This window comes from Lissotriton helveticus, chromosome 9, assembly GCF_964261635.1.
Source record: "Lissotriton helveticus chromosome 9, aLisHel1.1, whole genome shotgun sequence".
Classification (NCBI taxonomy): Eukaryota; Metazoa; Chordata; class Amphibia; order Caudata; family Salamandridae; genus Lissotriton; species Lissotriton helveticus.
The window spans coordinates 647,707,428-647,779,516 of NC_136070.1; positions in this window are offsets into that span (position 1 = coordinate 647,707,428).

Consider the following 72,089-nt stretch of genomic DNA (forward strand, 5'->3'; position numbering starts at 1 on the left):
TCAGGGATTGCTGTATCAGCCAGTTCCTGTTTTTCCTGCTGCATTATTTCTGCATATTAAGTTTCTTTGGGACTCCGAAATTCATTGACTTATTTTTATGGCAGAGTTAATTTTCTTGTCTTAACCGCTCTCTCTCAGGCTCCCCATACAGGTTGAGTTCCTGCAGGATTCGAAACGTCATCTACTTTAATCACGGACACACTATGCATTCTGTTCACTTTATTGACAGGCAGTGTCACTCTTGTCTTTTTGATAAACATGTTAATCATGTTTAATCACTTTTGTCTATCACTTATAAGAAAGTACCAAGCACGTTTTACACTACCACCCACTATGTCGCTCTTTTTATGAATGTAAAAAACAATAATATGTTTCTCACAATGTGTCCTAAATGTAAATACACCATTCATTTGCAATCATTGTTCTAACTGAGTTTAAGGACCACTGTCTGTTTCTGCTAATTCTACAAATGGAATACATGCCACTCTACACATGTAAACCACCACATCAATTTTTAGAATACTTTGTTATTTAGTGATGCTCCCTAGTGTTGCACTGAGACTCCCCATCACAATTCTGGATTGCTATGTTGATGTCAGGTTGCATCAAATAGTGACACCCTACTAGAGTCACTTACACTTCTAAAATAATATCTGTTGCGCTCCACTGTTATACCAAATACTGGTATGGCTTACTTGAGTGCACTCCACTGATGTTCAATATGTTCTGATCGCACAATTAAGGTGAGATCCTTGACTTGTGTTACAGTTCTTCCAGAACTCAGCACACAATCTCCATCAGGAAGCTTCTGAATACTTATGCAGTTGTGTGGAGGTGACATTCTTTCCTTTTCACTTGTTGTCAGTGTGACAAAATCCAAATAAGAGGCAGATGCAGGAGTTGAGATGAGATGCTATTTATTCTGTAGAAGCCACCAACAGCCATTTCTTAACTGTGCATTGTAGATCTCTCTCTCTCTCTCTCATTCTCTCTCTTCACAGTGGTGAAATAATTGACCATTGTGACCTTGTCAGTAAGTAGCTTCCCTCGCCACACAGCTCCGCCTGGTAGATATTGCCCCCTGACTCTTCCAGGTCCTGAGTTTGAGGCCCTCCTCCACCCCCATACAACCACCTGCGTCTCATCCCTGGTGGTCCAGTGGGGAGCATCTCTGCTCTGCTTTCTGCCTTTTCTCCTCTGATCTCTTCTTTCCTTAATTTCATCTTTTCTGCATTTCTGTCAATTTCTTTCTATTTATGCACTTCTGCACTTTCAGCAGCATTTTTCTTGCCGCATCCCCGCCACTGCTCTTCCCCCGTGGCCCTGCACCCCACCAGTGTCACATTCCCCACCTCCCAGCTGTCCAGATCTCCCCCTCATTCCACTTAATAGTGGCTGCTGCGCAGTGAAGGAGTGGTCTTACTGACTTTGTCAGTAAGTAGCTTCTCTCGCCGCACAGCTCTGCCTGGTAGCTGTTGACCCCTGATTCTTCCAGGTCCTGAGTTTGAGGCCCTACTCTACCCCCAGGCACACACCTATGCCTCATCCCTTGTGGTCCAGTGATCCTCTGATCTCTTATTTTCATTCATTTCATCTTTTCTGCCTTTCTGTCACTTTCTTTCTATTTCTGCAATTTTACACCTTTTTTCTCACTGTGTCCCTGACGTTGCTCATCCTCGCTGCCCCACCCTCCTCCAGAACCGCGTTCCCGCATCCAGCTTTTCCTGCCTCCCAGTTGTCCAGACCTCCCCCTCACACTACTTAATGGTGGCTACTACGCGGCCGCACCAAAGGTGCGCCAATGGCAAGCCCATCTGTGCCGGTCCATGGCCAGCGCTACAGACCCTGGTCCTTGGCCCATCCACCGCTATGATGTCAGCACCCTCCATGCCCTCAACATCGGATGCCACTCCACCTTCCACCTCACCTCGCCATAGAACAACCCAGGCCTGTTCACCTGCTGCAACTGCACTTTCACCAGCCTCCACACACCAGACCTACCAACCGCACAACCCTCAAGAACCGGACCCAACCACCTCAGATGTGTTCGGCTCAACACCCACTCCCTCAAAAGAAACGTAGTGGATATCTGGGACCTGTTCTACTCCAGCTCCTCCAGCGTCACTGTTAGATCTGGGGGTCTCTAGTTGGCAAGGGTATTCACCTTTGTCCAAATAGGGACCCTTACTTCTAAGTCAGGATAAGGGGATTACGCTCCTTAATAGCCCCTGCGCACCCCTTTGGTAGCTTGGCACGAGCAGACAGGCTTATCTCAGAGGCAGTGTGTTAAGCGTTCGTGAATATATACAGTAATACAGTGAAGACACTACAGATGGACACAACACAGGTTTTATAAAAATAAGTATTCTTTATATAGACTTAAACACAAGACTACAAACAACAAAAATCCACAATACTACACTTAAGATTACTTAAAAGATGATTAAAGTCTCTCAGTTAAAGTTGTTGGTAAATGCGACAAAGTTCTCAACAAAGTACCTGGATGCGTAACGCAAAGTGAACAAAAGGCTCGCAAAAGGGGAGATGCGTCGGTTCCGTGACCGGGGGAACGGTTGTGTCCTTCCTCAATGCTTGTGCAGAGTAGGGGACTCGTCTTGAGCCTTATCGGTGGGGAGGTGATGCGTAGATTCTCGGCTTGCGGGCCCGTTGCGGTGCGCAAGATGTCTCCTTGATGCGATGCGATGACCCAGTTGCGATGCAAGAAGATGGCGCCCTTGATGCGGGGATGCAATGACGATGCAATGACGCCCTGGCAGCCTTGCAATGACTCTGTACTTTGGAGCCGCGACAGGCCCTGCGACACGCTTCTCTGGTGATGCGATGGCGACTCTCTCGATGGAGTCACGCTTCTCCGGTGATGCGACAGCAGGCAGCTTCGATGAACAGATGCTTCCAGGGAGATGCGACGAAGGCACGCTTTTCCGGCTTTTCAATGATTTCAGCTGCGGCGGCGACACGCTTCTTCTCGATGCGTCTCGCTTCCAGATCCCAGCGGCACGCAAGTGACTGGAGTCAGAATTCCCAGCAAGGAAATTCAGGAGGGAGCTGGAGGTGAAGTCTTTGGTCCATGATACTTCAGCAGGAGGTAAGCACAGTTCAAGCCCTTGGAGAATATTCTGTAGATGAAAGTGCTTACAAAGTTCCTTCTCCTTTCCTGCAACCACTGCAGGCCAACCCAGCAAACAGCACGCTGGCAGAGGGGCAGTCCAACTCTTGCAGCTTCATTGGTTCTTCTCCTTGGCAGAAAGGTTTCTTGTCCAGAAGTGATTTAATTTCTTGGGATCAGGGTCCCAATATTTATACCCCAAAATCCTTTGTTCTCAGAAGCCAGAGAGGCCTCTGCCTAGTCCAAACCAGTTCCTGAGCACTTTGTTTACATGACTCTCTTCTTTCTTTCACTGTGCAGGGCAGAGACATCAGCCACCCCACAGGAGGTGGAACCAGCACAGGGGAGGGAAGATAAAGCTCTGGAGCACTCTATTGGCATGATTCCTCCTCTCCTTTCACAGTGTAGGACAGAGATATCAGACAAGCCACAGGGGGTGGAGGCAGCATTGTAGAGGGAAGGCACAGCCCTATTCAGGTCCCAGGAGCAACTCCTCCCTCCCCTCTAGATGCAGATCTCTCTATTCACCACCGGGCTGCCCCAGCCTGTCTCCTGGAATCCCCCAGCCCTGTCACTCACAAACCCAGACAAGAAATACACAACCCAGCAGAGGCAGGCTCAAATGGTTTGGCAAGCAAATACCTGCTTTCTAAAAGTGGTATTTGCAAACACAGAATATTAAAATAAACGTTACTAAAATATGTATTTTATTATTCTGATTTCAGGCATACTAAATTCGAATTTCTACTGTGTTCCCTTATTCAGTTAGGATTATAAGAATGTAGTAATCTAACTGCCCATTCTGGCCTATGAGAACAGGTAGCCTTCAATAGTGAAAAACAAAAATGGCTGTAATTCAGTATTAGAACATGCTACTCACATCAGAGCATGTCCTACCTTATACTTACAATGCACCCTGCCCTAGGGCCTACCATAGGAGTGTCTAATATGAACAAAGGGAATGTTTAGGGACTGGCAAGTGGGTGCACTTGTCCAAGTCGACATGGCAGTGCTAGTCTGCACACAGGCCTTGCAATGGCAGGCCTGAGACACACTTTACAAGCTGCGTCTGTGGGTGGCACAACCAGTGCTGCAAGCCCACCAGCAGCATTTGATTTACAAGCCCTGGGCACACATGGTTCACTATACTAGGGGCTGACAGATAAATCAAATAACCCAATCATGGAATAACCAATCAGGTCATTAATTTAACATAGGGAGCACTTGCACTGTGGCACTGATTAGCAGTGGCACGGTGCCCAAAGCATAAATCCAGAAAAAACATATCAAAACAGAGGAGGCGATCTGTCAAAATGGAAGGGAGACTCATGCCAATGATGCCAGGTCTACCAGTCACCTTCTTCACAGAAACCTGGAAGAACTCCAGCTCAGCCCCAGACATCGCAATCATCATCCCCGATGGCTACAAAATCATCCATGAGGAACGTGTCAAATGATCAGGATGATGCATCGCCATCATACACAAAGACACCTTTCGCCTCACAACCAGCTCTGATGACCACTCACCCGACATTGAGCACCACTACTTACAGATTCAGACCAACCCAAATGCGATCCTTTGCTGCACCCTTGTCTACAGACCTCCGGGTCCCTGTCCCACCTTCAGCGAAACCATAGCCGACTTCATCGCTCACCAAACTCTTGCCTCAACAGTGACCTCAATTTTCATCTGGACAAGCCAGAAGAATGCAGCACTCCATCCCTACTGGAGAAACTCACCATCATCAGACTAAAAAAACTGGTCATGATGCCAACCCACTCAGTGGACACACACTCGACCCAATCTTCTCGATAAGCAACAACATCTCCGTCAGCCACACCTCTGAGCCACAATTGACCAACCACCACTGTGCATACTTCTCCTTCACCAAACCCACCGTATGCCACCAAGCCTACTGCAATCGTCGCAGAAGCTGGAACAAGGTCACCGATGACCAGCTTGCCACCTCCCTCAGCAAGACCTCACCACTGAGATCCACGGTCGCCAACATTTCAGCACGTAACCTCCACCACAGGATCTCCGACATCGCTAACACACTGGCCCTCGTCAAGATACCCTCAGGCAAGCAACCCTCCAAGAAAGCCATCTTGTTTACTTCTACCCTTCAAGAATCCAGATCCACCTGCAGACAGCTCGAGAAAAGATTAAGGAGCTGCAAGATCAAGGCAGACCACACAACCTTCAAATCCACCTTCACTGGACACCACCGCCTCATCAGAACAACAAAGAAAGCAGCCATCGAGCAACATATCAATGCCAATGTACACAACAACAAATAACTCTCTGCCGTAGTCAATGAATTTGCCAAACCCAGCACAGAGAAAGCAGACATCCCCCATCCCAAGACCTGTGCCACAACATTGCCACATTCTTCCACCGCAAGATCCAAGAGATCTACGATAGCTTCGCAACCCAAGACTCACTTACCCCACTCACAACCACTGCACCCAATGGCTTCAGCCACCAGCAGACCTTAACCAACTGGACTATCCTCACCTCTGATGACACCTTCAGATTTATGAAGAGCATCCACTTCAGAGCCCCCTCTGGTCCCTGCCCTCACCACATCTTCAGCAGAGCCGGCACCTCCATCGCACCTGAACTCTGCTGCACCATCAGCTGCTCCATCGAGTCCACAACTGTCCCGGAAGACTGGAAGCACGCAGATGTCAGCCTCTTGCTGAAGAAACCTTCTCCAAACCCAATGGATCTCAAGAACTATAGACCCATCTCCCTGCTCCCATTCCCAACAAAAGTCATAGACAAAGCCGTCAACGGCCAGCTCTTCAAGTTCGTTAAAACAAACAACATCCTGGACCTCTCTCACTCGGGCTTCCAAAGCAACCACAGCACTGAGACCTCTCTTCCCGCTGCTACAGAAGATATCCTCGCCCTCCTCTACCAAGACAAGACTTCAGCTCTCATTCTCCTGGAACTCTCGGTCGCCTTCGACACCGTCTTCTACCACACCCTCTGTGCGAGACTCCACGACGCCGGCATCCACGACAAAACATTAGAAAGGATCCGTTCCTTCCTCACCTGTCAAACGCAGAGAGTCAGGCTTCCACTGTTCAAATCAGAACCAACAGAGATCCGCTGAGGAGTGCCTCGGGAATCTTCCCTGAGGCCCACCCTCTTCAACATTTACATGACCATGCTTGCAGCCATCATCAGAAGACACGGACTCAACATCGTCTCCTATGCCGTTGACACCCAGCTGCTTGTCTTCTTCAAAGATGAACCCCGAGCCACCAAGAGCAACTTCCACGACAAGATGAAGGCAGTCGTCATCTTGCTGAGGCCTCAAGCTTAACTCAGACAAGACCAAAGTCTTCATCCTGGGCTCTTCCCATTTTGTCTGGGATGACTCTTGGTGGCCTAAGCGCTCGGAATCCTCCCACACCCAAGAACCATGCATGAAACCTCAGCATAATCCAGGACTCCTCACTCCCAATGAACTGCCAAATCAACGCAGTCTCATCCTCCTGCTTCCACATGCTCCACCTCCTTCGTAAGATCTTCAAGTGAATGCCCACCATGTCCAGGAAAACGGTCACCCATGCGCTCATCAGCAGCAGACTCAACTACGGAAACGCACTCCACATCGGCACCACCCAGAAATTCCCAAAATAAGGTCTCTAGACCGTCCAGAATGCATCCGCTAGACTCAACCTGAACATCCCACGCTGTACCACATTACCAGCCACCTGAGAGACCATCACTTGCTTCCTGTCAAGAGGAGAATCACCTTCAAGCTTCTCACGCACACATACAAAGCCCTCCATGATGACAGCCCTGAATACCTCAACCACCGCCTCTCCTTCTACACTCCCACCAGACATCTCCACACCACCCAACAGCCCCTTACGACCGTCCTATGGATCCGCAAGACCACGGCTGGTTCCTTCTCCCACAACGCTGCGAAGACCTGGAACTCCTTGCCTCTGCACCTCAGGCAATCACCATCGCTGCCACAATTCAGGAAGGACCTCAAGACCTGGCTCTTTGACTGAACCACAGAAGCGCCTTGAGACCCTCATGGGTGAGTAGTCACGCTTTATAAGATTCTGATTGATTGATTGTGGGACACCACAGCTAATAGATTTTGGATCATAATTAAATAATGGTGGTAGAAACATGGTCTGAATCAGATTAATACCGAAGGTTCAAATCCACTTCACTGATGGATAGCTATACCATCCTGAGACCTTGTAGGGGGGTGGTATGGTCAACGGTAACAAAGGCTCCTGACAGATATAGTAAGACTGGTAGGCCGAAGCCTCCACTGTTGACCAATAGCTGTGGGCCACCTAGAATGAAGGTTCTTTAATGTGAATGGATCTGAAGCCTGCTCAGAAAGAATGGAGTGAGTTTTTTGACTCATCAAAAGCTGGTGGAAAGATTTTGGCAAGGAAATGGTTTGGAGTTACTGGGATCCGAATGTGAAAGAGTGGGTTTTTTCTCCTTGTATCGAGGTGATGTTGAAAAGTGTGATCAAACTTGAGGCAAGATGTGAGGTTAGTAATCTCATGACCTTGGCTGGGCAGAGGTCATTTTGTGAGCAAGAAGTTCTGGCAGTGGAGATAGTTTCAGACAGCTTAAGCATGAGGATTTCTCTCAATGAGAAAACCTCTTGTAAGGGGAGGAGTAGAGATGAGCAAGAGTAGGTGCATCTGTTTGCAAATCCCTATATGACGTTATCACTGCCGTGATTTTGTCTATATTAGTAGGGATAACTATTATTGCAGAGTTTTTTTAAAAGGGTCACTTGATTTTAACATGCTGAAGGAGCTGCTATAGCCTTCATTACCCTGAATAATTCAATGTTTAAATTGGGGGCTTAGCAGGTATGAGAGGAGTAATTATGTTGCTTAGTCAGTTGGATATGATTTTTATAATTGACAGGGGCAAAGGTGTACTCAGCATTAGCTAACTGTGCTTATTTGAGTTGTCTACTAAGTACATCAATGTCAACATTTCACCACTGTGGTGAAGGTAGTTTTTCAAGAAATCGTGGGTTCAGCTTTAATTTTCCATTGTGATGCATTTGTTAGATGTAGTATTTTGGATGATTGCAAGACCAGGAGTCTTTATCTAGCAATAATAGAACAAAATGTGAGTGGCTGAGCCTCCAATCAAGTATTACAGTCAAAACCAGATATGAAACTACTGATTCACTGAGTAATTGCTCACATCACAGGAGTACCTAGGGGTCCCACTCTTAATACTCTATTACCTTTACCTCCATCCCTGAGTTACTTGTACACCTGGCATCAGTATCTCTGGGTAGTGGAGCGACTGCTACATATAAGAGGGGACAGGGGACATAATGAGATCCTATGTCCTATGTTTGTTTGGTGCAGGACAAATATGTTGTCCAAAGGTCCCTCAGACAAGAGTGAAAAAAATAACTTAAATCAATTTTCTCACATCCCAGAGAGAGCAAATGGCACGGGGATCAGATTTAAGATAAGAATCGTTTCAAAATAAATTGAAAGCTAATTGTAAGGATGGAATAAAGTCATTGTGAGCATTAGATGATAGCAAATAACCTACAGCAGTGGCTCTTAACCTTTTGATTTCTGTGGACGCCCATTGAAGCACTACTGGATACCAGAGGCCTCCACCTACACAATTTCTATGGTATGAACCTCATAACATTGGACACAGATACAGAAACAAGTATACATTGAACAAATTGAAAAACTACAACATATTTCTTCGTTGGAAGTTTGGAGCCTTTCAAAATTTGATTCTATTTTCTAAAAGATAAAGTGATATTTAGACTCTAGCATATTGCTTCATCTTTTTTGCTCTTCATTCATGCTCGCTTTTTGTAGGCACATACCAGTTCATTATATGAGGCAACAAATCACAGATACCAAGGGCCCCATTATGATGGCGGCCTGATCCGCCCGCCTTTACTTGATTGTGCTTGCCTACACCTCCATTAAAACCCTCCCTTCAAAGCAGGCCTTCAGAAAGGCACTCAAGACATGGCTTTTTGCCAGTGCATATCCTTAGCTTGGTTTCTGCCTTTTTGATCTTATTTTGTTAGGCGCCTTGATGCCTACGGGCTTAGTTGCGCGGTATAAATTTCATTTCATTTCATTTCATTTCATTTCATTTCATTTCATAGCTGCTCCGATTTGCATCTTGCTTTTCCTTCAGTCCTGGTCCCCTGAGGCGGATACACTGATTGAGTGGAGGGCTGCGCTACTATGGGGCTCCTTACTTACACCCACACAGTTTTCGCTTCCTCAGCTGCATTAACGATCCAGTTTGCATCATAGGCATTAGCCTATATATTCCTGATGCAAATGGACGCACGCAGCGGGCACGCCTTTGGCGCGCTAAAGGCAAGCCTGCCTGCGCCCATCTGCACCCGTCAGCGACCCTGAGGCATCCGACGCCGGCCATGCTGCCCAATTCCCCTCCTGTGAGTTTCTTCCACTATATTACAATAGGGAAAAACAGCATAGCCTTAGGCGGCTACCATTATGCCAGTGTACAGTGGCTGATCCGAGCTTGGAGGAAGACTTTTTAATGCAATAAGTGCAACTGGTCTCTCCTCCAGCCCAGGAAAATTGCACCCAAGATCCTCCCATGCAACAATAAGTGTAAAAACAATAAGAAAAGAGAGAACTTAAAGGCCATCCTTTTAAATTGTAGCTCTATGCAACAACATGAACAACACATTTATGACCTACTTTTAGACGAACAGCCTGATCTTTTATTTCTCACTGAGACCTGGCTTTCTGAAGCCTCCAACCCTACTATCACCTCGGCCATCCCTAGGGGTTATAAAATCCTTAGGAGGGACCGACCGAGTGGGAAAGGGGGCGGTGTCATCAGAATTTACAATAAAAAACTAGGCTGCTCTCCCATCCTGATGGAATACATCGAGGGTGCAGAGTTCTTAGGCTTCCACTGTACCTTATCCCCTCATCATAGCATAGCTGTTTCTTTTATTTACAGACCTCCCAGTGCAATTGGAAATGTTAATACTACGCTTAACACAGCCACCACCACCCTGACCTTAAAATGCAACAACTGCCTTATTCTGGGAGACTTCAATATACATATGGACAATGGAAAAGACCCTCAAACAATGTTCTTGTTGGATAAGCTGCAGGCCTGCAAAATGTTTCTATCTATTTCTTCCACCCATGAGAAGGGCCATACCCTAGACCAAATCTTTCACAACTTTGACATATCAGTAAGCCTACCTCTTCCCATTACTTGGTCTGACTACCTCCTAATAAAATTCATAAATCCCAACTTTGATACAGCCCCTTGGGCTAACACAGGGCAGAGGGTCCCTAATTACAGGACGTTTCATAAAATACCCATCCTGATGTTAGCAGACGCCCTGGATCATTCCTCACTGGTGCTGTTTGGCTGCCCTCTCAATAAATTCTTTGCTCCGAACCAACATTGGTGCACCTGTACCGGTTGTTCGCAAAAGAGGTCAGCCCCACCTGCTCCATGGTTTAACGATTCCCTCAGATCTAGCAAAAGAAATTGTAGAAAAATGGAATGGAAATGGTGTAAATCCTATCTACCTGAGGACAGGAAGGTGTATAAAGACCCAGTAAAAGCTCATTACATTCTCGTGAAGGCAGCCAAGAAAAACGTCTTTCAAACCAAGATAGAAAATGCCCAAAATAAGAGTAAGGAAATCTTTAGCGTAGTTAAATCCTTTACTGCCCCAAAAGCCGGCACGGAAGAATGGTCTAAGCAAATAGCTCAATTCTTCCACCAAAAGATCTCCGTGATCCAACAAGCCTTCACTAACATCTCAGAGGAAGAACTGACCTTCTACCTTAGTTCTAATAGCAAATAATTTTACCATTTGGATCCTCCATCTTTACTAACTTTCCCTGAGTTTCAGCTTGTAGAGTCACTGACCCTTCTCCAAAGCATTAAGACTGGCTTTCCAACAACCCATGTCTAGCGAATATCCTGAACCTATTAGCTCCCACCATAAACCCCACAGTAAACCAGCTCTTTAATGCTTGCCTCTCATCAGGCAACATGCAAAAATTATGGAAGAATGCTAAGATTATTCCACTGATAAATATTACTAATGCCAAATCTCCCTTCATCCGGCGCTCTACAAAGTATTAGAGAAGCATGTAAACAAGGCCCACCAAAAACACATTGAAGTAGGGAAGGTCCTTCATGAGTCCCTATCCGGTTTTAGGGCTAACTACAGTACGGAGTCCGCTCTGCTGGAAGTGACAGAATTTCTCAAAGGTAAGCTGGACCAGGGAGACAAGGCTGTTCTGATACTGCTCGATCTGTCGGTGGCCTTTGATACGGTCCCACATGAGAGGCTCTTGGAGTGACTTGCTAACATCGGCCTGAGGGGGGAGGACCGCCAAACCGAAGGACCCTGCCAACTACAGGCCAATCTCCCTTCTTCCGGCCCTCTCCAAAGTATTAGAGAAGCATGTAAACAAGGCCCTCCAGAAACACACTGAAGAAGGGAAGCTTCCTCATGAATCCCTATCCTTTTTTAGGGCTAACTACAGTACGGAGTGACAGAATTTCTCAAAGGTAGCTGGACCAGGGAGGCAAGGCTGTTCTGATACTGCTCGATCTGTCGGTGGCCTTTGATACGGTCCCACATGAGAGACTCCTGGAGAGACTTGCTAACATCAGCCTGGGGGGGGACCGCCTTAACATGGATGTCATCCTTCTTGGCAAATAGATCTCTGGACATCTGACTCCCCCCTTTCTCATAGCTGGTTCCGGCCATGAATATAGGTGTCCCTCAGTGCTCCATTCTCAGTCTTCCCCTTTTTAATATATATCGATCCCCCCTTGCATTTCTGGTAGAGGAAGAGGGCGCCAAATTGTTTCCTATGTTGATGACACTCAGCTGATTTTTACATGTGAAAAAGGAACCGACTTTGACAGGGCAATGATTAGGTCTTGCCTCACAAAGGTTTTTAACTGGCTTAAGATCAATCAGCTGAAGTGCAATCCTGACAAAACTGAAGTTGTTTTCTTTGGTAATCCAGAAACGCCTGACTGGAGCGCTTGATGGCCAAAAGAACTACCGCACCCGCCCGCAGAAAAGGATAGAGTCAAAAAATTAGGAATTGCCATAGACAAGACACTCTCCATGCGCTTTCACATCCAAAATCTAACTGGTGCTTGATTTGGCATAACCAGGATGCAAAAAAAATTCCTGCCACTGTTAACACTTGAGAGCAGAAAGATCATGGTGCAGGCTTTGGTGACCTTAAAGCTTGACTATGTCAACAGTTTGTACCTCGGTCTTCCCAAATCCCTTATCCAGCGCCTACAAGTAGTACAAAACGTGGTGGCCAGAGCCATCCTGAGACCTAAACCCAGATCTAGTATGACCCCTATTCTTAAATCTCTACACTAGTGACACATAAAAGAACGGATCAACTTCAAAGCAATGACCATCTTCTTTAAAGTTTTCCACAGCTTAGGAGCTGGCTACCTAAATAAGCCCGTTAATAGCTACACAACATCTAGACCCTTAAGATCTTCCAATGCTTACCTGGCCATCGTGCCTAAAATATGCCGTGCCCTCAATGGAGGCAGATCCCTCGTCTTCCTAAGCGCAAAAGTGTGGAATAGACTCCCTGAGTCTCTGAGACTAACCACAGACCTACTCTCTTTCAGGAAGAACTTAAAAACCGAACTTTTTAATAACTGATGGGTCTTTTACACGTTTTCTTCCTGCTGTAACCAGGCGGTAACCAGGCGCTGTCACACACCAGGACACTCTAGCATGAGTAGCTGCGCTCTTTATTAAATACACTATTTCATTTCATTAGGGACCTGACAGTGCAAAGGAACACTCGTCTTAATTCTAAGGGCCTTATTTATGAGGCCTTGAGTCACTTTTATGCCACCGCGGGTCACTTTTTGTGATTCACCGGCAGCGTAACAAATGTGCCATGTTGCGCCCTATTTACAAAGTGACGCATATAGGAAGTTGCGTCACTTTGTAAACCCCTGCACCACATTATACCTGCACCATTTTACAATGTGGTGCAGGGTGGGTGTTCCCCCTGCAAAAAGCCTCATAGAAGTGGTGCATTGAAATATATGAGAACTCAGTGCGCCACTTCTTGGACACCATTGCGTCAATATCTTACACCTGCCTCACAGCAGGCATATGTCAAATGGCAGGCCCTGCGTCTATTTTTAGACACACCCCAGCAATGCATCACTTTTGCGCCTACAGATACGTAAGAAATACTGACGCATCTGTAACTCCTTGAGACATAATGCGTTATACAGTAAATTTGATGCATCCATCATGTCGCAAGGAAGGTGCACTAAGAAGTGATGCATCACTGTTTTCACACAGCGATGCGTCACTTTTCATAAATAAGGCCCTAAATGTGTTTACATCTAATATTCAGGGATAGTTATGTGTGTTTTCAATATTGTAATACAGCAGCAGCTCACCAATATTACTGCAAATAATCTCTGTGACGCCCTCCCATTTCTTATATGTTTTGATCTAAAAGAAACGTTTTTAATGTATTTTACATGATACATAAACACAACATTTCTCTGCAAAATGGCTGTACTAGACTCTCACACATCAGGTACATAAAAAATAAATTAAAGGAATCTGTTTAAGAAATATTCAAGTTCACTAGGGCAAAACTCTGGAGAACGGAGCTGACTCTGTCAGGGGGCTCCTGAAAGGCTGGGGCCCTGAGCCAGATCCTACTTTGCCCATGCATTAAATTGTCTCTGATCGTAATGATGCCTGAAGTTCTGTTTTTTGCACTTGCAGTGCTTTCAGTCATCAAGCGAAGGATAACAGATTCATTTTTACCCTCCAGGTTCAAATTCACATTTACAGAATTTTTTAAAATGTTAATATTTCAATATTGCTTTTTTAATGTGTATGTATATACCTATATATATATATATATATATATATATATATATATATATATATATATATATATATATATATATATATATATATATATATATATATATATATATATATATATATATATATTCACTGAAAAAACCATAGGTTTCACACCAGTTATAGTTAGCTGGAAGTTTTACGCGCATAAAACCATTGAAATTCCCACGTTATAGTTAGTTGGACTCACTATAACTTGCTCGTGCAATGCACTGCTGATGACGTCACATATTACATCACTCATGACATGGTCAGTGACATCACTCATGACATCACTGATGACACCATCCAGTGAATGTGTGTCTTTCTGAAAAATAATTATTAGTGAGTAATGTTTAAATATTTAAATATATGCATTAGTGTTTCACTTTGTGTATAAGTGGCTGCATGGGTTGGTGAGTAGCTACATGTGTATGTATATGGGTTAGAAGTTTTTTTTGTTTTAGTATCTGTATGAGTATCTGTATGGTTTGGTGGGGGTATTACTTAGCACATATATGCATGAATGACTGACTCTCTGTATGTGTTTTGAAGACAGCATATGTGCAGGACTGTATGGGTGGATGAGTGTGTATATGTGTGTGTTAGTGAGTGAATGACTGTCTCACTAGTGTCTTTATCAGTAACTACATATGTTTTAATCTAGTATATGTGAATATTGATGTATATAAGTGAGTATATGTGAGAGTGAGGGATTGTAAGAGTTCCTGTTTAAATAACTATGGGGCATATTACCAACGTTAAGCGATATTTATCGCTAACGATGCTTAGCAACAAATTTTTTAACGCTAAGCATCGTCAGAAATTATCGCAGATAAACCTTGCTATTATCAAGGTTTATCGCAAATGCAATAAAAAACGGCCGCAATGCATGAATATCGCTGAAAAGTCAGCGATATTCATGCATTACCGAGCTAATGCTCTTAGCCATGTTATCCACCTCCCATTGGATAACATGGCTAAGAACTGCTCAGGGCAGGTGTTAGATTTTGGAGATATTCGCGCTTAGCGCGAATATCTCCAAAAGTTGGTAATAGGAGATAGTGATGTTAGCGACTGTTTCCAGTCGCTAACATCTTGGCATGCCCACTTTGCATGTCATTAGTGATAAATATCACTGACATGGAAAGTGGGGCCCAAGATGGTCGCTATCTCCTACTAGCTGTGGCTAACTGGTGTTAGTGACAGCTAAGTAATAGGGAGATAATTTTATCTCCGCTTTCTTGGCTTTTAAAGCCAAAAAAGCGGAGATAAACCCCCTTGATAATATGCCCCTATGTTTTTCTATAAGTGATTGTTTAACAGAGTAAATATGTGTATGTTTTCTTAGAAGTAAGGTGGTAGTGTGTGTATAGCTGTATATGCAAATAAATGGATGCTCAATAGTTTATTTGCATCTGTGAGTATGTGTGTGAGTAACTTTTGGATGACTGTCATTGTGTAACAGGATATATAGGTGTATCACTATATATGATGAGTGAGTATATGTATGAGTGACTACATAGAACTGTTGGTGAATGAGTGGATGTGTATATAGATGGTGGAATTACTGAATTGGTTGTTGTAACTGGTATGGGTATCTCCATTTTTTTTTAAATTTTAGTTTCTATTTTTGAATATGTGTTTCAAAGTTTACATTACAGTGAAAGGAGGTCTGTCACTCTGTCACAAGGATGGTGTCATCAGTGATGTCATGAGTGATGTCACTGACCATGTCATGAGTGATGTAATATGTGACGTCATCAGCAGTGCATTGCACGCGCAAGTTATAGTGAGTCCAACTAACTATAACGTGGGAATTTCAAGGGTTTTATGTGAGTAAAACTTCCAGCTAACTATAACTGGTGTGAAGCCTATGGCTTTTTCAGTGAATTTAATAGGTTTTTTAAATGCTAATTCCTAACTATAACTGGTGTAAAACCTATGCTTTTTTCAGTGAATTTCAATGGTTTTTTAATAGCAAATCTCTATAGGTATAAAAAGTAAAAAAAATTATAACGAATTTTATATTGTATAATTATGTTTTTTTGGGGGGTTTTTTGCCCCGGGGCGCTCCCGGGGCGCGTACCGGTGAACGCACGGGTAAGCGCAATGTTACGGCGCGCCCCGGGGCACGTACCGGTGAGCGTCCCGTTAGCGCTATTCCCGCGAACGAAAACAACATCGTGACGTTTCGCGTAGCCGCGTAATGCGTCATATGACGCGCTGCGTAATTGCACCCAGAAGCACGCGAGCGCATACGATCGCGCAACGTCATGACGCGCTTACGCTACGCGCCCTCGGGCGCGACTACCGGCGCGCCCCGGGGCGCGTAGCGTAAGCGCGTCGGGTCATGTGATCTGAAAATAACACTTTTCATTGCTGCAGATCAGTTTTGGTTTCCAAATGATGAAAGCCCGGATCATGTGACTTGAAAATAACACTTTTTATTGGTCCAGAACAGTTTTGTTTTCCAAATGATGAAAGCCCCACCTTTTTTCCTTATTCTGACTTTGTCCTTTGACTGAGGAAGACCTGTTTGAACAACTTAGAGAAATATTTTGTACTTTAAAATGGCTACAGTAGCAGCAGCAGCTGGAGCATCTGCACCACCACCACCACCACCACCACCAAGAGGACCACCACAAGATTACATTGGTGGTCAAGAAGAGGAGGAGGAGGAAGAGGAAGAGGAGGAGGCGAGAAGATGGCTGCATGAAGACAATACCCCATACCAGCCAAGGCCACACATTGTATGGGAGTTTTTTTCTATCCCAGAGGACAAGAAAAAAGTCAATGCGGCCAAGGTGACTTGCCTAATCTGTGGCATGGAACTTTCAAGGGGCAACGTTAACAAGAAGTATTCTTTTGGTAATAATACCATGATTACACACATGACCCGCAAGCATCCGAACAACTATTCTCGTGCAGAGATGAGGGAACTGGCCAGTAACCTCCCCCAATCATCAAGGACCACCTCCAAAAGAAAGAAACCCACTCCATCGGGACCAGAGACAACGGAGACGATGCCTTGCATTCAACCACGATTTGAGGATTACCGAATTACATGTATTTATTGTGGTAAGCTCATCTCCTACCGTGAAAAGAGCGTAAAGCTCATCGTCCTTGCTAGTGACCACCACAATTGCCCCAAAAAACCCTAATTTTTTTCAGTTTTTTGTTTTTTGCTCCAGTTGAGCCATTTTCAATTCCCTTTTTTTTGTTTCTCCCCATAAAAAATACAAAAAAAATATAAAAGTGTTCAGAAAAGCCCAAAAAAGTACAAAATGTTCAAAAAAACATAAAAAAAATATAAAACAACAAAAAGAAGAAAAAAAACAGTTATTTTTAGAACTACCTTTAATTTATAAAAATAAACCTATATTTTTAAAGAATCTCTGTCAATTTTTTTTCCTCAGGGTACGCGTACCGGGGCGCGCCCCCCAAAAAAAGAAAAAAAAATTAATGAAGGAGTTAGCATAAGGGAAGAACACAAAGAGAGTAATGTTAAGAGAAAGAGAGCTAGAGGCAGAAACACAGAGGGATTGTTTATTACATAGTAAAAAACAGAGAAGGTGTAATAGGGTGAAAGTGAGAAAAGTAAAATGAATAAGGGAGCGAAAGAAGGGAAGAGAGAGGCAGAAGACTAAAGTAGAAATAGTTGGAGAATGTGAGTGGGTGTTGAAAGAAAAAGAAAAGACAGTAAAAAATGGGGAATGAAGGGTGGTGACGGAACCGGGATAAATGAACAAGGGTGAGGGAGGGGGAGAAAAGAGCAGTGAGTATAAGTAAAGAGGGGTGGAAGAGGGTGAAAAATTGAATTAGGATAAGACATGGGGAGTGACAAAGAGAAAGGACAGAGAGAGTAAAGGAAACAGTGCCTGAATGGGTCTGAGTGAAACAGCAAAGAAAGGTAAGTAATGCAGTGTGTGTGACTTATAGGGAGTCGGTGGGTATAGGTCGGGGTGTGGGTGTGTAAGGTGTGTCTGTGGGTGTGGGTGTGTGGGGTGTTTCGGTGTGGGTGGAGGTGAGGGTGTGTGAGATATGTGTGAGGGGTGTGTGGGTGTGGGGGGTATGTGTGTGGGATGTATGTGTGTGTATGGAATGTGTGTGTTTGTGTGAGGAGTGTGTGTGGGGGTGTGTGTGTATGTGTATGAGGTGTGTGTGTGGTGTGTGTGTGGGCTGTATGTCAGAGGTGTGTGTATGTGTTGGGAGGGGGATGAGGTGTGTGTGTGTAGGAGTGAAGTAAATAATTAAGAAAAAGAGAATGAGTGAGGGAGCAAAGGAAGGGAACAGAGTGTAAGTGAACTAAATAATGGGGACTGAAAGAAGTTGAATGTGAGAGGGGAAATAGGAAAAGGGGAGTAAACATGGAGAATAAGAATAAGTGAAGGAAGCAGAGTAAGGAAACAGGAGTGAGGTTGCTTGAGAAATTATTAGTGAGGTTAAAGCAAAGGGTGATGACAAACTAAATTTTTTCAGTCACACTTACCATATAATAAATGTAACTTTTATTACATTTTTTTACTACACTTTGTATCTGTGAAAGAGAGAAGAAAAAATAAGTTATAATTAGTAAAATATCTATTTTAAAATAAAAGATACAAATGAAGAGGTTAAAAATCATAACAGTGTATTTAGAAATAAAGTAAGAGTGTGGGACACAGAAAGAGAAATAAAGTAAGGTAGAAGGACACAAAGAGAGAAAAAGAAATAGAAGGAGAGCAAATTAGTAAGAGTAAGGCATATAGATTCACTGACAGAGAGGAAGAGAAGAACAGAGAAATGAACTGAAGGTAAGAAAGATACTAAAAGAATGTGAGTTAGCAAAACTAAATCAGGAAACAGTAGTAAATAAAAAGATAATGACTGAGACGCAAAAGACTCTAATTAAGGATGCATTTATAAGAATGAGGAATGGAAGATAACTGAGAGTAAGTGAAGAACAGTCATAGAGTGAAGGGATGAAGGGAGAGAGGATAATATAGAAGGATTGAGGGAAAAGGAGTGAGGAAGTTAGTAGACAGACAGACTAAGAGAAAAACTGAGTGAAGTGGAGTACAATGAGTGAGGAAAGGAACTGAGTAAGGGAGCACAAAAAGGAAAGAGAGGAGAAGAGGATTAAAACAGTGGTACTGAGAGAAAATGATTCGGTGATAAAAGTAAAGAGAAGGACACTGAAAGATAGGAAATGAGGGATAGTAATAGAACCAGAGTAAAAGAAATGGGATGAAGAACGATGAGAGAGGAGCAGTGAAGTTGTTGTAAGAGAAATGATAGAAGGTAGATAAACACAAGTGAACATAACACAATGAGAGTGAGGGACTGAGGACATAGAGGTAGTGAACGGAAAATAGAGAGAAGAGGTCAAAAGAAAGGAGCAAACAAAGATAAGCGAGGGAGAGTGGATGATTTATAGTGATAGAGTACGACAATACTGCTGAGTGAGTAAAGAGGAATTACTAAAAGAGCAAAGGAGGAAAAGACGGAAAAGGGAAGTAAAGCAGAGAGACTGAAAGCTGAATAGTTATGCAAGGGAGAGAGGGGATGCAGACAGTTGAAATGAGAATGAGGGGTTGTGAAAGAAGTGGAGTAAAGGAACGGGGGTGAAAGAGAGTGAGTGAACATTATAAGTGAGTAAAAAGTACTGAAAGAGGGTGGAAAAAGGAAAGTGAGTGTGAGACAATGGGAATACAATTTAAATTACACAATCCAAAGTATAGAATAACTTGTACAACATGTTACATAGTTTATTTTTGCTTTTCTCAGAATATATTGAATTTCACTTAAAACAGTGAGTTCAAATTACTCATCATATGACAGCGGGGAAAAAAAACACAATCTAAAAGATTGTGTTTTAAAAAAACACTTAGATACTGACAAATGACAAATGTACACTAATCTTTGATTCACTTACTTTTCCTTTAGGCCAAATAGTATATCATGAAGGTCCTTTTCTCGTTGGAAAGTACTCTGCTGTTCACTAATAAATCCATTTCATCAACTTTCTAGAAGAAAAGCTCCAAGAACATCTGAAATATTTTCATTATTTTCATATACTCCTTTTTTTCAGTCATGACTCTTTACTCATTCCTTAACTTTTCCTTTAGGCCAAATAGTGTCAGATGTATGAGTATATTTTCAAATTAATTAAAAGAAACTCTGAAATTACCGTTTTCCCTACGTTCTGAAAGAAAGGCTCATACAACATATTCACAATATTTAAATATTCGTAAAACCATCTCTGAGACACTCATGTTCATTATTTTTTATAATACTGATATCACTTACTACGAGATCCACTTACAGTACCTACATGACAAGTCAATTTTTTATATTATCTTGATCACTTTCACTCAGAATATAATTTTAAACAGCGAGCTAACCTTTATTAACTATTAACTGCTCCCGTCTTCATAGGCCAATTACCTTTACTTACATTTTGGTTCTAAAAACACTAGATATTAATTTTTTAAGTCAAAAGGCAAACGAAAGTCAAATGAGTGTCATTACACTGGGTCCAACCTTTACAACTTTTTAAATAGCATGTGTAATGCCCTGATGTGGTTGAAGGACCGTCATGATAAATAATAGCTACAGTTGCAAAGGTTCTTCCTGAAATTGATAACTGAGAAGCCACAAAATTTTTAATAGAAGTTGACAATTTACTTCCATCAGGTCTACATCGTTGGAACATTAAAATCACATATTTACCATAAGTTTGTAAAAATAATGTGGACAGCATTGCAGACTTACATTGGGTGCACACCATATTGTGATCAGCTGCTTTAACTAGATTATTAAAAGGCACTGATTTGCAGTCTGGTAAACTCAAATATATAAATCTTTCAGTGTCTATTCTAGTACTACTTGATAAACTACAGTTGTCGCAGTCATGCTGCCATTTATAAGAAAGGCTAAAAAGATTTTTTTATATCTACACCTTCATCTTCCAAAACATCAAACATATACATTAAAAATTCCTGACAATCCTGCTGAATATTCTGTGAAAATTGATTTTGACCAGAACATATGTCTAGAAGATTTCTAATTTCTGAAACAGTTTCTATTTTTGCTCTATCACTGCTACATTTCTCAAACACGGAATTCAATAAACAGCAGAATGTTTGATCCCGATTTTCAACAATCTGTTCTTGTAAATTTTGAAGAAAAAAAACAACATTAAGCACTACATTGGCATAGCAGTTGACACCAGAACTGTTTTCAAACTGAAATCCAACAACATCTTCAACAGAATCCTTTTTCTGTCTGCTTACAATTACAGTTTCATCTACTTTTTGTCTTTTTGCTACTACCTCACTGCAATTATTCTCATGTCTTCTTTTTCGGCCTACCACACGTTTTTCAAACAGAGGATATTGAGGCAAATGTGGAACATACTCTCTTCTTAACCTATTGTATTCTTTAACACAATCTAGATCAGCACAAATCTTTGTTTCATCACACTCAATCAAGTACAATCCTGATAAACTTCTGACTCGTGATAATGCCACATATGCCATTTCCTCTTTAAACACAGAACTTCAAATGTTCACCAAAGCACTATCTACACTTAAACCTTGAGATTTATGAATTGTCACCGCATATGCCAAACAAATAGGAAACTGTTTTCGGCGAACATATAAGTCTTTCACAAGCAAAAACCTAGCTGAACAACAACAAATTTGTTCTATTTCGTCAATGCCATCAAATTTATTTTTAAAATTTCAATTCCATCTCTATTTTTGTAATTCACAAAACCAACAACATGACCCATTGATCCATTTACCAGACCTCTTTCAACATTTAAATTCCTTCTCAAAATAATACGACAATTTAAACACACATTCAGAGTCTTTTCAAAACCAGCAGTTTTAGATATAGTCTTCTCTAATGAATCCAATTTTGATTTCAAATTTTCAGACAAAATAATTGTTGCTCCCATATGCTCTATTTTATCTATAGCTTCCAGTTTCACTATCTCTTCATTTTCTAACTTTAACATTTTGTTGTTGAACATGGGACATTCTTTCAGAGTTGGCATCAAACATATGCCAGATTTCTTCTCGTTAATTTTCTTAAAAATATTCTCTGGAAGAATGTTTTCATTTGGGTACAAATTTGAAATTAATCATCCATGTAAAGCTTCTTTTCCATGCTGACTTATTTTTCCGATTCTTACATCTTGTAGAATATTTTTATAATCTTCATCCTTTGCCTGCCGCATATTTTGGAGTAGTTCTGCATATTTGAAATTTAACCATATATTAACGTTTCCAATGCTTCCTAGGCACTTCCTGGTATCTTCATGCGTGACCATTTTAAACACTGGTTGTCCTTTCACTGGAGTCAACTGCAGTAGATCTCCATAAACAATAATGTGTTTTCCTCCGAATAACACATCATACTCTGTTCTAAGAATTTCTTGCATTCTCAAATGCACAAAAGAAAGCATTAGATTTGAGACCATGCTTACTTCATCAATGATAAGAAGTTTCATTTTCTTCAGGACTCTGGAAACTTCGGAACACGCATCTCCAGATAGCTTGTGGTATTGCAATTTGTTATCATGCTCCACTGGCAGCATCAGTAAACAATGTAAAGTAATCCCTTTAATATTATGTGCTGCCAGCCCAGTTGGAGCGGTAACAACACAAGACAGCGGTGATTCAGTCTTTTTCTGCAGATAAGTTGCAATTGCTTTAATCAGAAAACTTTTTCCAGTTCCCGCTTCTCCACTCACGTACAGTTGGACAGGCTTAAATGATGTACATGAGCACTCTTTCTTCTCATGACTGAATCCATGTTCAACCTGTTCTGTGTCTTCGTCATATATCTGTTTCTGCTCAATGTTTAATTGTTTCACCAAATCTTCTAAACTAATTACATCCTCTTGAGCTTGCTCCATAGCTCTTTCCACCTCATCCATGGCAGTGGCAGCTTCATTTTGGATAATTGGTCCTCCTACTGGATCCTGACTCAATGAAGCAGAACTCTGACTGTCTTGAGAACTGTCTCTCGCAATCTCTGCAGCAATTGTTGCTTCTTGCTCTATTTCTTCATTCAACATTTGCAGATGATTTGCAAAAACAGGACATTCTATGGTATCCTTCGTTGCATTAAAAGAATCTTCGTAACAGAGAAAATCTCCAAGTAGTTCCTCTTCTGTACGCCATGGTTTAAAGAGTTGCAAAAGAGCCAAATAGTAAAATTCTCTTTTGTCTGGATTTTCACAACTTAATTTTCGATGATTAATCAAATGACCTTTTCTCTGTTTCACTAGACATCCTTCACATCCAATGACAGCATATATTCCATTATTGATATCTTCTCTGATGTTCCTCTTATAAATATATCTTTGCAGAACTTCATAGAGACAAGCGTTCTCAAGGTAAGGACTTCTATTTGGATAGTATGTATCCAACATGTTTGTCTTCAAAATATCTGTACTTTCTGGTTCTTTCTCCGCCAAATACTCTATTTCCTGTACAGATTTCAAAACTCGGTTTTGTGTTGCAGCAAGACCTAGACTCACCCAAATGATGGTTCTAGATTTGGCATATAGACTTGCTGATGACAATCGATCGGAACATTCATATGCTCCAATTTCTCGATGTGACAACATCTTTAGACTGTAACTGTATAATTTCTTGCTTAGACTCTTTTCATGTGAAATGTCCTCCCACATTTCCTTCAGTTCCGTCTTTTCTTTTTTTGTGATGTAAGACGTCACATATCGAGCCACAGCAATAGAGTTGTCAGCAACGAACTGAATATCCATGTTAGCATTCCACATGGACAAAATCACTGGGTTGTAGTCGTTGATGTACTTGGACTCTTCGTTTCTTTTTAAATTGTATGTATTTTTGGGTGATTTCCTCGTCACAGTATGTCGCAGAGAAGACATCAAATTATTTACTCTTCCTTTAGAAATCACTGCTCGTGGAAAACCAAAACGACGTTTTGTGTAGAACTTGTCCTTGTTTCTGAATTTTTGACGACAGTACTTTCCACAACGATGGGATTGAAAGCGTAAAACTTGTTGCCTTAAACTGTTTTCTTCAGTAGTTTTCGGAACAGCACATGTTGAATACTCTTCAATGAAGCTCATCACTGTCTCATCCGAACCTGTTCCAAATTTGGGTGCATCTTTAATCCACAACAACATATGTATGTGAGGAGCAACTCTCGCTTGGTACTCCTTTCTCCAAAAGAAATCCAAAACCTCTCCAAGGGGAGGATTTTTTTTGTTGGTAATGAAAGACATCATAGCTTCAAATCTATGAGTAAAATATCTGCATACATTCACTGGATCCAAAGAACACAGTTCTCCAGGTGTTTTTAATTCTATATTTTGTATATTTGCATTTGCCTCGCGTATAAATTGAAGTAAGTTGTCCCATGCATACTCGGCACAGCTAAGAGTGAGGAACCATGTAGGACTTCCTAAGTTTCTTAGCATACATTTCAATTCCCCATGACGATGGTACCAATACTCGTTTGTACCACGCTGACATGCCATGAGATTGATTAGATGAGATTCCAAAATATTATCTTGCAGATTAACTTTCTCCATAAAGTCCCTCGCCGAAACATTTTGGAGATGTGGTCCACTTTTCAGTATATGGTTTACTGCATAAGAAAGCCCAGACAAGTCACTTTCATACAGTAGATGAAACAAATATGGGATGCATTGAGGAAACCTTGGATCTTCAGCATATGATCTTAAAGTCCGGTATTCAGATGCTAGAATTTGAAGTGGTCGATCGTCATATTGTCCACCTCGACCTGTTGGAAATAGCTGTGGAAAACAACGAGCTTCCAAACTTTCTTCCCATACACTAATGGGACTTCCTTTTGCTGATTTAATTTGAAACAAGTCAATTGCATTCCCCATTACTTCTTTGGAATGCAAAGGATAAACAGATTAATGTTCATATATTTCTTCACTTCTAGACACATCAACTTTTTCAATGTGGCCAGCTGAACAATCACTGTCTTCATCTGCAGCTGTTTCCTCTGCTCCAACACATACATGTTTGTAGTACTCATTGTTTTTGACCAAATACAACGTTGCCTTTTTGACTTTCCTAACATCCAATAAATCTTGCCAGATTTTCTTACTCTTTGTCGGAACTCCATTAACTAGAATAACCAGAGGTTCCTCTTCCACTTTCTCTACACCAATTGTATCAATATTTTTCTTGAAATCTAGAGGCAAATAAACAACTCTTCCCTTCAATCCTCTCTGTAAATCTGAAGGAGGCAATTTCCCTATCTTAGGCTCCATGCGAACAATTGCCTGAAAAGGATGGACACATTGAATCAAAATACACTCATATGTATTTAAATCCATCAATTGAGGAGGAATGTGTACCAACTCAAGATTATTATGAACAGCTCTAGCAGGCATTCTGTTTTGATTTAATTTATCATAACAATATTTACAAATACGCTGATCAGAACTCAAATCAAAAGAATTCTCCAACCACAAATAAGTTGCAAAATCCTTCCACTCATAATTATTTATCTTTACACTTTTTACGTATAAATCAACTAATCTAGTTTGATGCTTATAATGAGTTCGTCGACAACACACACAAGTAAAATTCGGCCTTTCACTTGATTTCACCTTAAACCTGATAATTTCCTGCTCAAACTTTTCTGTACTTGAAATCTGTACATTGTCTTCCACATTACCTTGAATTTCTGTGTCAATTTCTACACTGTCCTCTTTTTCACTAAAATAACAAATCTCAATTTCTTCACAAATCTTCTTCACATCTAATTCAGTTCCATGCAAAAGAGCACTGTTTAATTGTTTAAGCTTAAGTGCTGGACTTTTTGCATAATACAACCTTCTCACTAATTTCCTCATTTTGTTATGATGCACTGCTAACATCCTAAAATGATGAAAAACACTCTGACAGACTTTTCTAGAAAGACAAGGCAGTGAATGCCCTTGCAAACCTGTGTTTTCTCTCACTCTGCAAGAATCTAAGTCTTGCAACATCTTCATTTTCTGTTTTAGAGTTTTCTTACTATATGTACGTAAGAAGTTACAAAAAAAATCGATTGATTCCTGTCGCACACTACAAATACTACTACACTTCCAAGTGTACACTGGACCCTTAGTACGTCTCCCTAAAACTTCATCAGTTAACACCTCTTCTGGTTCTCTAGGCACAAGTTTCTCTTTTTCAATCGGACAACCGTCTTTCACCTCATATGCTCGACCACTGGTGTCAACTGCATGCACTAAATCATTCTCCTGAAAGTAACTTTCCTCATTAAAAAATGGCTCACAACTTGAACTGTGCATCCATTCTCCAGAAAAAACTTTACAAAAATTAGTCCGATTAATTACTCTTTTCCATTTACTGTTTGATTTGAAAACATCAATTGTCTTGTTAAGTGTCCTAATTCTATTGATTATTAAAATAAATAATTTTTTCTTAACTTCAAAAGCATGATCAACAATCTTCTCTACACTTTTCTTTTTTTTATAAAAAGCAGATCTCTGTTTACCTTTTTTACTATTTTTTAACAAATTTAAAACCACCCTATTGCGAAACATTCGTTTACGAATGTCCCTAAATTGATTTTGCCTTCTATTCCTATACATATTATTGTTTCCTGCTGCAGTAGTAAAACATTTTGGGAATCTCTCCTTCCTCTTCAAAATTGCTCTCTCCTTCTCTTTTTCTACATACTGTCCAACATTTTTTTTGGATCTACATATGTTCCGTAAGAAAGACTTAGTTGTCTTACCAGGAGCTTTTTTCCTGTTTTTTGAAGGATTTGTTGAAGGAGACTGCTTTAATTCCGTTGCTGTTTTTGATTTTTTCCGCTTACAATCTTTTCGTCTCCTTTCCCTTGAGGGCATTTTTTCTTATTTTTGAAATCTTGATTTAAATCTGTGGAAAACAAAAATAAAAATAAAAAAATCATTATAGACCGCTATTACCAAACAACAAAACAATGACAATAAGCAAACAATATAAACACTATAATACTTCTACATATGACCTTACCTCTGTTTTTTAAATATAATTCTAAAAAAATATTTCGGGCACATGAATTACTTTTACATTATTAACAAGGATTAGATAGTATCTGCATATTTAAAAAAATATATTTGCACATTTCACAATCATATCACCTGTGTTTCCTCAGATTAGTAAGCAGATTGTACACATGAGGTAAGGACTGTCCTGGGGAACATAGGTGGTGAGGCGGGTGTCTAAGAGTCCACTGGACTGCACTTCATTAAGCCTATCGCCCACTGCACTCTTAGACACAGCCCTCACCTCCTGTCCACCTCTGGACAGACCTCTCTTCCACTACACTCCTCAACACAGGCATCACATCCTATGCACCCATGAACAATCCTCACCTTATCTGCAACCCAGAATAGACCTCAACTCATCTGCACCATTAGACAGGCCTCAGTTCATTTACACCCCTGAACACACCTCATCTCATCTGCACCCTGTTACCATCAATAATACTCAATGTATTGAGGCCTGTCGAAGGGGCACAGATTAGATAATGCTTGTCTAAAGTTCAGAGGAGGTAAGTCCTCTCCATTGCACTCATGGACACAGGCCTCAACTCCTTTGCACCCCTGGACATGCCTCACCTCATCTGCACAATCCACTTCCTAATTTGAGGAAACACAGGTGATTAATTGTGAAAGGTTCAAATATTTTTATGTAATCATGCACACACTATTTATTCCTTCTCAAAAATGTAAAAGCCATTCATTTGCCCCAAAATCGTTTTTTGAATAACATTTTAGAAACAGAGCACAGGTCCTATGTACAAGCATTCAACTTCACTACTGAAACCTCACTATTTCACAAAATAAAAATCCTCTATCTTGCAAATGTAGATACCAAGCATTATCAAAAAGCATGACACAAACCAACAGCAAAGAAGGTCAGAGCCTCATTTATAAGGCCCTGCGTCAGTTTTGCGCTGGTGATGCGTCACTTTTTGTGACGCATCGGCAGCATAAAACATGTGCCTTGTTGCGCCATATTTAAAAAAATTACACATCTAGGTAGATGCGTCACTTTTTAAACCCCTGCGCCACATTATACCTGCGTCAGGTATAATGTATGCAGAGGGGGCGTTCCCCCGTAAAAAACCTCGTAATAGTGATGCAGTGAAATCTATGAGATTTCACTGCGTCACTTTTAGGACGCTGTTATGTCAAAATCTTGCGCCTGCCTCACAGCAGGCGTAATACTGACGCAAACCCTTTCACATGGGGCTTTCCCCATTGAAAAGACGCATTGCTGGAGTTGCGTCACTTTTGTGACACACTCCAGCAATGCGTCACTTTTGCGCTTACAGATACGTCAGAAATGCTGACTTATCTGTAACTCCTTGCGACATGATGCGTCATACATTAAATATAACGCATCATTGTGGTCGCAAGGAGTGCACAGTGAAAACTGACGCATCGCTGTTTTCATAAATAAGGCCCTCAGTGTGCTTCCTAATCTGAGGTAACACAGGTGACATGATTGTGAAAGCTTCAAATATTTGTATGTAATCATGCACACACTATTTATTCCTTCTCAAAAATGTAAAAGCCATTCATTTGCCCCAAAATCGTTTTTTGAATAACATTTTAGAACAGAGCTCAGGTCCTATGTACAAGCATTCAAATTCACTACTGAAACCTCACTATTTCACAAAATAAAAATCCTCTATCTTGCAAATGTAGATACCAAGCATTATCAAAAAGCATGAAACAAACCAACAGCAAAGAAGCTCAGAGCCTAATTTATGAGGCCCTGCGTTAGTTTTCCGCTGGTGATGCGTCACTTTCTGTGACGCATCGGCAGCATAAAACATGTGCCTTGTTGCGCCATATTTAAAAAATGACGCATCTAGGTAGATCCGTCACTTTTTAAACCCCTGCGCCACATTATACCTGCGTCAGATATAATGTATGCAGAGGGGGCGTTCCCCCGTAAAAAACCTTGTAATAGTGACGCAGTAAAATCTATGAGATTTCACTGCGTCACTTTTAGGACACTGTTATGTCAAAATCTTGTACCTGCCTCACAGCAGGCGTAAGACTAATGCAAACCCTTTCAAATGGGGCTTTCCCCATTTGAAAAGACGCATTGCTGGAGTTGCGTCACTTTTGTGACACACTCCAGCAATGCGTCACTTTTGAGCTTACAGATACGTCAGAAATACTGACTTATCTGTAACTCCTTGCGACATGATGCGTCATACATTAAATATGACGCATCATTGGTGTCGCAAGGAGTGCGCAGTGAAAACTGACGCATCGCTGTTTTCATAAATAAGGCCCTCAGTGTGCTTCCTAATCTGAGGTAACAAAGGTGACATGATTGTGAAAGGTTCAAATATTTTTTATGTATTCATGCACACACTATTTATTCCTTCTCAAAAATGTAAAAGCCATTCATTTGCCCCAAAATCGTTTTTTGAATAACATTTTAGACACACAGCGCAGGTCCTATGTACAAGCATTCCATTTCAGTTCTGAAAACTCACTATTTTAAAAAATACATTTCCTCTCTATTGCAAACATTCCTACCAGGCATTACCAAAAAATTACACAAACCAACAGCAAAGAAGCTCATTCTGCTTCCTAATCTGAGGTAACACAAGTGACATGATTGTGAAAGGTTCAAATATTTTTATGTAATCATGCACACACTATTTATTCCTTCTCAAAAATGTAAAACCATTGATTTACCCCAAAATCGTTTTTTGAATAACATTTTACAAACACAGCACAGGTCCTATGTACAAGCATTCCACTTCAGTTCTGAAAACTTACTATTTTACAAAATACATTTCCTCTCTATTAAAAACATTCCTACCAGGCATTACCCAAAAAATGTCACAAACCAACAGCAAAGAAGCTCATTCTGCTTCCTAATCTGATGTAACACAGGTGATTAATTGTGAAAGGTTCAAATATTTTTATGTAATCATGTACACACTATTTATTCCTTCTCAAAAATGGAAAACCATTGATTTGCCCCAAAATCGTTTTTTGAATAACATTTTAGAAACAGAGCGCAGGTCCTATGTACAAGCATTCCATTTCAGTACTGAAAACTCACTATTTTACAAAATACATTTCCTCTCTATTGCAAACATTCCTACCAGGCATTACCAAAAAATGTCACAAACCAACTGCAAAGAAGCTCATTCTGCTTCCTAATCTGAGGTAACACAAGTGACATGATTGTGAAAGGTTCAAATATTTTTATGTACTCATGCACACACTATTTATTCCTTCTCAAAAATGTAAAACCATTGATTTACCCCAAAATCGTTTTTTGAATAACATTTTAGAAACACAGCGCAGGTCCTAGGTACAAGCATTCCACTTCAGTTCTGAAAACTCACTATTTTACAAAATACATTTCCTCTCTATTGCAAACATTCCTACCAGGCATTACCCAAAAAATGTCACAAACCAACAGCAAAGAAGCTCATTCTGCTTCCTAATCTGATGTAACACAGGTGATTAATTGTGAAAGGTTCAAATATTTTTATGTAATCATGCACACACTATTTATTCCTTCTCAAAAATGGAAAACCATTGATTTGCCCCAAAATCGTTTTTTGAATAACATTTTAGAAACACAGCGCAGGTCCTATGTACAAGCATTCCATTTCAGTACTGAAAACTCACTATTTTACAAAATACATTTCCTCTCTCTTGCAAACATTCCTACCAGGCATTACCAAAAAATTACACAAACCAACAGCAAAGAAGCTCATTCTGCTTCCTAATCTGAGGTAACACAAGTGACATGATTGTGAAAGGTTCAAATATTTTGATGTAATCATGCACACACTATTTATTCCTTCTCAAAAATGTAAAACCATTGATTTACCCCAAAATCGTTTTGTGAATAAAATTTTGAAAAAACAGCGCAGGTCCTATGTACAAGCATTCCATTTCAGTTCTGAAAACTCACTATTTAAAAAAATACATTTCCTCTCTATTTCAAACATTCCTACCAGGCATTACCAAAAAATTACACAAACCAACAGCAAAGAAGCTCATTCTGCTTCCTAATCTGAGGTAACACAAGTGACATGATTGTGAAAGGTTCAAATATTTTTATGTAATCATGCACACACTATTTATTCCTTCTCAAAAATGTAAAACCATTGATTTACCCCAAAATCGTTTTTTAAATAACATTTTACAAACACAGCGCAGGTCCTATGTACAAGCATTCCATTTCAGTTCTGAAAACTCACTATTTTACAAAATACATTTCCTCTCTATTGCAAACATTCCTACCAGGCATTACCCAAAAAATGTCACAAACCAACTGCAAAGAAGCTCATTCTGCTTCCTAATCTGAGGTAACACAAGTGACATGATTGTGAAAGGTTCAAATATTTTTATGTAATCATGCACACACTATTTATTCCTTCTCAAAAATGTAAAACCATTGATTTACCCCACAATCGTTTTTTAAATAACATTTTACAAACACAGCGCAGGTCCTATGTACAAGCATTCCATTTCAGTTCTGAAAACTCACTATTTTACAAAATACATTTCCTCTCTATTGCAAACATTCCTACCAGGTATTACCCAAAAAATGTCACAAACCAACAGCAAAGAAGCTCATTCTGCTTCCTAATCTGAGGTAACACAGGTGATTAATTGTGAAAGGTTCAAATATTTTTATGTAATCATGCACACACTATTTATTCCATCTCAAAAATGTAAAAGCCATTGATTTGCCCCAAAATCGTTTTTTGAATAACATTTTAGAAACAGAGCACAGGTCCTATGTACAAGCATTCCATTTCAGTACTGAAAACTCACTATTTTACAAAATACATTTCCTCTCTGTTGCAAATATTGATACCATGCATTTTCAAAAAGCATCACACAAACCAACAGCAAAGAATCTCAAGGTGCTTTTTAATCTGAACTCTCTATCTATATTGAATGAATCATAACTCACCTTTAAAAATGCTTTGGGAGATTGAGAACAGTGTCCGATACACACACCAATATTTCTTTAGCAGAGCAAAAGGTATGTACACCAGGCACTGCAACCATGAATGGCACAGAAAACCTCTAATTCTACACACATATTTCTCATGGTAACCAATCAAAACTCTTCCCTCTCTATTTTCAAATCAACACCCTTCCCCCCCTCAGCCCTTTCTACCTGTTACCATAGCAACTCCCTCCTCACTGAGCTCTCAGGGTTAAAAGTTTATTCTACAATGTTGCAAATGAACTCAGCAAGGATGTTTGACCTATCAATAAACCAGCTTATCAGGTGCAATCTTTCTTTTAATGACTTTTTCTTGACCATTCAAATGACTTCTTTCACAGAACACAACCATGCACCCTAACTTTCACTTTTCAACTATCTGAATCCACCAATCATTGCTTGTGATCCAAGAGCACTGAAACTCCACAGTTTTTTTTGCAAACTCCTACTGTTCCAACTGCCATTTCATTCCTACACTTCATCTGACTGCACCAGAACCTCCTCTCACCATGTACTCTGTCTGGATTATTGGACATAGCTACATTCACTGGGCTCAAAGGTATCAGAAATTTTCACAACCTTGATTTACCAAATGTGCACATAAAATAGATTGGCCAAAGAGGATTGAGATGTCATCAATTGATACCATTGGTGAAAACCTTTCACCATCTGCCACACCCTGACCTTATAATTTTGCACTGTGGTGGAAATGACCTAGGCACTTTGACTGGGGTAGGTCTGGAAATGGTTTTAAAGGACACCTTTGGGCAATTGATGACACTTTTTCCACAAACTGCCTTGGTATATTCCAATATATGTCAAAGACAGAAATGGAAGTGGTCCAACCAATTTTGTCCACAGATTGAGAAAGCAAGGAAACATGTGAATAAATCTGTTTCTGCTTACATGAGGGACTATGGAATGGGTTCAATATACAACAACAACTTGCGTTACAACATGCAAGATATCTACAGAGGAGATGGTGTGCACTTCTCAGATGAGGGGAATAGAATATTCCTCCTGAATTTAAGATTGTGCATTGGAACCTACTTGTAGGTACCTAAATCAGCCCCAGAACCCAAAAGCTCTTTTCAGGGCTACCCTACATCTGATCACTCACAATGATTATTTTACTCTAACTTTTTTCACTAATTTTCACCAAAGTACGCTCCCCGGTACGCTACCCGGGGCGCGTATCAGGCGCTCCCCCCGCGATCAGGGGGTGTCTACCGTGTCCCCTTTTACCTATTCCCAACGTTGTGTCTCAAATCTACCGAAACACAAGATGGAGGACTCCCGTAGCGCTGCCGGTACGCGTACCGAGGCGAGCACCGGTAAGCGCTCCCAAAAATTTTTGTAAGTCAATTTACTTAAAAACCACTGGAGAAACTTTCACCAAATATAGAATAGGCCTACTACATACCAGTCCCTACCATTTTCCCAAATTTGGTGGAATTCCATTGAGCCATTTGCCCTGTAGCCCTGTCTAAATATCCTGAGGTAAATTACATGACAAAAACACATATGAACAGTTAGGATTTACAACCAATTAAAATGTTACTTTCATTTTCTACTTTTTTTTCCTGACATTTGATTGGTTATGTACATGAATATATATGAAAAATGAGAGGGAAACACGGCCATTTTGACTACACCTACCTGAGGTACATCTTGAAACAATTTTCTCCATTTATCTTCATCACCTTTCAATAAGGTAAGTTGTTAATTTGTAAGGGGCACTTTAAGGTAATTTGTAAAAAGTTTTCTGATAGTTATTTACTGTCCCTCTGTTATAGTTATAGATTGAGATGGGCTTCTCTGTTATAGTTATAGATTGAGTTAGGCTTCTCTGGTATAATTATGAATTTACTTAGGCTTCTTCACATACACTTTTTTATATTTCTACTTCCTGCCTGATACCATACACTGCCCAAAGATAAATTCACTGTTAAAAACTCAGAAGTACCTGTCTGAACTTAAACCCAACAGTGCCCTAACTCTACTGATATAGTTATTTTTTATGCAATTTACAGCAAGAAAATGGAAGGGGAACAAGAAAACATCAATGTTTCTTTCGAGATTACAAATGAGGAGATTCTTAATGAAGATTTTGTTGACGAGGATTTTATGGATGAATCTTTGGACAAACAATTTATTGACTGTTTACAAGATATTGAATCATGCAATTTTGAGGAGATTCCAGATGAACTAATGCTGGAAGTTTTATTAAACTATCAAAATTCTAACCAATACATTTTTATTTCATAATTAAAAATTGTTTCAGACATTATTCATTTTTATATGTAATTCATGAAGTTACCAAAATGATTATATTTATATTATAATATAAAGTGAAACTTACAGTATACTGTGCAATTTTAAAACATCATAAGGGAGCAGGGTAGACTACCCATAATCCCCTAGGTCTTCTCAGGGAGTGCTTAAAGGATCTGTTTCTGCTTTCCTGACAGACTATGGTATGGATTCCATATACCACAATAACTTCTGTAACAACATGCAAGATATCTACAGAAAAAAAGGTGTACATTGAATTTAAGACTCTGTATTGGTACCTACATGCTGGTACTTAAATCACCCACACAACACAACTCTATGCAAAGCTACCCTACCTCTAAGCACTTCAAATGATTATTTTACTGTTTCACTGGCTTTTCCCCTTGGTACGCTCCCCGGTACACTCCCCGTGTGGGGAGTGTGTGGGTATGGGGGTGTAGGGTTATGTGTGTGGGATGTGTGTGTGTGTGTGTGAGATGTGTGGGTGTGTGTGAGGAGTGTGTGTGTGGCTGTGTGTGGGGGGTTGTGGGGGTGGTGGGGTATGTGTGTGGGATGTGTGTGTGTGTGTGTGTGTGGGATGTGTGGATGTGTCTGTGAGGTGTGTGTGTGTTTGGGGGGGAGGTCTGTGTGTGGGATGTGTGGAGTGTGTCTGTGAGGTGTGTGTGTGTGTGTGGGAGGGGGGGTGAGGAGTGTGTGTGAGTGTGGGTGTGTGGGGTGTGTGGGTGTGGATGTGGGTGTGGATGTGTAAGGTGTCGGTGTGGGTGTGTGGGGTGTTTGGGTGTGGGTGGAGGTGTGGGTGTGTGAGGTGTGTGTGGGAAGTGTGTGGGTGTGGGGGTGTAGGGTTATGTGTGTGGGGTGTGAGTGAGTGTGTGAGATGTGTGTGTGTGTGTGTGTGTGGCTTTGTGTGTGTGTGTGTCTGTGTGTGTGTGGCTCTGTGTGTGGCTCTGTGTGTGGTTCTGTGTGTGTGTGTGCAAATGCAATAGGTCTCGCATTTGCGAGAGATTAAGCTATTGGCATTGTAAATGACAATGCCATTTATTGATCTGTTTTTAAAACCTACACATAAATAAAAAATGTTTCATTTACAATGCCCATAGCTCTAACTTTTGCAAAGGCGAGACCGTTGCATTGTAAATGCTTGTTACTACCTGGGTCGGAGGTACCAGTCTTGCTGTCTCAGATTGTTATATGGGCTTTTTAGCAGGAGGGAAAACCTAGTCAATGCTAGTTGACAGTTCAAATATCTCCAATGGGAGGGTCGAAACGCAAGGGCCCTCTTTTAAAACCCCGGTGTTAGATACTTGGATCCCCCTATACTTATTAATGCCCAGGTCAGATTCAGCTGTGCCTATGTCTGCCCTTGTTCCCTTTAATGCGGCATTTAATGCTGTTTTGGTGGCAGCAAGGCTCTCTTCAGCTTGTACAATTTCATTATTAATTGCCCCCATAGCACTTTTTAAATAGTTAGTTATTGGTACATTACTATTTGCAGGCTTTCCGTCGCCATTTGAGGTTGACGTGAGTTTTCGCTTTCCCATTTCAAACGTTCACTCCTAAAGTAGTAATTTGTAGTTTGTAGGCGGTAGATGTATCTTTCCTTACTGCTTTCCTTTTGTGAGGCCAAGAGGGGTGGCCCAGCACAGCCTTGTCTGGGCGCAGCCAGGCCCGCTTAGCCAGGCCCGCTTCGCCCGGACACGCCCACGCCGCATGAGCCCTGAGCTGGCTTTATGTGCCTCCGGGCACGACAGGAACTCGTTGGCGCCTCCTGGCACAATGTCTACTGGGAGATGGAGTCCCCAAGGTAAAGTGTGGCGTGCAACGATAAAGAAGGGCTTCCGCGCCGTGGGAGCCCTGAGCTGGCTTTATGGGCCTCCGGGGGCAACAGAAACTCAGCGCCTCCTGGCGCAAAGTCTACTGGGAGATGGAGTAGGGTGACCAACCGTCCGTAAATTTCACGGACAGTCCGTAATTTCGGCCGTCTGTCCGTTGTCCGTGAAGGATTCTTTAACGGACGCCATTTGTCCGTCATTTTAGCAGGGCACCGGTTGCCTCACCCTAAAGCCGGCACAGCTTCCACTCACCTCCCTTCTTCACTCCGATGCTGCACCAAAGCTCCTCAGATACTCAGCAGCATTGGAGCGTCACAGCGGGATGGCAACGCTCACACCTCCAGCCCTTGATGACCTGTTAAGAGGTGCTCGAAGGTGACTGAGAGGGAGGGGCTGCAGGTTCAGGAGCAGCGACATCTATTCACATGCAAACAGCCCTGAATGCATAATGTCTCAGCTATTTAGAGGGGGGCTCACACATTCCATTTCTACCCAGGGCCCCAGACATCCTAGACTCGGCCAGATTACACCCCTGATTACACCGAGGCAGCACGTGCTTCTCTTCACCGAGCTTAATTACTGTCACTAAATTGTAAGCAAACCTCGGTTCTTCAAACATGCAGTCTATAATGTAATACAATAAAGAAATGGCACAATCGCACCCGCACTGATTAACAAAGTATGAAGGACAATCAGTTCAATCAGTTCTCTTAGAGTATCTCCTGTAAGTACTGTACATCACAGTGGGGGATGGCATTTTGGACAGAGAGCCTGTCTTCTCGTTGTCTTGTGCAGGAGGGGGCGAGGAGCCCAAGATGATACTAGATTACTGCATGCCCACCCCTGTGCCCACCCTGGTGGATCCTGTTCCCTCTCCTGTGAAGGCTCCTGTCCCCCCCATGTGGTGGCTCCAGTCCACCCCCGCCTGTGATGGCTCCTGTCCCCCCATGTTGTGGCTCCAGTCCACCCCCGCCTGTGATGGCTCTTGTCCCCCCCCTGTGGTGGATCCTGTCTACGCCCTGGGTGGCTTCTGTCCCAGTCCTGGAATGGCCCCTGCAGTGAGGGTGAAGTTCTTGATGGGCCTCTTCTCAAAAGGGCTCAGCTCAAAATTAATATGGAAAGGTGGGCGAGTAAGTAAGTGAAAGGATGGGTGAATGGCTGGATGAAATAATGAAAGGGTGAATGGCTGAATGAAAGATTGAATGAATGGATAATGAGAGAGGATGGATGGATTGATGAGTGAGGGGAAGGATGGAGAGAAAATGTAAATAGCTGGATGTATGGATGGAAGGGTAGCTGGATGATGGATGAGGGGAAGGATGATGGATGAGGAGATGGATGGATGGATGGATGGATGGATGGAGGGGAAGGATGGATGGATGAGGGGAAGGATAAACGGATGGGATGGATGCATGGGTGAGGGGAAGGATGGATGATGGATGAGGGGAAGGATGGATGATGGATGAGGGGAAGGATGGATGGATGAGGGGAAGGATGGATGGATGAGGGGAAGGATGGATGAGGGGATGGATGGATGAGGTGAAGGATGGATGGATGGAAGAGGGGAAGGATGGATGGATGAGGGGATGGATGAGGGGATGGATGGATGGATGAGGGGATGGATGGAGGGGAAAGATGGATGGATGGGTGGGTGAAAGGATGGATGGATGATGAGGGGAAGGATGGATGGAGGGATGGATGGATGGATGATGAGGGGGTGGGTGAAAGGATGGATGATGAGGGGAAGGGTGGATGGATGGATGATGAGGGGAAGGGTGGATGAATGGATGATGAGGGGGTGGGTGAAAGGATGGATGGATGGATGATGAGGGAATGGATGGATGATGAGGGGGTGGGTGAAAGGATGGATGGATGATGAGGGGAAGGATGGATGATGAGTGGGTGGGTAGACGGATGGATGGATGGATGATGAGGGAAAAGGATGGATGGATGATGAGGGAAAAGGATGGATGGATGATGAGGGGAAGGATGGATGGATGATGAGGGAAAAGGATGGATGGATGATGAGGGGAAGGATTGATGGATGATGAGGGGAAGGATGGATGGATGGATGATGGGTGGGTGAAAGGATGGTTGGAGAGTGGGTGGGTGAAAGGATGGATGGATGATGAGTGGGTGGGTGAAAGGATGGATGGATGAGTGGGTGGGTGGGTGGGTGAAAGGATGGATCAGTGGATTGGATGGTGGGTGGGTGAAAGGATGGATGAGTTGGTGGGTGGATGGTGGGTGAGTGGATGGTTGCGTGGATGATTTGTGGATAGGTGGATGAGTGAAATGATGGATGGATTGATGGATTGATAAGTGCAAGGGTGAATGAATGGATGTATGAATGAAAGGGTGGATGTAAGGATGGATGAGTGAGTGAAAGGGAGGGTAGATGGACAAAAGGATGAATAGATGGGTGAAGGAGTGAAATGATAGATGGATGAATTATAGGGTCAATGGATGGATTCATGAGTTGATGAGTGGGTGGGTGGATGGATGGATGGATGGAAGGAAGGATGGCTAAGTGAAAGGGTCGATGGAGAGAGAGAAGGGGAGGATGGATGGATGACTAAAAGAGTGGATGGGTGGAAGGATTAGTAAGTGAAAGGATGGCTGGATTGGTGAACGGGTAAATGGCTGAATGGATGAGTGAATGGATGGATGAGATGCAGAGTGGATGGATAAGTGTACAGATGGATAGGGTGAAAGGGTGGATGGATGGAAGGATGGATAATGGAGGATGAGTGATAGGATGGATGAGGGGATGGATGAAGGGATGGGTGAGTGAAATGATAGATGGAAGGATACATGATGGATAGGTTTGCAAATGGTTGGATATGTTTGGAAATGGCTGGGCTTACTTATATACTATTGCGCGACCTCTGATGTGTCTGTAAAACGTACCTATTGTCCTGAAGTTTTGTCCTGAATTTTGACCTCCTGTCCTGAATTTGTGTCCTGAATTTTGACCCTTTGTCCTGAATTTTTACACTCACCGTCCTGAATTTGCACCAATGCCTGTTGGTCACCCTAAGATGGAGTCCCTGAGATACAGTGCGGCGTGCAATGGCAAAGAAGGGAAGATGTTTGCAATATCATTTACGTCACTTCCTTTTCACCATTACTTCATTACCCGTGTGAATGCGGGACATTTTCAGGCCATGTGGGAAATGTGTTCATGCTAGTGCACTTAAGCTTTATTGCACTAGAGGGCTTGCTATGTTTTTTACAGTAGATATTTCGCATATGTGACACATCAGCTTTTTTTGGGTATGCAGCAGGTAAAAAAGATCTCATTGATGTGTCTAGCCTGATTTTTTTTATACGCTAGGGAAAATATTATAGTATTTTTTTTATTCTGATGTGCTATTCATGTTCCTAACGACAGCGTGTATTGTGTTCTATGTGATGTATGTTGTACTATTGCCACTGTAAGCTCATGTGTGTAATGTGTAAATAATCATACATGTGGGTTGTCATCTGTGTCGTGGTTTTAAAATTGATACATTATCAAAAACAATGATAAAACTTTTGCGCACTTTTCCATGGGTGGTATGTGTGGCTGTCATTTCAAACCTACCTATGTCTATGTATATGGTTCCACCTGTGATGCAAGAGTCAACCTATGCAATGGCCACACTGTAATACATGTACTAAAACTCTGAGCAAGGGCAAAATGGCTTATGTAACACATTGGAGGCACTAGGTAGTAGTCCGAAGGTGTAAGTGCCTAACTTTTGCCTGCACACACATGCAAGGGGGTGTTTAGATGGGGATATGTGAGTGATTGCATGAGTACAATTTGCATCCAAATACCATTTCCCATATAACGGTGACAGTGTGGGCACCAAGACCATTATTTATGGCAAATGTGGTGTGGTTTCTCACCATGCATGCCTTGGTATGATCTTGTACTTTTTTATGACAGTATGTCCACTTACATAACTCCATATCTACAATATGCAACAAGACAGTGTATCTTATGCATTGCATTGGGAGTACAGTTGCAACAACGTGGCATAGGCACCGTTTAATAGTTAGCGTAGTCTATTTTAATGGAGCTAAATATCTGATTGTGACATGTAAAAAATATATGTGTTTACTGTAGTTGTGTGAGTGTGTTTCCATGCACATTCTATGTGGAATACTGCAATGTACTTCTAATAAAAGTGGACTCTACTGGTAAGCACAGGATGAGACTAAACACGTGACTAGCACCAAGAGTGGCGCTCACACAGTTGGTGTCCACCATCTATGTAACAACACCAGAATCATAGTGGCTCCCAATGGTGACCCATCTGCATCTTATAGTAGGCATGCACTAAATATTTTCTGGTAGCAGATGATGTTATAGTTTATATCTTGTACTCTGCTAGATGACTTGTCGGTGTGACAGACATAAGTTTAACAGCTATTGTATGCCAGAAGTGTAGTGTGCATATAGGCCAAAATGGCTTACAAAGTGTTAGTGTTGTGAAGTTTTGTTAATGGACGGAGGTACATTTCTCACTACACAACATTTTCTTGGATGATTTATGTTCAATGTTAGGTGAAGAAGAAATTGATGATGATATTATCCCTCCGCCTTGTTGTTGCTGATGAAGCTGAAGGTTGCATAGGCTCCTCTTCTCCTTCCCCTCCATCATCCGGCATTTCTGGGGCCACATTGCCCTCTGGCAAAGTTACATTTGTCCTGACACATAAGTTGTGCAGGATGCAGCATACCAGGATGATCTTACAGACCATAGGTACAGAGTATAGTAATCGGCCCCAGATGCAACGAGACACCGGAACTGTGACTTGAGGACACCAAAAGTCCTCTCCACAATAGATCTGGAGCAGCCAAGAGCTTGATTGTATGTCATCTGTGCTTGGGTTCGGAGATTCTTCACAGGTGTCATTACCCACGGCATCAGTGCATACCCTTTGTCAGCGGAGAGAAAGAAAATAGGTGTTATATTAGTCAGCATTCATGATGAGGGTGGGAAGTACATTAATCACCATTGTGATCTGTGCCCAAATATCTACATTCACCTTGCACACGGTCATGTACATGTAAAGATAATGCGTCACTTAAATTCAAGTGACAATTGGTAATTGCAAACACAGAACAACACAGCCAAGTGTGGTGTCCTTTGTGATGCCTCGATTTCTTGTCATTGAGCTAAGTGGCAATGCCTTGAAGGGTTTGATTAATCACCAATAACTACTTACTTTGACATTTATTGGGCAATTGTCTGACAAGCTTTTATTGTGTTGATGTATCGATACCATGCCAAAATGTAAACCCTAATCTTTCCAATTACATGACAGTAGCAGTTGGCGTATCTTTTATACATTTATTTTATCTGAGTGAGTGAGTGAATGGCTTTATTTCGATATAAAAATATCATAAAAGCAGGTACAACAATTTTAAGATCATATAAAACCAAATGCATTCTATTTACACAGATAAGATCATGTTAAACGAAACAGATAAAACAAGCATTAAATAGTCACAGAAAGCCTATTCAAACGAATTAACCATGCCCATTTTAGAAACTTAGACACACAACATGCAAACAGGGTACAGGTATCGGATTTTAGAATACGCAGCTCCTCTCTGTACTGCCGGGTACCTAACTGTCTGCATAGGGGTTTAAGCCATCTCCGCCTTGCCCGTGCATATGCAGGGCATTCAAAGAAAATGTGAGCGACCGTCTCTGCACGTAATGGGCAAGTCGCACAGGAGGAGGAGCGGGGGTGAGAAAGTTTCCAACGGGAGATGAAATCACCTACAGGTAGTGTCCCTGCTTTAAATTTAAAATACAAAGCTCTATCCGTAGAATTAGAGATAATGTCAAGATAGGGTTCGTAGGCCACCACTTCCTTCATCTTCACAAATTCCTCCGTGAATTTACAATGTTTTACGTCAAGGGAATTGTTGCAAAGTATCCAGCTTCAGTAAAGCTTCTTCAGAGCTGCCTTGGGGGGAGCGCTCCTTGCTTCCCAAGCATCCCCGAGCCCCAAAGCTCCTAGGAGCCGTTTCACGTTCCTCAGCCACTTGATCTTGGACCAGCCCTCCAACGCCATAACCTCTGCTAGGGCCTCAGCGTATGGGGCCAACTCAGGCACTCGCCACAGTCGGGCCCAGAGCAGCAGGGGGCGAATTTGGGCTTGATCCTTGATCGATCTACAACCCATGTCCATTAGTACGGGTACTGAAGGGTGCTCTGGGGGAGAGCCATCAGGTCTTTCAGAAATTTGGTCTCTGATCTGGCTAACACTTTGAGATTACAAGTGCCCCACAGCTCCGCCCCATACAAAGCAGCACTAACCCCTCTTGCTTGATAAATCTCCAGGACTGGGGCAATAGGCTTGGTTGTAGAGGAGCGTTGCTCCTTTAGTAGGGCGCCACCCACCCTTTTATGGGTTAAAAGCATCTTTTGGATGTGCGAGTTCCAATGCATTGAGTCTGAGAGACGGATGCCTAAATAATCAAATTCAGACACCCTCTCCGGAGTCACGGAATTCAGCACCGGGGGGCGCCCCATTTTTTTGGGTGGGTTTAGGGCCAGGAACTTTGTTTTATTGGTGTTTATTAACAGGCCCGTTTGCGAGCAAAACTCCTGATAACTGTTAAGGAGACTCTGCAGGCCCACGGGAGTCTTTGAGATGAGGAGGGTGTCATCGGCAAAAAGCAAAGTGGGGATACGCTTGCCCGCCAGAGAAGGTGCGTCTGCAGGATGTTTTAGCAGATGCTCCACCACTCCGTTCACATAAAGAGAGAACAGAGTAGGGGCAAGCACACATCCCTGGCGAACACCTCTTTCTACTGGGATCCTGTCAGTTTTTTCACCATTCTTGCCCCACCGCACCTGTGCATAGTTATCAGTATGTAACCTGACCAAGAGGGACAAGATATACGAGGGCAACCCCATCTCAGACAGGACTCTCCATAACCCCTCTCGTGGTACTAGGTCAAAGGCAGTCTTCAGGTCTATAAAGGCCAGGTAAAGACTGCCCTTGCCTAGCACCACCACCTTTCAGTATAAAAGAACCAATCTGAAGGCCTGTTCAATAGTCCCTGTGCCGGATCGAAATCCGGCCTGAAGATCTGATAGAATATGATTTCCATCTATCCACTGGAGGACCCTTCCCAGTAGTACTTTCCCCGCTACCTTTTGTGATGAGTCGGGTAGGCTTATGGGCTTATAATTTGCTGGGTCGTCCCGGGTCCCCTTTTTAAATACCGGGACGACCTCCGCCCCTTTCCAGGACTCTGGAACAGGTGTACCGTTATTGATGGCGTTTAGCAGGGATGAAACCAGCTTTCCCCACTCCTTCCTGTTTGCGCGCATCATGTCGCCCTGTATCCCGTCTGGCCCAGCTGCATTAAGGGGCACCAGCGACTTGATTACGCTTTCAACCTCTTTAGGGGTGAAGGGATCACCCAATGTGTGTCCCGAGGGGTCGGCTAGCAAGAAGGATCTGTGAGTAGTCGCCTGGGAGGCTCCCTCCTTGGAGGTGTAGAGGGACTGAAAGTGATTGTGCCATGTATGGGCTGAAATATTACACGTTATAAGGGAACAGTCTGGTCTGTCCCTGCCCTTATCAGGTTCCAAAAGCCTCTAGCATCTCTGCCTTTGCTTGCTGCCATTAGATCATTCCAGTACCTATCCTCCCATTCCTTCTTTGCTTCATTGATGGTCAGATTGTATTCCTTTCTGGTAAACCTAATCTCCACCGGGGATTTGCCTTTAACAGCTAAAATCAAGGCCGATTTTGTCACCCTACATTTCTTGGTGTACCAGCCTGGTTGATTCTTGGGTCTATTAGCTCCACCCACTGTGAGAGGCCTACTTTGGAGTAGGAGAAGATTGCCCAAAGACTTGATTAGATTACAGAAGAGGCCCGCCACCTCACTGTTCGTCAGGGCGGTAGAATCCAAAGTAGACAGAGAAGCTACTAAAAGGGCCTCCATGGCTATCAATCTCTCCCCACCAATAGCTACTTTACTCCATCTAAACCGCCTCCCACAGTTAGAGGGCCGTACTTCCAGAGTTGGAGCCGGTTTCAGCAACGGGTGTGCTCCCTGCTCCAAACCCCACAGGGGGAGCGGGGCCAAGGAAAGGGGGTTGTGGTCACTATCGGCTGAGGTAAGCACTACCATATCGTTGACAAAAGTCCAGAGCTTAAAGTCGAGGAGAATGTAATCTATCCTTGACGTGTGGTTGGGCCTATTGTAAGTATGGGCTCCGGAAGTGTCTGAGGTCATCCTCCCATTCGCTGCCCTTAGACCAAATTCCAGGGTCAGGGAATTAAGTTGTACGGCCCGCTGGGACCACCTCCGGATAGGCGCAATAGTTAAGATGGGAACACCTCTCCTAACGTCTACGTCGGCAGTATCCAAGATGTCCTCCGACGCCAGGGGCTCAAAGGTACAGTTGAGATCCCCGGCGACCAGGACATGGGATCTATCAGGGCACTGCCTAAGAAGATCCTCCAAACCTGCCACAGTGGGGGACTGAGACCCTCCTTTCGTACCCCTAGCATAGATGTTGATAATGTCAAAGGTAAGCCCTCTCCTGGGCCCCTTAAGTGAGATCCTAAGGAGGTCGGGGGAGTTGGTTTCGTGCTGCTGGATTTGGCACCCAAGCGTGACATCAACCCAAATAAGGAGACCACCAGAGGGGCGACCCCTCCCTGTGGATGGGGGAACTGCTGGTTTAAAAAACGTTGCATATCCCACCTTATGACAGGGCTCCTTACTCCATGTTTCTTGGAATATGCAGATTGAATAAGCCTCAACTAGGGAATTCCAGTCAGGTAAGTCCAGTTTCCTAGAGATGCCCGCCATATTCCAACTGAGAATCCTAAGAGCTGGAGCTACCAAGGCCGGTACCCGATCCAACTGCTGCCTGAGGCTAATAGTTGGGGTAGTAGGAAAACCGTCTGAATCAGACTGTGATGGTAAGTTAGGGCTAGTTGCCACACATTCACTAGTGTCCCGGAGCGTTGTTGGAACTATAGATTGAGGGACGCAAGGCTGGGGCACTTGATAAGACAGTTCAGCCCCAGTGGCAGCATTATATCTATCCCTGACCAATCTCTTGCGTCTGCATAGTACCGAGCCACCCGTACCCGCAACTCCGTCCTTGAGAGGGCAAGTCTGTGCGAGACCGTTGGTAGGTCTCTTCACCTGAATTTGAGCGCCTTCACAATCCGGGAGTCAGTCGACTCCCTCTAGGCCCGAGAGGCACTCGAACCTGTTGAATAGTGGAGGAAAATATGGGAGGTGAGGCACCCTATCAGGAGGAGGACCTCTAGTGCGGTTGTTCCTCTGCAGCCCAAAAATACGGGGAGGGGGATCACTGCGTCTTTGGGGATAAAAATATGAGAGACCTAAAGTTTGAACATCACCCACTCTTCCAAATCTGGGATCTCTACGGATACAATCTACCACCCACGGGTCCCTAAAGTTAATAATGACACAGTCACCTTCCAAATCTTTGGGACAGTCACCCACCCAGCTGACTCTTCTAACGTTTAAGATCTCAGTTTTGGAATAAGGGGGAAGAGCTCTATTCTTAATTTAGCCAACAAACATTTTTATTCTTTAGTCCCTAGATGTTTCAATTTTTCCGTCCCCAATAGTTGAGACTCCCGTCAAAATGATAGTATAGGGGGTAGACTCTGGTGGAAGCTTAACACAAGGCAGCGTCTGCTTGGCACATTCGCTGCCCCATGTGCCCCTCCCCAAAGACTGTCTGTCATTATCAGGTACACGGGAAGCTGGCTGAGCTCTCGGGAGCAGACCTTCCTTAGGAGGCCTTCCCTTGGCAGACGTTGAGGGGTTATTAACATCAGAGGATTTCTCCGTTTGTGGGCGTTTTGGTAGTGTAGACAAGGGGTTATTAGCAGCAGTCCGGACCATCCTTAATGGGACACTAGACCGTTTTTCCTGGCAGCCAGTGGAACTCTCCATTGTGTTGTCAGGAACTTTTACCAATTTACCCAGCATAATCGAATTGGCTGTAGTCAAATTCTCTAATTGGTCTAATTTGGTATTGATCAACCTTGTACGTTCCAATAAAGGTAACATCAGGGATTTAATAAGAATTTCAATTTTACCCAAAAGCTCTTCATCTGTACCAAGGGTCGGGCGTAAACTGTGAGAATCTGTAATGAGGTTTTGTGCGGGAATAGGGTCAGGGAGGGGTAAAACTCTATTGTTATTTTTTTTAAAGATCTTTGCAGTCCCCCCTTGATGTGTAATGTCCCCTCTTTTCCTTTTACTGGGTTTGAAATTAGATGGGCCACTTGCAGTTGGGGATTGTAGAGCGGGACTAGATGGATTAGACAGGATGCCAAGGCTGTTAGATGAGCTGTTTGTGGGTGAACACAATATAGGATCTATAACAAAGCTGCCGGCCTCAGCATCCGGGGCAATGGACGCCAAATCATTGCATAGATGGTTATTATCAATCGTACCTAAATTACTTGGGAGTGGGGGAGAGGTAACTTGGCCAATTTTGCCCAGAGCCGAGCGTTTACCTGATAAAAGATCAATAGATAGGCGTTTCTCGGCAAAGGCAATTTCATTTTCAAGAATGCCTGTAGCCCGCTTAAAAAAATGATCAAGGGTTCCGGTTACCACCCCACCCTTTGATGACACTTGTACTATTCTTTCCTTCCCGGAACGTAAAGACATACTTGCTGCAGGACACTGTAATGTGAATCAAAAAAGTTACTACTAGCTGAAAACTCAGGGAATTGATAGAGTTGGCCCGTACCTCCTGTGATGCTAGATTAACTCGCCTTAGTCCATAGATCAGATGGAAGAGAGGGGGCCCAGCCCAGCCTCGACCGGCCCCGAACGGCCACAAACGGTCCCGCCCTTGTCCCGGGCTTCTCCCGGGACGCTCCAGCATGCTCCCGCGTAAGCGGGGGGGGGGTGGGCTGATTAAGACACGCCTGGGGCAGGGGGCGTGCTGATGGTTCGGGCCATGTGTGTTAGGCAGAAGGAGTCTTGGGACTTGCAGTCCCCCGGTATCCACGTTGGTAATTCAAGGATTGCCGCTCTTAGTCAGGGCGCTGTGAATTCAAAGGATTCTCTCCACCAGGCATCAAAGGAGGTTTCCAGAAGCAGGGAAAGTTAGGCACGAAGCACACTGCAGGACAACGCCACAGTCTGCACCAACGCTGTGGCACCCGCGATAGCGGGTGCGGTGAGGTGTTTTCAGTGCGCCTGGGGCAGGGGGCGTGCTGATGGTCCGGGGCCAGGTGTGTTAGGCAGAAGGAGTCTTGGGACTTGCAGTCCCCTGGTATCCACGTTGGTAATTCAAGGATCGCCGCTCTTAGTCAGGGCGCTGTGAATTCAAAGGATTCTCTCCCCCAAGCATCAAAGGAGGTTTTCAGAAGCAGGGAAAGTTAGGCACGAAACACACCGCAGGACAACGCCACAGTCTGCACCAACGCTGCGGCACCCGCAATAGCGGGTGCGGCGAGGTGTTTTCAGTGCGCCTGGGGCAGGGGGCGTGCTGATGGTCCGGGCCAGGTGTGTTAGGCAGAAGGAGTCTTGGGACTAGCAGTCCCCCGGTATCCACGTTGGTAATTCAAGAATCGCCGCTCTTAGTCAGGGTGCTGTGAATTCAAAGGATTCTCTCCCCCAGGCATCATAGGAGGTTTCCAGAAGCAGGAAAAGTTAGGCACGAAGCACACCGCAGGACAACGCCACAATCTGCACCAACGCTGCGGCACCCGCGATAGCGGGTGCGGCGAGGTGTTTTCAGTGCGCCTGGGGCAGGGGGGCGTGCTAATGGTCCGGGCCAGGTGTGTTAGGCAGAAGGAGTCTTGGGACTTGCAGTCCCCCGGTATCCACGTTGGTAATTCAAGGATTGCCGCTCTTAGTCAGGGCGCTGTGAATTCAAAGGATTCTCTCCCGCAGGCATCAAAGGAGGTTTCCAGAAGCAGGGAAAGTTAGGCATGAAGCACACTGCAGGACAACGCCACAGTCTGCACCAACGCTGCGGCACCCGCGATAGCGGGAGCGGCGAGGTGTTTTCAGTGCGCCTGGGGCTGGGGGCGTGCTGATGGTCCGGGCCAGGTGTGTTAGGCAGAAGGAGTCTTGGGACTTGCAGTCCCCCGGTATCCACGTTGGTAATTCAAGGATCGCCGCTCTTAGTCAGGGCGCTGTGAATTCAAAGGACTCTCTCCCCCAGGCATCAAAGGAGGTTTCCAGAAGCAGGGAAAGTTAGGCACGAAGCACACCGCAGGACAACGCCACAGTCTGCACCAACGCTGCGGCACCCCTACCTTTTTCTATCTGTCAGGCATGGAGATGAAAGCGGATGTATGTGAACATGTGAATGTTAATCTACACATGATAGTGCACAGAGTCCACTGTGGGACACTATACAGAAGTTGGTAGATGTTTTGGGAGGTTGAACAGAACAGTTGAAAAAGTAGACTGCGTACACTACAATGTGAGACAAATTGTGGACAGCATAGGCCACAGCTTAGACATTAATAATCAGTATCCATTTGTTGTGTGTCTGCTCTGGCCGAAGCAGTGCAGGTGTTCTCTGACACTCATGATATGCCATTGGAAACGTTGTTGTTAGCTGTCATAGGGGATATAGTATGTGCATGAGGAAACACCTTGATGCACAGTCTGGGACCTTAAATGAGAGCTGCAGTGATTTTGGCATGATACGTTTTGACATGTTTTGCACATTGGATGTGGAGTGTGTATATGATTTGTGATGTGATGCTGCATTGTTGAGGCAAACTAGTGCAGTGTTTATGTATGACCATGTATCTCAATCTCACAGAAATGGGATATATCTTCTCTCCTCTTGCCCATGGGAATAAGTTGTAGTACACAAACTTCACACTGGGAATGCTGCACTATCACAATGTCTATTTATGCCTAATCATTAAGGATGGCTAATAGGTCCTCATGTTGTTTTTCAGCCACTATTTATCGATGAGTGTAGGGAAAAGGCTGAGCTAACCTGCATCCAAAACGAAGTGATGGTATGTGCATTTCTTTCTCATACAGCACATCCATGGGGTTCAACGTTCAATTCATGACATAATAGTGTGCATTGGCAAAACCACCACTGCACCAATGTGCACATGTGTTAGCTAGTTGTCCTGACATAGCGTGATGTTTTGATTAACAGATTCCAAAACCATTGTCATGGTATCTGTGCTTCTGCCTATTACAATGTGTGTCACAGATCCCTGGTCAAAATCATATTGGAAATGAGAATTAGCCCTATGCTTATGTATCCTCTTTTGCTGTCTCCTAGGGTGGCACACCACTTGCACACTATCGCATGGTCCCCATTGGTTGGATGTATGTAATAATGTTGTATACTACATTGTTATTGGCTGGGAAGAGGGTAGTACATTGTCCATGGTATACAGTATTGACATTAGAAAAATTAATGGCGTACTTTGTTGTGGACTGCCCTACTTCTTACCTATTAGGCCTTGTAATGTTATGCAAACATATTTTCCATTACCATGTTGACATGCAATGGGCATGTGTTCCACCATAGCATCATGACTGATGACAATCCCTCATCCCATTATACTGGTTAATGTGGCCCACACTGCCTTAGTAAGTGTCAACATGTGGGACTCGTTAAGTATATGTTGTCCTTTTGCTATTCTATATGTGCAAGGTATATGGGGCCACAGCAACAACGTATGCACAGTGGAATTCAATACAAGACCAATTTGACAATGTTTTATAACATGATTAAGTGCCTTGTGGTCTGTCGGGTGTTTGATGTGGAAACTGCCAGGGTATGTTGCAAGTACATTTATGAAGAAGCCTAGATGGTCCATGATTGTCTGCTCATTCATTGAATAGGTGTGCTTCCTGTTGCGGTACATGTGTACGGTTTCTGCAGGAGGCACAAGTTGTACATGTGTGCAGTCCATTGCCCCCAACAAGTGCGGAAATCCAACTATGGCATTAAAGCCTTGCTTGTTGTCCTGTTGTTCTTGTGCATTGTTGGGGAAGTAGAGGTACTGTGGCATGAGGCTTATGATGGCATCCAGGATGGTGGGGGGGAACATGAAAAGGGATGCCTGGGAAACTCTTGAAATTCTGGTGGTGGTGGGTTGAAAAGTTTATGACACCAGCGTGTGCAGGACAGCAAGTAGCTCGGCCTGCGGAGGGATGTTGGTGCAGTGTTGGGATGTTGACTGAAGTCTGGCTCATGAGGCGGAGAATGGACCCCCTCTTTAGCCTGTAATGAGTTATGACCTCCTCTTGCCTGAGGTCAATGAGGGTGATCCTGTAATGGTATGTCCGCACCTTTCTCTGGCGTTGCCTCTGTTGTGGTGGTGGTGGTAGTTAGTGGTCCCTGTGGTGCTCCTAGCTGCAATAGCAGAAGATCCATGGCGTAGTTGAGCTTAAGTTTGGGCGTAAAATCCGTTCAGTTCGCGGAATTTGTGGATTTTTGGCAATTTCGCGGTCAGCGAATCCAGCGGATTTGGCCAAAAATCCGTATATTCGCAAGCTGGCGGATTTTGTTGCTTGGTCGCGCTTGAAAAATACAATATCGCGCGCGCGGCATTGACTTACCGTGATTCTGAGTCCGCCGAGTTGTTTTTCTCCCGGTTTGCGTGTGCTGCGTCCATTTTGGATCTTGCTGCGTGAGCGGGCAAGAGTTTTTCGACCGCAATTACGTCATCGCGGTCCGCCATCTTGCACAGCGAGAGTTTGGCAACGCGAGTACGTCATAAGGGCCCGCGATCACGCATCGCGGGAGTAAACAATGCTGAACACGTAGATGCGGCAGGCAGCTGACTTCCGGCTGGAGATTTGAACAGCTCGCTTTCCCGAACTTGCAAAAACTGCAATTCTGCACAAGAAATCCACCGCAGGCAGCATAAACCTTCTGAAAATCATGATTTTGATCAGAATAATTCCTCAGATTGACATTTGGCTGCACTTTTTTGTGCAAGGAGTCCATTTTTGGGGGGGTGGGAGGAAGGAAGTGCCCCAGAGTCTCCAACTTCCTGTTCCTGGTCAGCAGGCTCCTCCCAGTGCTTTGTCCATGTCCTGGTCGCTTTTGATTTGGATCTGGAGCTGGAAGGATTATTTTTTGTGGCTGCTGTTGGATATTTGTATTTGAGGACTTTTTGGACTTTGGAGTTTGGATCACTTTTGGATTTGAGATTTTAAAAGTAAGTTGGTGTTGTTAGTTTGGGCCATTGCAGTTGCTGCAACTACAATTTTAAAACTTTTTCACAACTTTAAAAAATATATATTGTGACTAGGCACAGTATCCAGTAGGCCCAGGGTTAGTCATGGGTGCATGATACAACTGTTTCTGTGAGTTTTTTTGAACTTAAATCTCATTTATGTCATGGAATTTCAGCTCACTGATATATGTGGATTTTTTTTAATTTTGGGGTGCCTGTAAAGCCTCATTAGCCAGTAGGCCCAGGGGTAGTGAGTGGTGCATGGACCAAGTCTTTCTGTGGGGTGTCTTGACTTTAAACATCATTGAGGGCATGGATGGCATTGGATTGTGGTGATTTTTGTGTGTTTTTCGACTTTGTGGGGTGTTGTTGGGGCCTGGCCATGTGGGTGGGGGCCATTTTGAGGCCTGGTCCAGGCAGGGCCTGGCCATGTGGCTGGGGGAAAAGGGGCCATTTTGAAGTCAGGCAGTGTGCTTTGAGCCATAGGCCTGCACCCAGCCTGCCCTGCTTTCACCCATTATGCCCAGGGGTAGTGAGTGGTGCATTGACCAAGGCTTTGTGTGGGGCCTCTTGAATTTAAACATCATTGAGGGCATGGATGGCATTGGATTGTGTTGATTTTTGTGTGTTTTTCGACTTGTTGGGGTGTTGTTGGGGCCTGGCCATGTGGGTGGGGGCCATTTTGAGGCCTGGTCCAGGCAGGGCCTGGCCATGTGGGTGGGGGACAAGGGGCCATTTTGAAGCCAGGCAGTGTGCTCTGAGCCATAGGCCTGCACCCAGCCTCCCTGCTTTCACCCATTATGCCCAGGGGTAGTGAGTGGTGCATGGACCAAGGCTTTGTGTGGGGCCTCTTGAATTTAAACATCATTAAGGTCATGGATGGCATTGGATTGTGTTGATTTTTGTGTGTTTTTCGACTTGTTGGGGTGTTGTTGAGGCCTGGCCATGTGGGTGGGGGCCATTTTGAGGCCTGGTCCAGGCAGGGCCTGGCCATGTGGCTGGGGGCAAGGGGTCATTTTGAAGCCAGGCAGTGTGCTCTGAGCCATAGGTCTGCACCCAGCCTGCCCTGCTTTTACCCATTATGCCCAGGGGTAGTGAGTGGTGCATGGACCAATGCTTTGTGTGGGGCCTCTTGAATTTAAACATCATTGAGGGCATGGATGGCATTGGATTGTGTTGATTTTTGTGTGTTTTTTGACTTTTTGGGGTGTTTAACTGATGTTCCTCTGGCTTCGTTTGCTTTTAGGTGCACAAGAGAAGAACCACCAGTGCCAGGAAGAAGTCCTGCAGAGGAGTGTGCAGCACAACGTCAGGTGAGGTCACGTGTGGCCACAGACAACTCTGCAACTCGTGCAACTGCGGCCTGCTGTTCTGACATCTGAAGAAGATGGGCCCAAAGAAAGGTGGCCGTAGCTCCTCTACAAAGAAAGTTGCCACTGCCAGTAAGAAGGAGCAGAAGAAGCAAGTGGTGCCATTTACCAAGGAGACTGGTGTGCCCACAGACACTTTATCCGGGGAAAAAAAACCAACACCTGCAGCAGTGGGGTCCGCTGGGGACCAAGCTGGAGCAGCACCTCCGCTTCATTGGGCTCAGTTTCACCACACCAAGCTAGGTCCAAGTCCATGAGTGCTGCAGAGGCAGCCACTTTGGTTGTTCAATCACCATCGACCAGTGATGTTGGCTCATCGCAAGAAAGTAGCATACAATCAATGCAGGGTGTAACTCAGCTGACAAGTGTTCAATAACCACAGCCGCAACGACAACCACAGGTGCAACTAGTACAAGCGCAAGTACATGGGCAAGGAGAGGCGCAAGTACATGCGCAAAGAGAGGCGCAAGTACATGCGCAAGGAGAGGCGCAAGTACATGCGCAAGGAGAGGCGCAAGGAGAGGCGCAAGGAGAGGTGCATGGAGAGGCGCAACTAGATGCGCATGGAGCGGCACAACTGCTCACAATGCTTGTTCCTCCAGAAGTAGGGGCACATCAGGAAATCGAGATTCAAGCGGAGGTATCATCCGAGGAAGCCACTCCTCCTGAGGATGATCCATTGTCTTCCAGATCCCCAGCAAGAAAAAGGTTAAGGAGGGCTACTACAAGTTCTTCTTCAAGCACCCTTCCTTCTGATGATCTTGATCTTTGTTGGAACCCACAAATGCAGTCTGAGGGGGAGGCACGCCATGAGCCGACAAAGGTAGCTAAGCCTAAAAGGAAGGTTCCCGCAAGGCTTCCACTTATGGGTGATGACGACGAAAAAGAAGTGGTGTCTTCTGCTGCTGATGAACAGTCTCATGACGACCCAGTCATCACAGTCGTCACTCCAGCCCCAGCGGGCATGCAGCAGACAGACATTTTGACCCTATCCCGAATGGCTGCTGAGCGGGATGTAGGCGGCGTGGCACTGGTACCACCACCAACGCAGTTAACTACAACACCAACACGACCTACAGCTTCCATATTTTTTAGTCAGAAGGGCCGGCAGGGACCTCCATCCAGCTCGACCTCCATTACCTCAAGTAGCGGTGCTGTAAGTGAACAACAGAGTCGAATTCAGCCACGCCCATCCTCCACTTCATCTGGCATTGAAACTGAAAGTAGCACCTCCACCACCAGCAGACATCTCCAGTCCCCAGTTTGGGACTTTTTTAGTGTTAGCTAAAAGGCGGAAAACATGGTTGTTTGTTCGATTTGTAAAACATCAGTTAGTCGGGGTAAGCTTGGTACCAACTATGGTACCGGAGGCCAGAGAGGTCATCTCAAAAAACACCACACTATCGAGTGGGAGACGCACCTAGGAAAGATCCAGGAAGCCAAAAGAAAAACAAATCCAAATGTATCCATTGATATTGTATCTGATGATGACGAGAGGCTGATTGTGCAGGGGGGAAGTGAAGAAGCGACAGACATTTTTTCTGGTACACCCAGTACCCCTGGCAGCAGCACTGCAGTGGTAGCTCCCACACCCTCTACCCCTGCAACATGTATGAGGCACACTAAGAGTCTGGGAGAGACACCAATGCGAAAAAGTACATCAATGAGCCTAACTGGTTTGAAGAAGTCTGCATCATCATCATCACGTAAAACGGTCCAGACCACCATTAGAAGAATGTTTTGGTCGGATGCGCCATTTGAACGCATCCACCCAACGGCACGTCTGTATAACGCAAAGCTGGCTAAAATGCTAGCGCTGGACCTTCTCCCTTTTTCTTTCGTGGAAAGAGTGGGTTTTCTAGAATTTGTGGCAACAGTCTGCCCTAAATGGAAGGTTTCTAGCCGGTCCTATTTTGCCAGGGTTGCTGTTCCAGCACTACATCAAGATGTGCTGGAGGTGATTGGCGCAGCTATTCAGAAGAGTGCTGTTCACACTATCCACCTGACAACAGACATGTGGACCAGTTGCCAAGCCCTTGAATACATGTGCATCACTGCACACTGGGTCTCTTTTGCAGGGGTTAAAGACAAGTTAAAAGCAGGTGTTGACACAGACACAGTTTTTCAAGCTACTCGGAAACATGCAACAGTAGCCATGTTTGCCATGGAGAAAACTCATACTGCACCTAACCTTTTGGAGGAGTTTGATAGGAAGGTCTATGAATGGCTGCATCCAAGAAATCGCATAGTTGGTTATGTTTCCACGGATAATAGCTGTAATATAGTTAAGGCCATGCATGATGGTAACTACTTCAGAGTGCCGTGTTTGGCGCACAGTATTAACATCGTGGTGCAAGATTTCTTGAAAAAAGAAAACACAGTCAGCAAGTTACTGACCACCTGCCGAAGAATCTGCACACATTTCAGCCATTCTTTTAAGGCCCGGAAGCAGCTGAGGAGCATTCAACATGAACGTAGACTGCCAGTCAAAGGACTCATCCAGGAGGTGGCAACACGTTGGAACTCAACCTTTTACATGCTTGAGCGTCTGTCTAAGCAGTGGGGGGTAATAAATGAGTATGTCTATAAACTGGGTTCTACTATGAAAGACATGAGGCTAGAGTTGAAGGAATGGAAGCTAGTTGCAAGCCTGACAGACATGCTTCGTCCTTTTGAGGTCTTCACACGTGAAGTCAGCAGGGAGGACTGTTCTTTGGGCAAAGCTATCCCATTGTGGCGCATGCTAGAGCACCAACTGAAGGCGGTGTCTTCAACGTTCCGAGATGATGCTGAAAAGCAAGACGTATATCAGTTGGCGGAGAGGTTATTAAGCCGCCTAGTTGACAATGAAAGGTTTAAAAACATACATACAGAACAACATTACATTTGTGCCAATATTCTGGATCCACGTTAAAAAAGGCAGCGGCCATCAAAAGCATTCATTCCTTTTGATGAAGCAGATGTTTCAAAGGACAAACATTGGCTAGCTGTGTCAGCCACTCGGTTCGAAAAAGAGCGGCAGAAAATTGAAAGAGCCGGCAGAAGTACAACTGAATCAGCAGGCCATCCGGCGTCAAGTTCCACTTCTGAATCTGTGGCTGAAGGGAGTCACTTTCCCTCACAGCCGTTAGCGACACCAGCAACCGTATCATCATCCTCACCTGCACCAGGCCCAGCCATAATATTGTCGAAGCGGATTGGCTAACTCATCAAGGGTTTGCTCGTTCCAGTGATGCAAAGGCCACAGATGGTACGCAAAGTGGAGCAACCCTGGAGAACCTTGAGTCGATGGTGCAGGCCTATCTGGATGACCCAACAGAGGTCTTTGTTAATCAGAACCCATTGCTGTATTGGTATAGGAAAAGGCCTCTATGGTGACTGATCACCAACCTGGCTCTAAATTATTTGTCTTGCACACTTGCAAGTGTGTCTTCTGAACGTGTTTTCAGTGCTGCTGGTGCCGTTGTAACTTCAAAAAGGACCCGCCTCTCGCCCAAAAATGTGGAGAGGTTAACACTGATCAAGATGAATCAGCACTTCATACCACCAGATTACAAAATACGTGAATGCACGCAGGAAGAAGAGGACACCGACTTAGGTGACGGAAGTTCTTCTCTGTTAGCTGACCTACTCCCCTCTCAATTCATAGAGTTTGAGGACGAGCTCTACTTCCCTGACACCGAGGCCTGAAAACGACTTCCTTTTTTTTTTCGTCCTTATTCACTTTTATTCCTGTGTGTCTTTCTTTGTTTTGCAACTTTTACCACAACAAACTCTAATCACCTAATCACAACAAGTCCATAAGCAGCACTGTCTTCATCTTATTTCCTTGTTGATTTGAAGGTGCCACAGTCTGCATTCCTGAGGTTCACAAGTTCACAACTCAATCATGCTCCTCTATCCTCCTCCTATCCATTTCCCTCAAGGCAGATGGCTGGATTACGCAGAATAAAGAAACGTTGTCTTCGTACTCATAGACGAGTCACCTCAAGTGGGACTGGAATTACTGACAACATGCTTGCTGATTGCTGACAGTTACTTCTGAAATTGACAGGAGAGGCTGTCCTGTGGTCCCGCACTTTCGGAAGAAGATGCAGACAAAAAGTGGAACAGGTAATGAATAATGAGAAGAAGATGGCATGCAGTGGACATCAATGGCTGTCTGGCTCTGATGAAAGCAATTGCTGTTTGCTTGTTGTACATGAAATGAATCATATGTCTTCTGGAATTATTTAATCTTTTACACACTAAATGTTACTGAAGTCTACTCTGATTTTTTTACCTTGTTTAATTCAAATTGTACTTCAACTGCAGGGGCCACTACGTTGCATTTTCCAATATGCAAAATGTCCTTGGACTTACTGTTTGCCAATATACCATGATGATTGATTAAATATTATATCTTTTTTCTTTACAGTCACTCACTGCGATGGATGGATCATCAGCGTCGGTTTAGGGAAGAACTATGGCCAATTCGTGAGTGTCAAACAGGTAAACCAGTCTACAACAACTACTACAGCAGAACTACATGTCTGTCTAGTCGTGGTATGGAGTGGTCGAGGCAGTGTAGTGTTGTTATGCCAGACAGATTACAGAGTACAGCAGTTCATGTAAAATTGGGGCTATGTGGCTTGCTGCATACAATTAGTTATGCTTTGTCTGTCTGTGTCAAAGAGCGTAGGTATGCTACATCAGGTTGCTTCACTCAGTGGTGCCTGCCTTGACCGTCTGCATGGCCCTGCCGCAAGCATGGGCCAAAAATCTGTTACGCTCAGGAGTTTGCAAATTTTCCGCAATTTCGCGAGATTCTCGGATTGTGAATTTGCTGCCGAAAAACAGTAAATTTCGTGAGCTGAACTGATTTTTGGCCCTTGCTTGCGGCAGGACTATGCAGACGGTCAAGGAAGGCACCACTGAGTGAAGCAACCTGGTGTAGCATACCTAGGCTCTTTGACCGAGACAGACAAAGCATATATAGGGTTTAGGGTTCAGTGCGGTTTACTAGCGTTTTTGGGTTTAATTAATAATTCCGTAGGGTTCCCGGAGTCTAGGGCTCAGGGCCCGATGCAGGCTCGTTCATAATGATGTTGGCAAGGTTTTAGGGGGGTTTGGCGTTTTTTCAGAATTGGCCGAATTGTGGCCTTTTTTGGTGTTTTGCGGGCGCGTTTGTTTGGGTGAACTAGTCATACACCTTACAGTGGATCGATTTTGTTCTGCCTTGCTGAGATTCTTGGGAATCACAGGAACAAGTGTCCTGGTAAGTTTCAAGAGGTTCGAAGTAGTGGAAGTGCTGAAAACAGCAATTTTTTGTCAAGGCACGATTTGTGATTTCCCATGTTTTGGGGACAGCAGTATTGCATGTTTTTGGGGGGCTGCTTGGGGGGTTCTAGATATTTGGAGGTGGGTTCATGGGTCTGGCAGCATTGCCGGGAAGGTCTCATTTTGATTGCAAGTGGTTTGAAGAAAATCCATGGTGGAAAACGGGGGTTTGGGCCTAGCTGCAGAACGCGTTTGACACGATTTAAAGGTAGGCCTCGCTGAGGATAGCACTCCTGCGTGTTTTTGGGGGGCTGCTTGGGGATGTTCTCCATTTCTGGGGGTGGGTCAAGGGGTCTGGGAGCACTGTTGGGAAGGTCTAATTTTGATTGCAAGTGGTTTGAAGAAAATCCATGGTGGAAAAGAGGGGTTTGGGCCTAGCTGCAGAGTGCGTTTTGGAGCAATTTAAACTTAGGCCTCTGGAGATTCTAAGTGTTGCATTTCTGTGATGGCCTGTTGGGGGGGGGTCTACATTTTTGGGGCTGGCTCGAGGGGTCTGGGAGCACTGCTGGGAAGGTCAAATATTGAATGCAAGTGGTTTAGAGAAAATCCATGGTGAAAAAGTATTTTTTTTGGCACTCCTGCATGTTTTTGGGGGGCTGTTTGGGGATATTCCCCATTTCTGGGGGTGGATCGAGGGGTCTGGGAGCACTGCTGGGAAGGTCTAATTTTGATTGCAAGTGGTTTGAAGAAAATCCATGGTATCAAATAATCACCCAAAATCGTATAGCCAAAAAGGAGGTGGTCTAGCTGTTGTATTCAGGCAAACAATACACTAAAGTTGACAACATCTCCATAAAGAATTGTGAGGCTCTTCTAACAAGATGCAATCCTACACCGTCTTCCACCTGTAACTTCCTGCTCCTTTACAGACCTCCACCTAGCAAGGCAACATTCCCAGACGCACTTCTAGACACAGTTTCAAATCTGATAACAATACACTCCAACCTGTGCATTCTGGGTGACCTTAACATTTGGTTTGATAAAACCAATATGACCCATCCAAAAACAATATTCGCTGGCCTAGACGCATTGAACCTGCATCAGATTGTCCCCAATCCGACACACATCGCTAGGACATATCCTAGATGTCATTTTTACTAATACTGAACTAGTTACCTTTCAAACTATAACTCCAGTCACATGGTCAGACCACCACTTGCTTGCTTTCCAACATAAAACAACACTAAGCGACTCACCTAAAACTATCTTACATCCATCCACCTATCGGCCATGGAACAAACTCAATTTGGAACACTTGGAAACACAACTAACATCCAGTATAAATCTGGAAACCATAAATTCTGTTCAGAATCTATATGAGTGGCTACAGGAAGCTTTTGACTTCCTGATACCACTCAAAACCACACAACAGAACAAAAGGAAAAAAGCGCCTAGGAGAAACATAGAAATAAAAAACATAAAACAACAAATTAGAAAGCTGCAACTTACCTGGCTCAAAACAAACGCCAAACAAGACAAACTTCACCTACAAAAAATTAACAGATTATATAAGTCGGCTATCAAAAAAGCTAAGAAAAGGTACTATTCAGACAGAATTCAAAACGCTAAATGTGCAAATAAAGAATTCTATAAAATACTCAATGAATTTCGAAAACCAAATTGCCTAGAAGGAACTCATCCTGTTACTCAAGATTTCACAGACAAACTGGCAAATCATTACAAGGACAAAGCAGACACGTTGGACTTGTACTTACAACAGAAACAAAGCACCAGCACTAACCCTTGTACAAAACAACTATCCAAGAATGCTCTAATCAAGCCTCTCCGTTCCTTCCAACACATCTCACACGATAAATTTATGGACCTGGTCAAAGCAAGCAGGCCTGCCGGCAGCCCTTCTGGCCCCTGTCCGCCACAAACTTTCAAGACAATTCTTTTAACAACCTCTGCTGCCATTCCAGTAAGAAGAATCATCAACGATTCCTTAACTACTGGAATATTTCCAGAAGAACTCAAAAAGTCATACATACTCCCTTTACTGAAGAAAACAAACTTGGCCCCGCTGAACCCCGACAACTACAGACCCATTACAAATGGACCTTTCCTGGGCAAACTGATAGAAAGAGCAGCGTTCGCCCAGATGTTCCAATTCATTGAAGAGAATGACATACTTTCAGATTTCCAAACAGGATTCCGTCCGGGAAGAGGCACTGAATCTTCCCTCCTTGCCATCTGGGATGACCTAAAGAATACAGTTGACCGCAACGGGGTTGCTGCGCTACTCCTCTTGGACCTCTCAGCTGCCTTTGACATGGTTGACCATGACACTCTGAAACAAAGACTTTATGAAGCCGGCATAGAGGGAACTGCTCTAGACTGGATCGCGTCCTACCTTCGAAACAGAACTAATGTCATCCACACCCCACCTTTTTCGTCCAAACCGTACTCCACAAAAGCAGGGGTCCCTCAAGGTTCTATCATCTCGCCCATGCTTTTCAACATCTACATGAAGTCTTTACCAGTACTGATCAATACATTTCACCTCACGTGCTACAACTATGCAGATGACACGCAAATACTCCTTCAACTGTAATGCCCAAAGACATTGGAAAATCACCAATTTTCAGCTGTTTCAGAGCCGTGGATCAGTGGATGACTTGGAGCCATCTCAAATTGAATGCTTCAAAAACTGAAATACTCACATGTGGCGATTGGAAAAATTACAACCCGCTTGCCGCATGGCCTGATGAACTGGGATCACTGCCTAAAGTATCGAAGGAAGTAAGAAACCTCGGAATGACCATGGACTCCAAGCTGTTGATGAATGTCCAAGTAAATAAACTAGCAAGATCAAGCTTTGCTACTATAAAAACGCTGCAACTAATTTTCCCTCATTTGGGATTTCCACACAAGGTCCAAGCTACCATCTCCCTTGTTCTATCCAAACTCGATTACGCCAATAGCCTCTATCTTTAACGACCATGAAAAGACTACAACGGATTCAGAACTCGGCTGCCAGACTACTCTTGCATATCAAACCACGAGACCACATCTCCCCTGCCTTGAAAGCCCTGCATTGGTTACCGGTTGCCAGAAGATCCACGTTCAAGCTGCTTTGTATTACCCACAAAGCAATACATGGAATAGGACCACTCTTCATCAGGAATAAAATCACCAAACACATTCAACAAAGGAACCTACGCTCTAAAGGAGCATCTCGCCTCAAAATCCCACCATACAAGAAAAAACAATGGGTGGCACATCCTTCTCTGTTCAAGCAGCCAAACTATGGAACTCTTTACCCCCCAACATAAGATCCACCGACAACCACCTTATCTTCAGAAAACTGCTCGAAGAATTGGCTCTGCCCCACACAAGCACCATATGGAAATAGACAATTTCAGCATATCCCTCTGTATATAAGCATTTGTTTTCACTATAGATATGTACCTATCTTTGTGTATTACTTTATAAAACATGTAAAACAATTATGTTGTTAAGAGAAGAAAAAAAAAATAATAATAATAATAATAATCATCAATAAATAAAAAATCATCTTTGGTCTACATGTACATACTTCCATTGTGCATCTATGTACCTTCCATGTACTTGGATCTGTGTGTCTGTTACTTTTCTCCTGAAAAAGCATATCCAATGCACTACCCTATCTCTCATCCTGTGCCTCTATCAATATATTTAATCTAAATATACTTACTTTTTTATGTATCTATATACTTTTAATGTACTTATGGATCTATATACTTATCTCTTTCTTCTAATTTAGCATTTCCAATGCACTAGCCTATTTCTCAGCCTATACTTCACTCAATATATCTTCTAGCCCAACCTTCTGACTCCTCTCAAACTTCTTTCTACTACTCCTTCTAATGCACTACTCTAGCTCTCATCCTATAGATCTATCAATATATCCTCTACATCCACTCTCTCATTTATCCCAAACCCCATACCACTACTATGATCGCCAAAATAACCTTTTCTAGACTCTCTCCTGCTCTACCCCTCCTTGCACCATCTGACACCTCTTTTAATACACCGATCCCCTAAAACAAACATTTCTAAACTCTCCCCTCTGACTCCTTCCCTCCAAAACCTCTTTTTACTCATCCAAAAGCCTCTTCCTACTGCTAAGACTTTAAAAAAAAAATCCTTCACTCTTTTATCCCTCCACTATCCTTTTTCAATAAAAATTAACAGACTAACATGTTTCACTTCTCAAATTCCATATTCCATATTCAACTATACTAATATACTGCCCAAATAACTGAATAACATATCTACTACTCAAATTACTTCTTATTTATACTATACTAATTTTCAACACTAATCCTTTATGGGTTCCGGAGTGGCGTGCTACTCGCCAGAAAAGCGCTTCAACGCCCATCAGGGGTAACAAGTGCTATATGAATGCAAATCTTTCTTCCCCTTTTATCCATCCTCTATCCTTCTCACTCCAAGTAACAGACTAATATCCACCACTGAAATTACCTCATATTTCACCATATTAATTCACCACTAATCCTCTATAGGCTCCCTGAATAGCATGCGTCAACAAGCGAGTGATAAATAAATACAAACCTTTGTCCTACTCTATCCTTCTGCTATCATTCCAAATCCAAATAACTGATTAACCTATCCACCACTTAAAATGTACTTGCATGTTTCACTATACTAATTCAACACTAATCCTCTGTGGGTCCCGGAGTAGCGTGCTACCCGCCTAAAAAGCGCTTCGACGCCTCGTCAGGGGTAGTAAGTGCTATATAAATTCAATTACAATACAATACAATGGTGGAAAAGGGGGGTTTGGGCCGAGCTGCAGAGTGCCTTTTGGAGCGATTTAAACTTAGGCCTCTGGAGATTCTAAGTGTTGCATTTCTGTGATGGCCTCTTTGGGGGATTCTACATTTTTGGGGCTGGGTCGAGGGGTCTGGGAGCACTGCTGGGAAGGTCTAATATTGAATGCAAGTGGTTTGGAGAAAATCCATGGTGAAAAAGTTCTTTTTTTTTGGCACTCCGGCATGTTTTTGGGGGGCTGTTTGGGGGTGTTCCCCATTTCTGGGGGTCGGTCGAGGGGTCTGGGAGCACTGCTGGGAAGGTCTAATTTTGATTGCAAGTGGTTTGAAGAAAATCCATGGTGGAAAAGGGGGGTTTGGGCTTAGCTGCAGAGCGCGTTTGTCACGATTTAAAGGTAGGGCTCGCTGAGGATAGCATTCCTGCGTGTTTTGGGGCGGCTGCTTGGGGGTGTTCTCCATTTCTGGGGGTGGGTCGAGCGGTCTGGGAGCACTGCTGGGAAGGTCTAATTTTGATTGCAAGTGGTTTGAAGAAAATCCATGGTGGAAAAGGGGGGCTTGGGCCTAGCTGCAGAGTGCGTTTTATCACAATTTTCAAGTAGGCCTAAGCCAGGTTGCAGTACCGCATGTTTTTGGGGGGCTACTTGGGGGTGTTCTAGATGTTTGGGGGTGGGTTGAGGGGTCTGGGAGCACTGCTGGGAAGGTCTAATTGTGTTCTAAAATCGCAGTTTACATTTTACACCTAGTTTGAGGGAAAAGAGCTGCAAATTTCTCCCACACTTATTTATCCTTGAAAAGGAGACACAGAGTATGCACTTTCGAAATGATGCTTGTATGTATTGCAATACTGTCGACTCTGAAACTGAAAGTGTTATTTTGCACTACAAAGCGTACCTTATATTTTTTCTTTGTGGTGTTTTAATATGACTTCCTGTTTTTCCATCAACAATTACAGGCCGGCTTTTACCCTGTGCAATAGGAAAAAGGATGAACTCAGGCTTACCATTAGCAAGCCGCAATTCAGCATCCGCCAGGCAGGCAGTGGCAAGGTGTCTTCTGGTCCCCAACATTGATCGACGGAGCGTCAGATGGAATGGAGGAGTACCGCGAAAAAGAGGAATGGCTGGATGCATGCAACTTCCCAAATTCAACAGGACAACTACAACAATATACAGTTACAGTATCCATCTTCATTTCTACTTATCTTTTAAGTAATGTTATTGCTGTGAACTTCTATGAGTGTGACTCTGTGCATTTGTTTGCTCTCTGCTTCAATTCATCCCTCCAGCCATTGCATACTTTTTTCTTTGCTATTTTATGCTAATTTAATGTACTAAGTGGTTCTTCTCTCTGAGGGCAGATAGGCAAGTGAAATTACGTAATTACTGCAGCCCTGTACTGTCACATTGTTTCTTCATAGATAGTACATTGTAGAATGTACTACTTACTTTTCAGTAACCTATCCATTTAGCAAACAACTTCATGCGAGAAGTAGTGCATGCACTTCCTTTATGTCCCTTAAAAGATTTATGGATAGCTTCGAATCCAAAGATTTGTTTATCTTCATTTGTTGTTTGTCCATGCTGTGCTTTTTTTTTTTGCTCTCTCCACAAAACTTTCCCCACAAACCCCATTCCCATCCAAGTTTCAAACCCTAACCCTCTTCCCCCAGGCTGTGTGGTTTTCATTGAGGTGTGAGTAAATTACAACATTAATTCCACACACTTTCTGGGGAGGATAAGGTGCACGCAACCTCCTAAAATCAATTTTAAGGCAGCTAGATGAATCCTAGGATATTGTAAATCTGGTTAAAAAAACAACGAGTATTTTAACATAAATTCTGAATTTCATGCCCACCATCGATTGGATCCATCATTAACATCATCCTCCTACATGTCAAGAAGACTTGTTACGCTGCTCTGTCACTGTTCTTGTTGTAGCCATAATCATCCATGCAATTCTTTTTTCCCCATACTTATCTTCAGCATTGCTTAGGCTACTGTTCCTTCTAATACTCCTCTCAGGCCACTCAATGTCTCATTTTTTTACTTTGTTTTTCATATGCTGCTACTGCTAGTGTGGTACGACTCCTACTAACACCACAACAACGGAATTTCGGTCCGGGGTGGCGTAATCGCCATTTGCCATGCAGCCAGCGCTGTGCCTAGCTCTATTCTCAAACACGAATCACATGTAAGATAAGCATTTTGGGGAGGTAGAATAATGGGCTAGGACTCGGAGGAGAGACTGACAGTAGTACTAGTAAAGTACTAGTAGGCCAATTGAATTCACTAACTCTGTTAGTGGCACTTTTGAACATTATTGGACGTTTTAGATAATTCATGCTGGTAAGTTTGAGGAAACCAAACGTGCCGTAATCCCCGCCCACCACCCCACAAAATAACATCAACGCGTACACTATGTTGAAGTATGTAAAATAAATAATTATATTTACTCTAACAAAAATAAACTAGTCCCACCCCTCCCTAACCCAAACAATTGTCCATTTCAAATAGTCCTCTGAAAAGTCCCAAATAATCCCCAACTCCCGATTCCCACCCCCCAACAGTCTTTAAAAAAGGGGCAAGGGACACAGTCACTTCCGGCGGTGTCTGGACAGGCAGTCCCGCCGCTTCTTGCGGAGGTCCCGGAGCTGTTGCTCAAGCAAGATTGTCCACCTTGCGCTCCAGGTAGTCCACTCTGAGCCGTCCGTTTTTCTGGGGCAGCGGTGATTCAAAGGCTACTGCCAGATTGAGGACTATGTTTCTTCTCTCTACTGTCTAATGTTGGATGTAAAATTATCCATACATCCTTGACGGAGTTTACAATCTATGATTAACTTTACGCATAAGTGCACTGAAAATACTAAACCCTATACCACTTGGATACACCTTTTTACTACTCAATATTGAAAATTATCGTGAGCACGCAAAGAATTAACGTGCCTGCTCTGTCCTGGTTTTTAAAAAACAGATCTTGTTCGCTCTTCCAAAACTGTTTTGTCCTGAGGATGACCGTAATGTCTTACTACGGTCGAAACGCCGTCGACGAATATGTGGCATATGAACTGTAGAGGGCACATAATTTTTGTATATGTTGCATTCCTTCTTATACAACACAATTACTGTTTGCCACTTGTTTGGTTTTTGTATATGTTCTTCATTTAAAAACCAGCAATTACTTGTTGAGCGCAATATTTATAATAAATTTGTAATAATTTTCTAACCTAATTTGTTGACATTTTTTTATTTAAATCTCATTCTTGACTCCTGGTGTCTCTCTCTCCCCTCCCCCTTTCTCTTTTCTCTTTCTTTCCAAACGATTTTTTCTTTGATGTGCAAATTGATTTTGCTTAAATTGTAATTTGTGGTTTGCCTGAACTGTTGTTCGGAATACTTCACTCTGAGGCGTAGGCGGCGCAGGCGTGCCATCCAGGCTCTAGGGGGGGCCAGCTGCTGGTGTTGTTGCAGCTGAGCGGCGGCGGGAGGCTGTCCGAGCATGGCGCCGTGCTGGAGGCTGCTGGCTGGTGGACACGGGGGCACTGGAGGAGGTTGTTGATGTTGACGCCCCCTCCTCCTGTTCCCGAGCCCACAGCCGGTAATATTCCACACAAATGGCCTCCAGCACAGCCATCTCCTGTCTGGTGAGCTTTTTTGGAGCATCTATATGAAGAAAGAAAGAAAAATAATGTAACCAATACTCTTTAGCAATAACACAAAATAATTCAACAGAAAGTTGTCTCACAGTAACACTAGCAATTTGCAAGCCCAGTATAACATTTTGGCATGTATCTTTCCGCCGTCTTTGTAGGCCTGTAACAGTGGGAGTATCAGGAATTATACTACCAGGCAGCACTATGGACTCAATACATAGTCAGAGAGTCAGAGAGTACATCAGTATTCTTCTTTTTTTCTTTAGTTTTGCGAAAGAAATTACTTGTACGTGAACTTGTGGTAGCCGGCATAATGCCAGCTCAGTCAGCTTGCACCCAAGAAAAAGAGACACAAGCCATGATGACGCAGACTTGCATGCATTACTTTAAGCAGTACATGCAGGTGGGGATAGGGAAGCTCTTACTTTTGTATAGGGGTGGCACTGGCCATACTCGGTTACATCAAGGGTTACTGCTCAATGTAATTTATATTTCGCACTGCCCCCCCCGGGCCTTCAGTACTACAAAAGGAAAACAAAGATTATTAATTTCTGATCATGTATCCAGCCGATCACATAATCTCTTTGCATATATGATGGATGACTTTAGGTGCTTTGTTGTGATAGATTGAGTGAACAACAGCCACTCAAGATTAACACAGCAGAAAGAAAATTATGAACATAGGGAGTGAGTGTGGTACCATAATTGCCGGAGGAAGGGACTTGACTTGATATAATTGTCAACTATACAATACAAAAAAAGGTATAGGGGGCCCCCTAAGGTGTGATCTGGGACCAGGGGGAATAACAGGAAAAAGTTATGACAGTGTCAACACAGAACCCCCAGACGCTGTATACGGAGGAGCAGGGAGGCCAGCCGTTTTTATCCAAATGCTTTTGAAATTGAGATGACCAAAAGCTTGCCGATGAAGCACATTCAGCACGCGGCTACAGAAATTACACAATCAACACTATTGTGCACGTGAATTTATTGATGCACTTATCCTTACTGGTGGCCCCTCCGATACAGTGAAAATTTTTTTGGACCTTATATTTAAGATTAAGGCATATAATATCGTCTCCCGAATATCTGGGACCACAGCACTTGTGGATGTGGACCAAAAACAGGACACACATACTACTGTCTATCAGACACTAGACCTCAGAATTATAAACTGAGAGCTATACCGCAACGAATATCCTGAGACACTGTCCTGAGGAAGGTTTTTAAACCGAAACGCCGCGTCGACCTGTGTTCTCAAGAACATTTTTAATATTTTATGAAATTTTCGTGTATTACGATGTATTTTTAATTTGTATGAATCTTTGTGTTTCCATCATTTGAATATGTGTAATAAACTTGTGTTTACCTTTTTAAAAACCTTTGTATTCCTTTTCCTGTCACAAAAAATTTTATAAATTTTTTTTTTTATTTTATCTTTGACATAGATACTAGCGTTATTGTATGGTGTTCTTTAAATCTACTTGACTACAGCATTTGTTGTGATACTTAGTGGTTGCGTCCAGTAATCGAACTCGTGCAGTGGGAACCCAAACCTAAAGGGATTTCTTCTCCACCATCATTCTCTCCTTTTGGGACACTGTCACAACTATACAATACATACACAATATATGCTGTGCTTGCAAAGTAAACCACTGTACTGTTACTTTAGGCAAGGGAGAGTTTCTGAACAATCACAACTTGTAGTATTTGGATTTCCTCTGCTTTGCTACTCTGGCACGGACATGCTGTTCGAACAAAGTAACACTCTTCATGCACTGACCGTCTGCTCTACATACACCTCTGCTCTGTATGAGGAAGAAGATACCATCCAGGCTTCCAAAGTAAACGTCTATCATTCTTCTTAATGTCTCAACTGTAACAACTTTACTTTTTCTCAACAACCAAATAACACCCTTTTCATTTTATTTGGTAAACCATCGTCTTGACTTGCATTTGAGTTTCAACCAAATGATATATTGCAATGCACAACACACATGAATTTTCTGATTCACCCACACAGCCAGTCATTTTTTCTTTCTCCTCCAACCATCCTTGCTTCAAGCAGCCATGCATCTGATTCCTTCCTATCAGCCACCTCTGCCTGCATTCAAAAACACGTATCATTCTTTACAGTCATAAATGTTACGACTCGCTCGTCCTGCCATTGACCCTAAGTTCTCTCCCTTTTCGTTCATCACATCCCTCAAGTTCATCTGATATGACTTGGCTTCACGATAAAAGTTTCCTAGCTGATTTGAAGTCAAATAGAGGGGGCCATTGCTTACTCGAGAACTACTTCCTGTTAGAAATGGTGATTTCCGGTTGGCTAAGGCTTGCGCCAAAGCCAGGCAGAAACCACCACTCTAGTCAGGGCAAGGAAGTCACCCACCAGGATAACCCCTGCTCACCACCTTGATAGCTTGGCCCGAGCAGTCAGGCTTATCCCGGAGGCGATGTGTAAAGCGTTTGCGCGCGCACCCAGCCACAACACCCAAGGCCCACCACAAAGGAAACTCCACACAAGGTTATATATAAAAATAGTCTTTGTATTATACCAAACACATTAGATAATAAACACACACTTTACAAGGTGCCATAGGCACTGGCCGAATTTACAGGGGATTATGTACATGGGACAGGGCCACATGGACCACTGTCAGGAATAAGCACTTGGTAGAACTAGCACTCAGAACATATCATCACTGTAGCACCAAATGGTACATGTAGCACACAACCAGACATCACTGGTAAAAGGTAAGTACCACCTACGTAATCCTAAACACCTTAGGAAAATATCACGCAGGGCACCATTAACTCACTAGCTTCACTATACAAGGGCAAACAACCTCCTAGGCATAAAAAGACATTTTTAGAGACATAGGCAAAAACATTGCATAAATCACGTTAGGCAGGTAAAACATTTGCGCCAAAACATTACAGAACTGACCCCAGGCCAACCTGGCCTCTCAGGGGCTCACACGCCCTCTGTCCAGCAAAGTCAGGGCAGGCTGCGCAGGCAGCCAAAGAAGGAATGTGCAGGAGTTCTCAGCCGAAACGTAGCAGCTGCCCACTAAGTGCTGGGCAGCTGTAGACCCTGAGCCTGGCACCAGTGTGCCTCCTGGCTCTCTTCTGGGGCCCTAAATTGAACAATGGAGCCAAAAGCGATGTGGGAGCCTTGCAGGCTCTAAAACAAACAACTGTGCCCTCATGAGCCTTGTGGGCTCTCAGCAAAATGCCACCACGCTGGGGGAGTGGCCCCCTGCCAACTGGGGCCGCTCTACCCTCTAACAATGCCCCCAAATCACGTTGGAGTCTCGCTCGGGGGACTCAGGAAAACAATGGCCCCATGGAGCCTCGGGGCTCTGATTAATGAAATGCCCCCGTGGAGCCTCGCAGGCTCTAAATAAACAAATGCCCCCAATAACGTTGGAGTCCCTCTCGGGGGACTCGGAAAACTAATGCCCCCAGAGAGCCTCGTGGGCTCCGAACAGAGATGGCCCCTTCGTTGGAGTCCCTCGTGGGGGACTCGGAATACACAATGCCCCCTGAGCCCCTCGTGGGCTCTTAACAAAGGTGCTGCAACTCTGAGGGAGCGGCCCTCTGCCAACCGGGGCCGCTCTCAGTAAAAAAAAACTAGTGGAGCCTCTAAGGCTCTACGGACCTGCCCGGAGCTTTCTGCTGCCCGTCCACCCCTCACCGGGCTCTGCTGCAGGGTGGCTCCGACATCGCGGTCCACCTCCTCTCGTGTTGCCGTGGTGCTGCGGGGCTCTCCTCACGTCCCGGGAGCCCCTGCTAGCACCGGCTGCCCTTCTCCTTTTTTCAGACGTCCTCCTGGGCTCTGCTGGCGGCCTCACTCCTTCTTCCATCCCGGAGCGCAGGGTGGGCTCCCGTCGACTTCCGGTCTAAGGGGAAGCACTTCCGGGTCGCAACAGCAGCGGCCCGGCAACGTTTGTGGACACTCCAGGGCTGCGACGGTGACACGGGGGGACACACGAGGGGTAGGCGCCCTCCAATTCAAAATATCCGATTGTGTAGGCAACTGCGAGGCACCAAAGGCAGGATGGGCACCTGCCAAGGAAAAATATGTACGGCAAATAAACAGGGTGGGCACCCGTGCCGAAAATCAAGGTCCTGGGGGGATCCCTCGTAAAATGATAGCAGCTCCGTGCTGTTGGGGGAATTCAGAAACTCTGCCCCTCTCAGGATGCCACCCAAGCGCCCCAGGCGCTACAAAATGCCCAGAGTCTCAAGTCCAGGACAAGTTCTATTTAGGAAGGCAGGGGGGGGGCAAGGCTGGGCCCAGGGGCCAGCTCACAGGGCCCTCCAGGAAGGGAGGCAGTCCCCAGTGGCGGTCCTCCTGGCACCCAGCAGCAGCAGGCCCCCCTCCAAATTAGGATCAGCAAGAGAGAACCACATTCATGGAGACAAAGCCCCTTTTTATACAGTAAATTCCTTTGTCTGTGTCTGTAGGGTGGGGGAAAAACCAGACGCAGCTGGTTTTGGAGCACTTTGTTTTGCTCAGCCCCTCTTCCCATTCACTAGCCAGGCTAGGGTCATCAGTCGCACTACAGGGGGTGGAGCCAGCATTGTGTGGGGAAAGCCCAGCCCTATTCAGGTCCCAGGTGCACTCCTCCCTCACATCACTCATGCAGATCTCTCCACTCGCCACCGGGGCAGACCCATCCTGACTCCTGGGGTCAGGCTCACTAGCCAGCTCCAGCCAATCACAAGCCAGACAGCCAATTCACATACGTTACACAGGCATGCCAACTTCTAGAAGTGGCACTTCCACACTAGACACAATAACGCCGCACACATCATCGCACAACATTTAATCACACAAGTCCACACATACCAAACTCGACCCTGTACTTCACACGCATCAGGAACTAACATGGACACATACATTCCCCATGCATTCCTATGGGAGGGCAGGCCAACCTCACTACACGCACGCACTTTACCCTGGGACACAGTGGTAAAGTGCGCAGAAGCCAAAAATCACTAACACAAAGTCTCAATAAAAAGCAAAAAGTTTAGGGGTGAACGACCCAGAAGGGCCAAGTCCAACACAAACCCCTTCCAGCCAAAACGCAGGGTAGACCAATCACCACCGTGATGGCCTTCCCTGCTTTGGGCGATAGAACACGGATGCGGGCACGCCACTGCCGGGACACCCTCCTGTTCTACGCCACGGTGAACCCATGAGATTCCTTCTAAAACCACTGTCTGGAACAACTGGGCTATCCCACTGGTACTCCCAAGCTGTCCGCGGCCAGGACCAGGTCCGATTGTGTAGGCAACTGCGAGGCACCAAAGGCAGGGTGGGCACCTGCCAAGGAAAAATATGTACGGCAAATAAACAGGGTGGGTACCCGTGCCGAAAATCAAGGTCCTGGGGGGATCCCTCGTAAAATGATAGCAGCTCCGTGCTGTTGGGGGAATTCAGAAACTCTGCCCCTCTCAGGATGCCACCCAAGCGCCCCAGGCGCTACAAAATGCCCAGAGTCTCAAGTCCAGGACAA